Source organism: Lytechinus pictus, chromosome 11 (assembly GCF_037042905.1).
Source record: "Lytechinus pictus isolate F3 Inbred chromosome 11, Lp3.0, whole genome shotgun sequence".
Lineage (NCBI taxonomy): Eukaryota > Metazoa > Echinodermata > Echinoidea > Temnopleuroida > Toxopneustidae > Lytechinus > Lytechinus pictus.
Window position 1 is genome coordinate 27,120,836 of NC_087255.1, and position 69,333 is coordinate 27,190,168.

General features: G+C 37.1%; 2 protein-coding genes and 1 long non-coding RNA gene across 3 annotated transcripts; 2 read left to right on the forward strand and 1 right to left on the reverse strand.

The window, feature by feature from the left end:
- Positions 1-21,248: 21,248 nt before the first annotated feature.
- On the reverse strand, positions 21,249-21,824 carry LOC129272056 (uncharacterized). Its single transcript, XM_054909295.2, has one exon. The coding sequence runs from the start codon at positions 21,822-21,824 to the stop codon at positions 21,249-21,251; it is 576 nt and encodes a 191-aa protein (XP_054765270.2).
- Positions 21,825-23,200: 1,376 nt separating this feature from the next.
- Positions 23,201-40,362, forward strand: LOC129283510 (angiopoietin-1 receptor-like). The gene is made up of 9 exons (XM_064106656.1): positions 23,201-23,504; positions 26,862-27,113; positions 28,061-28,192; positions 28,656-28,811; positions 36,143-36,280; positions 36,972-37,010; positions 37,622-38,047; positions 38,590-38,904; positions 40,064-40,362. The coding sequence occupies exons 1-9, from the start codon at positions 23,210-23,212 to the stop codon at positions 40,165-40,167; spliced, it is 1,857 nt and encodes a 618-aa protein (XP_063962726.1). The 5' UTR covers positions 23,201-23,209; the 3' UTR covers positions 40,168-40,362.
- Positions 40,363-53,297: 12,935 nt separating this feature from the next.
- On the forward strand, positions 53,298-55,140 carry LOC129272059 (uncharacterized). Its single transcript, XR_010295126.1, has 3 exons — positions 53,298-53,511; positions 53,926-54,225; positions 54,654-55,140. It is a non-coding gene; the product is annotated as an uncharacterized LOC129272059 (long non-coding RNA).
- Positions 55,141-69,333: the final 14,193 nt, after the last annotated feature.

The window sequence follows — 69,333 nt, forward strand, 5'->3', positions numbered from 1 at the left end:
TGGAAAATTATAAATGGGGCACTAAACAAACAAATCTACTGCTGTTCAGTGATAAATCATGTGTTGATGGAACTATAATTATGGTTGAAGATACTCAAACCATGCAAACTATACTAGCTGATGAATTTAATACGTATTTCTCTCAAATTAGCCCAAAGTTAGCTAGAAATATTATGCCCGTAGTAAATTCGTTTTTAAGGACTTTTTAGAAAAACAAATTGCGCCATTATATGATGTGTTATAGCGCCACCTTGTGACGCTAGCTAGTTCGTTACCAAATATTATTCCTTGCCCCTTTTCGGCGCCGTGTTGTAAAGACAATGTTTCCTCAATAAATATAAATGGTAGGCCCAAATGTAATTATTGTGATCGTTGTGTCTTTCTTACTGTCGCTGATAGTTCAATTTTTATTTTACTCCAGTTCATAATTAAGAATTATTTGAAATTGTATCTAATTTGAAGGCTGAAAAGACTATTGTTATGTTATACCGAGGTTTTTTTTACCTGACTGCTAAGAAAGCATGAATGCCTGTGAGCAAGCAACCAGGGGACCAACGGCTTAAGGTCCTCTCCGAGGGACCTGGTAATGAGGATAAATGCCTTACCAAAGGGCACTAGCGCACCACTTGGGAATCGAACCCGGGTCACCGGAATCCGAATCCCCCGCTTGAGGGCATTACAAAATTGTGAAAACATTACACATTCTATTGCTGATCCTCTGCTTCATATTATATTTAATTTATCATTGCAGCTTGACCCAAAGAAGATGAAAATAGTTAAAGTTATGCACATTTTCAAAAAGGGAGACCAATTAATTACTAGAAATTACAACCCAATATCTATGTTAACTTCGTTCTCAAAAAATCTTGAAAGGATAATTTATAAAAGGACAGTTGTTTCCTTAAGAAATATAATATTTCATGGATAATCAATTCGGTTTAAGAAAAAAATATAATACAACTCATGCTATATTGACATTGATAAATAAAATACTTCTTGTAACTATTCTGATCATACTGTAGGGTTGTTCCTCAACTTCTCGAACGCGTACGTGGCAAATTATACGGTATCAGACAGCTTTTAATGATGGTTTAGGAGTTATTTTACTGATGGAATTCAGTTTGTTACCGTAAATGAATCAGAATCTCCAGCAAGGCCAGTTGCCTGTGGAATTATACAATGTATGTATTCTTAGCCCTCTGCTATTTGTATATACTTTATGTAAATGATATGAAAAATTCATCTCATGTTCTCTCATTTATTCTCTTTGATGATGATTCCAATATTTTCTCCACACATCATGATCCACATTCACTTGTGAGCACTATGAATGCAGAATTTATAAAAGTAACAAACTGGATTGAAGCCAACAAACTGCCATTGAATCTGCAAAAAAACTACATGCTTTTAGTCATTCATTGAAACATCTGCCGCATCAATACTGAAATTAAAAAAAGTGCTAACAACAAATTTTTTTGGTCTTACTATCGACAACAAGCTTATAAATTCTCATAATTATTATCAACAATATTTGCAAAGATAGTGAGAAATATTGGAGTCATCCACAAGCTCAAAACTATCTTCCAGCACCGTGAGGCACTATCCATGTTGTATTGTGCAATAATTCCATCATATGTTCATTATGGGATTCTGGCATGCAGGGGCGGAAATCTCTCCCAAAAGGTAGGGGGGACACAGGGGCGGATCCAGCCTTCGCCAATAGGGGGGGGGGGGTCAGAAATTTGTTTCATCCATATTTTCCCCGATCGGCAGCTCGAAGATGATTTGTTTTTGTTTCTTTGAAGGTGTAGTCCTCATTAGTCACTTCTTAGCTTTACTCTGATAAATTCATATATAATATCATAATCCTTATTTATATGATGCGAGCGCGAAGCGCGAGCTAATTTTTTGGAAATTTTATGTATTTTTTCCTAAAATTTGAACATTCTGGGCAATGTTTGTTATCCTGGAAAAAAAAAATGTGTATGCAACTTAATAATTACTACGAACGCAAAGCGCGAGCAGGAATGAACTGACGGAAAAGATACCTGTTAAAGACTGCGTGCAATTAGCATTTAACAATTAAATAATGCGAGCGCGAAGCGCGAGCTGATTTTTTTTTGACATTTTCACCTAAAGAATGGAAATTTTAAGCACTTTTTTTAACTCAAGCAGAATAGGTGTATAAGTAGACAATTCGCGCGAGCGGAAAATTCGAGATTTAGTCCTATAATATTTACTGAACGAGATACTCTAGTCATGTTTTGTAAATCATGAAAAGGATGAGTATTAATTATGCGAGCGCAAAGCGCGAGCAGAAAATTTTATATACGTTTTAAACTGGTACCTGTTGAAAAGGTACCTGTTAAGGACTGCTTGCACTTAGCCATGAAGGCGTTACATATTTCAACAATCAAAAAATGCGAGCGCGAAGCGCGAGCTGAAAATTTTTGAAAATTTCTTAAAAAAGAATGGAAAATTTTAATCAATTTTTGTAATCGTGAACAGGATATCTATATAATTTAACAATTGATTCGAGCGCGAAGCGCGAGCAGAAAAAAAATCGAGATTTAGACTAAAAATGGGCCATTCTGTTCATGTTTTGTAAACAGCCATAGGCTGATTGAGAGCTTTTTACCGTGTTTAAATAAAATAAATCAATCAAAATCAATTTTTTGTAAATCATGAAAAGGATGAGTAATAGAGGGTCTTCCTACATTAATAATGCGAGCAGAAAGCGCGAGCAGAAAAATTTTGATATTGTGATCTGAAACTGGATAAGGATTTAAATAGAGAACAAATTGAGTATTTGAATAAACCTGCGCGCGCGTGTTTCAGAACCTAGAATCTAGGCATTCTAAATACATCTTTAATCATGAAAATCATGAAACTTTCATATTCCGATCTGAAAAAAGAGTCAATTACAGCTTTATATTTCAAGTACTTTGTAGAAAAAGTGTAAGGTGGATATGGATCGCACTTAAAAAAAAGGATCGCACTTAAAAAAAAGAACTAAAATTTTCATTATTATTACTTTGAGTTTTGACATAGGACCGGGACATCCTTACGACATGACATGAAAATGATGACTATCTTCCTATTCCTCTTGCTAAGCGCGAGACGAAACAAAAGGGACAATTTAAATATGAAATTAATATCATATTTATTGATGCCTAATGAGGGCGCGAAATCTGATGATATTATGGCATAAAAACTGGACATTTCACTTTTGTAATTATGAATAGGATGCATCAGTTAATATATTTTCAACCATTCATGCGAGCGCAAATCGCGAGCTAAATTTTTTGATAAACTGTCCTGAAAAGGGGATTTTAAGTAGTTTGTTGTATAATCAATATTGAAACATACATAACTCGCCAATCAAAATGCCAGCATGCAGCGCTAGCTGTTACGTTTTGACAATCAGACCTGAAAAGGGATATTTTGAAAACTTTATGGAATACACGAAAATAATAGGTACCTGATAAATAAAAATTTGCGAGCGCGCAGCGCAAGCAGCAAATGTTGATAAAATTATTCAGACCATAAAACTGACATTTTTACAGAGCACTTTTAAAAATAAATTTGTAAATCACACAAAATAATGGAAGTTCGATTTCCGAGGTGAAATATGTTTTGTATATTGACTTCCAAACTTGATATTTGAGCTCCATATTGAACAAGATATGTAAATCACCTAACATGCAATGCGTGCGCGAAGCGCGAGCAAAAATTTTATATAGTGGCACGAAAGATTCTTTTTATTTTCCAAGTCTTCCCCTCATCTTATGTTATGCACTCGTCCTTCTCTTCTTTTTTTAATTGGACTGGATCCGACTATGCATGGGGACAAGGGGCGGGAAAACTTGACAAGCAAAAAAAAGGTTATCATCCCAAAAGTACGGTCATCTCGTCCTAACTCGTCCAAAAATACATGTTTTATTTTGATTTAGAATGATGTATTTTTTACCATCATGAAAGACAAAAAATAGTAGGGGACATTTGATATTGTGTCCCCCCTACTATTTTTAGTAGGGGGGACACGTCCCCCCTGGGATTTCCGCCCATGCTGGCATGGGGGAGTATATACCTCTCAAACGAGACTCAACAAAGTCTTTCTATTTCAGATAAAAGTACTGTGAATAGTATGCAACTTGTAAAAAAAAATTAGGTTATTACAGTAATTGGCTACAAAACCCCCAAACCCTGTCACACTAACCTACGTGAAGATGGAAGTATGGCGGGGCGCTTCAAGGTATGTTCAATGTTCATGCCTTTATAGAGCTAACACGGATGAATTTTTTCGTCAAAAACGTATTCTTAAATTCAGTGACCTGTGCCGCTTACAACTATTACAATTCAGCTAGATAGATATACCTAATGTCCTACAAAACAAATTTATTGAAATAATACTTTGCATTCATGTAATACTCGAGTATCATTTACCTAAAAGCAGAACAGTATTTTCTAGCAAAATTGATAGAATTTTGCTCAGTTTATATCATATTACCCTTATATAAAATTTCGATAGGGGTCTACACTGTTAAAAAAACCTGATTTTACAGAAAAAAAGAAGATTTGCAGAAAGCAATGACAGAATCATTCTGTAAATTCAGAAAACAGGAATTTTCTGCAATTTAACAGAACAGGTCTGTTTGAAAAGGGGAAAAGTGTGTTTTATTTAAAGAAATTTGTAAGGTTCCAAACACCAATTTCCTGTATTTTTTTACATATACTGTAAGATTACGCAATCTGGTAAGATTAAAGGTGCTCTCGAGACTCTGCTACAGGAATTTCTTTTATTTTAAGGATAATTTTTCTTACAGTGTACATCGGATTTTCAGTAGGCTCCTTCACTTTTTTTTCATTATATTCGGTACGTCTCAAAATTGCATATACTATGCAGTTGATGTATTTTTTCAATGTTTTAATATGAAACGTATTTTGATGGTAGTGGAATATGTATATTCGATTCGGTATCATATTTATATATTAAAAACACACAACATAACTTTGAAATCTGTTACAAACTTTTCCCTCCACTTCTTTTATCAAATCCACAAAGTTCGAGCCTTTATGATTATAACCCAGACCTAAAGTTTTACTTGACAATTATTTTGACTCCTAGATTCACCAGCACTTGATTTACATGCATGTAATTCCCATGGACCTATGTCCATGGTACAGCTGACAGCTGTTGATCTCCGCCACCTATCGGAGGAAGAAGAAGAAGAAAAAGAGGAAGAAGAAGAAGAAGGAGGAAGAGGACGACGAGGAGGAGGAGGAGACGAATCAACATAAAGCATACGATTTCACTAAAATCCGGTGTAGGCCTAATGTAAAAATAGTTGTGGCACCAGTGCTGATGAATTTAAGCTGTAACAAATAACACCATTATGCTAATAAACCTGATAAAAGACTATCTCCATCCTCCCAAATTATTTTTGACCTTGAAAATGTGACCTGGAAGAGTTCGTGCAAGACGATCTGACATACTTGATTTCCATTAGGTCCAACTTCCATGAACTAGACTCATAATTTGAAACACTCTAAAAACACTGAGTAAGATTTTACCCAATATTGCGAAGAAAGGGAACATGCATCATGTTTGCTGGGTTTTTTTTTTTTACCCCATATTGCATGTCCCATTTTACCTAATATTGGGTAAACCTTTAGGTAATCCTAAATGCATGTTTTAAGGGTAAATTTCAACGCAACCTCGCGCAAAATTTATACAAACTATTTGGCATCTTTTTACCCAACATCCATGTTCCCATTTTACCCAATATTGCGAAGAAAGGGAACATGCATCATGTTTGCTGGGTGTTTTTTTTTTACCCCATATTGCATGACATGTTCCCATTTTACCTAATATTGGGTAAACCTTTAGGTAATCCTAAATGCATGTTTTAAGGGTAAATTTCAACGCAACCTCGCGCAAAATTTACAGACTACTTGGCATCTTTTTACCCAACATCCATGTTCCCATTTTACCTAATATTGGGTAAACCTTTTTTAGACATGTTAGAGAAACATTATGATGACATCTCTTAACCTATAGGTTACGATTTGGATGTTGATTCTCCCAACCATGGTCTTGTGACCTTAATCTCAGGCAGGTATGTTAAGTGATACTTATTACTCTTATGTCCAAGTGTCATTAAATAGGTCCATGATTTATAGATGACATTTTAAATACTTAACCTTGATTAAGATTTTAATGGTGACGTCACCGTTGCCCTTCGCCGTCGTCGGAAAAGCGGCGCCTCTGCTATGACTGCGAGTCGAAAACGAAGTAAAAGTAAACGGAAAATGATGACATAAATTGTTATATCATTATCTGAATCTTCTGACAAAACCTATCACAAAATTAGATTGTATAAAAAGGTCAAAGATTTTTTTAGCTCTCTTAGAATGTTGTCCCATTGATACACCATTTCTGCCCCTCAAAATATTTGACTTACGCCATTGAATGTTGACATTACAAAATTGGGATCAATACCGTTAATAAGACACAAGAACAGTAATATTTCCCGTATCATTACGAATTCATCCATTTCATATGACACTTAAAATTATTAGCAAAACAATGTACTAAGCCTTTTAAATGTGAATGAACTTTTGTTTACATTCTTTTATTCTGTATATAATCTTTGAATATATTTTTAATAACTGTTCAAAATCATTCCATTCAGCAGTATCCTCCATTTCATTTGGCTTAATGTGCTATTTTCCACCGTTTGGGAAATTTACATTTTTGTCTGTGATGGCATATAATTCGTTAATTTTTCTTAAGACACCCTTATTCCTAATAATTATGGTGACAATCTTCCATTCTTATCTCACCAAATTAGTTTTCATTAAGTACATTTCATCTCCATTTTTCGCTTTGGTTAATTAGAAACAAGTTTTTTAAAAACACAATTCACTATCGTTCGGTCGCATATCAATTTGCATAATTAGCCCAACTTGAATTCATTAGTTTATGTCACAGTTAAAATCGTTAAAACAGCCATCGAAAAAATAATCGTGATTTTGGCCTTTACTGTCACCACCAACAAGTTTCGGAGCTAAAGAAATCTTGCAAATTTCGACAAAACTTCCTGCATGGTTAATCATTGTCATCGGAGGGCATTACATTTTCTCAGGGCCCTGGAAACGATATATACTGAGGATGCTGGGGGTGACACGCGCGTAAAACATTCCCCATAGACTTGTGTGTTAAAATGGCACTTTTGAAAAATTCATAAAAATTAAATGTGGAAGAGCCGTGGTGTAGTGGTTCTGACTCTCGCCTTGTAAACAGAGGGTCGTGTGTTCGAATCCCACCGCGGTCTAGCGTCCTTTGGCAAGGCGTTAATCCACACTTTGTCACTCTCGACCCAGGTGCTAAATGGGTACCCGGTAGGATGCGAAAGATATTGTATGTTTGAATTTGCCAGCGCCATAATGAGGCTGCGATGAATGCAAGGAATGCTCCCCAGGGAGTGGAAATTGTGCACTTTTCGTGCGGGATTGAAATGAATCCAATGACCGGGGTAATAATATGCTGTAACGCGCTTTGGGCCATTCTGGGAAAAGCGCTTTATAAAAATTGGCTATTATTAATTAGAGGGTCGAATGTTTACTACCTTTGGATAGGATATATATCTGACATTCCATATCTGACCAGAGAAGGGTATCGTAGCCAGCTCATTTTAAAAATAAATCGCCATTTATGAAGATAACTATGATGGGATCAAATTCATCAACTGAAACAGTAAAATAGCCCCAATTCTTCCGCCAGTCAAAAAATAGTTCAAAATCATTGATATATCTTCCCAATTTGGGCAAAAGAAGTTCAGTAGTTACCATTTCTAGAATCAGTGTTAGATTTTGAATCATATTCATACACTTTTGTCAATCAGCAATATCAAATTGAAAAAATTCGAATGGGTTGGGTCGAACGAATATCTTTAGCCCTCCTGATGTAATTAGGCTCATGGCACCTATATTATATGGCCTATGAATTTTATTCTTTTAAATAGCTACTTTGCTATTTTTTATATCTTTACACTCACACTAGCACAAAGAAATGCATTGGAAATGCCTATTTTCTATGCAATGACCCATTTTAATATGTTACTCATACATGTTATATTCACTATATGGATGTATACATATCCTACCTGCATATAGCCCAACAGTGAATGCAATGACAATATAGGCCCCTATTCTCCTTGTAATATAAAGGTGTGTGTAAATTTTGTGTAGATATCAGGATACCAGAACGGCCCCAAACATAATTACCAGATATACATGAGATTGAATGAGGAAACAATAAAAAATGAGTTGGGTTGGGTCGAACGAATATCTTTATAGCCCTCCTGATGTAATTAGGCTCATGGCACCTGGGTGATTTGTTTAGGTGCTTGTCGTCAGAAAAAAAAAAGGAATATAGATCGGCTGTCAATTATGACCAGCTGAATTTTGAATTTGTTTTAAATCTCAAAAAAATTAAATTAAAATATTTTAGATTTATATTAAAATCAACAAGTTTTAAATCCATATCTAATATATGGCTGGTCATTATTCACAGCTGATCTGGATTTATTTCAAATCCTTGGAATTTAGAGTGAAGCGTGTCAACCTAATATCCTGGGATGCTACCTATGGTAAATAACATATCTTGGACTCCGTAACACAAAGGTTTGCGATGAATTGCAATATGAAAGAACCGCACTGATTGGTTCCTGGTCAGTATTTTAAACAAAATGCGCGTGTAACATTGATATCAAATGGTCAGTTCATTTAGCGATTGATCGCTAATCTTTGTGTTACGGAGCCCAGGACCCCTAAACAATCTTGGGGTTCCCAGGGCCTTGCATTTTTTATGTTCTTGAAAGCGTTCTGCGTCGCAGTGCGAAAATGCCTGATAATAATGACCAGCCGAATATTAGATTAAGATTCAAACCATTAGGATTTAAAAATAATGCTAAAAGATTTGAATTCAAATCATTTGAGATTTAAAAGTTAATCTTAAAGATTAAAAATAAATCAAAAAATTGGCTGGTCACCATTCACAGCCGATCTAGATTTATTTCAAATCCGTGGAATTTAGAGTGAAAGAGTCATCACAAATGCGGCAAATTTGAAGTCTCCATAATTATATGAAAAGTGATTACAGTTTTTTACAACTTTTGAAAATGCATTACTTTTTTAAAGGTTAGTCCGATATTGTTCAAACTTTCATCTAACTACTTGTTCAAATTTTCCTTTCCTCTAAAAACAACTTTCCATTTGGGCAGGATTTCCCTTTTCAGCTAAGAGTTTGTCTACTAAAGGCATGCCAGGCTAAAGCCGGTGCCGGTGCAATAATTCATTGGAAGTGCATTGAGACGTTATATCATATTGTGATACGTGCATTAAGAACCTTTTGTTATTATGTTTTTATTATTAATACCAGAACTATGTGTATATAACCGTAGATAACCAGAGGAAAAAAGATCTAGGAAAGTGATACAAATAAGGAGGCCTCTTCATATCTTTTCATTCTATTTCCCTTCCCCCCCTTTACGTTTGACCACCCCTCCTTTCTCCATTTCTTCTTCTTCTCTCTCTTTGACTGACGACATTTGTGATTTCGCCGACCATAAATTTGAGTGAGTTGTCCCCTATACCCTCCCCGTTAGCGACACCAATGCAAAAATCATGATGATTTCCTGAGCAAAACCAAAGAAGGAAGCAGTACTTTCATAATAACAAAATTAACCAAACAACATCTGAACAAATAACTTCCAAAGTCAAAAGACAAAAAGTGAGGATATTGGCCTGTATCATAATGCGTAACACAAAGGTAAGGGTGTAAGCGCTAATATTCAAACGGTATTATTTAATATTGTAATTTATATGTTTACCAAGTGTGAAAAACACACAACTCCTCATTTTTAAAGAAGAAAAAGAAGGAGGGGAAGAATAAAACAGGGTAGGCTTGTAGCAACTTCAGCTATAAGTTGTTCTATAACGTGTTATTATTATTACCCTTCTTCATTCTCATATACGTCGAGCGCCTGGCAATCATGGGTATAAGAAGGCAAAGGAACCCATTTTTTAATAATGTGGTGTTCAGGTAATTTTTTTTTCATTTCCATCATGCACATCACAAACAAATACAATTCAAATACATGTGATTCGACAGGGTACCCACGACCTCCCGTGCATGAGGCGGGCGCTCTACCAATAATCCACCTCGGTCGGTTCATTGACAGTTATTTGAATTCGCGGTGAACCGAGGGTGGGTACATGCCCCCTCCCACAGGTGAAATTTTTCGAATTTTGTACAAAAACGTACGTTTTTTGGTCAAAAATATCAGTCAAATAATGTTCGAGTGTGATCATAAGCCAAATTTACAAAGGGTCTGGTAATCTGGACACGTCCTTTCAGGTATTAAAGGTGTGTGGGGGGGGGGGGGGGCTTTCTCGAATAGTCGTGTTACGCGATTGCCCGACCAGACGCGATAGCCCGATTTTACGGTATCAGCCGCTTAAACAAGGGTTGTTATTGACAACCTGGGGAGCGTTTCATGAGAGTGTTTTGTCCGACAAGTCCTGTTTATCCGACAGTTACCCTAGCAACAGTGCTTCTCAGCCAATCAAAATCAAGGAAAGTTGTCAGATCTGACAACTTGTCTGGACAAAATTGGTGATGAATCGCTCCCCTGTTCGCCAAATGCTTGTCAGACCGTACGTATCAACAAGTGATGCGAGCAAACTGTATTTCAAGGAGGCCTATTTTACTTCATAAAAGGTTTCCTGGAAATAAAAATGTTCAAATTGGTTTATTTTAAACGCGAGACCGGTTGGTACTTCAATGAAACAGAACCGTGTTTTCTTCACACGTGGCGTATCCCCCCCAAAAAAAAATTGAAGGGAAATAATTATATGGCATATCGCGTAAAATTTGTGATAAAAAAAATTGCGAGCGTGCGAAGCGAGTAAGCGAAAATGTCGACATTTTTTATTGCAAATATTAAATTTTGTCATAGATTTTGAACTCATATTCAGAAAACAACATACTCTCCCTTCTGTCTTTCTTTTTCTTTTCTTTTCTCTTTTTTCTTTCTTGTCCGTGGTTTTTTTTGTGGGGGGGGGGGGCAAGCCCGCCCCCCCCCCCCCCATCTGTACGCCACTGCGCTTCACGAATGGAATTCTAGCAATAATCTGTCGCTAAAATTAATTGCGAGAGCGGAAATCAACAAGAGACTGTTTCTATCTAATTTTGCCTTTAAAAATACATTACGTCTGCCTCGAGTTTGCAGAAAAAACCTAATTATTATTTTGAGCAATGGTGACGTCAGATTCCGTGTCAGAGTACGAGTGTCAATGAAAAGCCGTGTTGCCTTTTCATATTCTGGAAGATATAAATTACAATATTCAACCAATCCTCTAAAAACTTGGTTAACTATTTTCAACGCAATGTATTGATCGAAGAAATATATATAGGTGCGAGTGCAAGGGTTGGCAGGAAGATCCACCATAAAAATCATTTAACTCATAATACCCGACAAGGAAGTTTATGAATTATAGTTTCGGGATTGAGCTTATTCTCTACAGAGAATTTCCGAGGATGTTTGATGAACTAAGAGACACCGACGGAATCTTTCACTGACAAGCTTTCATGCCTGCTTCACGACTAGGTTTGTTTTAGGAAATGGCATTTTTACTTTATTGGAGAAAGTCCCTTTCTGGGCTCATAATGCTAATCTGCATGGCTACTACAAGTATTGGTAAGCAAATTGTTACACAGTTATCAACACTAAATTTGTTCGTACATTTCTCTTTGTACGTACAAAGGTAGTGTTACAAAGGTGATTTCACATTCTGACAATGCAAATCAGTATAATTACAAAGCATCCTGACAGTAAAAAAAAAGAAACACAGCAAATAATGAGAGTAGTGAAAGAAAGACATTGAGAACCCCTGAAAAGCAGGACTTTCCTTTGTGTTAAGTAAATGACTGATAACATGTAATATCTTAATACTAAAATCACAATATTATTAGATACTAGATCTAAAACAAATAAGAACTAAAACTAAACAACAACTGCAGCAAAATACAATCAATTGATCAGGTGGCCTTCAATCTAACTCCACATAATGATAGAATACGAAGCTGTTCAGCGGAAATGTTTAAACAAAATTGTGCAGTATATTATGTGCATATTTCTACAATTTCTACAATAAACCTTAATCAAAGTAAATGATATGGCAAGGAGTCTTTGTAGGGAGTGCAGTTCGATTAAAAAAAAAGGTATATTGTTACCTTTTCCCGTCTTTAGTATACAATTCTGAAATAAAGTGAACAGTGAACAAATTAGTAATAAAATCGTATATATATATATATATATATATATATATATATATATATATACTAATTTGTTCACTGTTCACTTTATTACTATACTACATGAAGCTCCTATATGTACATGTAGTTGAGCACTTTTCAGTAACTGTAGTTTCGTATAGTCATTATATATATATGTATATATATACTAATATATATATATATATATATATATATATATCCTCTTTTCAAATTGTTTTACTCACTCATGCTTGAATGAGAAATATGCTATGTTATACCATCTGAAAAAGAGGAATTAAAGCTTTACAATTATAGGTCATTTTGTTTATTGTATTTGTGATTATTGGATTGCTCCGGGCTCAAAATAATTACATTTAAATAAATAGAGTATTTCACAGAGCAAAATGCTGAAATTTTTTATCAAAATTGGATAACAAATAACGAAGTCATTGAATTCTAAAATTTAGCAATATATTGTGAAAACAGTTATGTGCACGTCATCATGAATATTCATTAGATGGACTGATGATGTCACATCCCCACTTTCCCTTTTCTTGTGTTATTACATGAAATCACAATTGTTTAATTTTTTCATACATTATTATGTGAATGATATGTCTCTTTTGTAATCAAATAAGTTTCAGCAATGAATATCTAATGTATTTAATCAGTTGTTATTCCAATATTTTGGATTTTGAAGGAAAAAATTGAATAAACCTAATTTCATATAATAAAACCTAAAAGAAAAAGTGGGGATATGACATCATCGGTTTTCTTATTGAATATTCATGAAGAAATGCCTAGAACTGTTTCACCGGAATAATGCAAATCTTTAAAATGCCATAACTTTATTATTCCTTGTCCAATTTTGATCAAATTTTCAGTGTTTTGTTAATCTGATTTTTCTTTATCTTTTTGACCCTGCTATTGACCATTGACCAGTCTTTAAAAACTATCCCCTTTTTTGATAATCGGTGTTCTTGAAACCCTTAACGAGTGCACGCCCTGGCCCTGCTTCCCCTGTTGAAAAATTCCTAGCTGAACCATCGCTTTGGGGACAAGTTTGATCTATTAAATGCAAACACAAAAGGATAACCTTTAACATCCAGGCGGAACATCTTTAGCCATTATCAGCATAATAATAGATGGTGAAATAGAGGGAAATTTCACTTTTTTGTTTTTCTTGGCAAAAATTGAATCGAAAGCTTATCGAAGGATGTGAAAAGGAGAAAGTGGAGGGGGTCTATTGTCAATTTTCTGGCATGGTATTGATACATAGGAAATAATGTTTAAGTGATAATGTAATTTCATTTTTCTCATAAAAATTATGCCAAGTCAACTTCAAAAGCAACTGAATTTTAGTAAATCAAATAGGCATACGGAGAAAATCTCATTGAAATCGGATATAAGATAGGTAAAAAAATTGTGGAATTTAAAGTTTGTTTATTTTAGCAAAACACATATCCGCAACCTCAGAACTGCAGGTGGAAACTAGATATCCAAAAATGGATTTCAAAAAAGGGGTTAAAACAAAATCAATTAGAAAGAAAAAGGGTAAGAATTTAGTACCCTCATGGATTAAATCGATTTCTGCATTTCATTGATATCAATTGTACATATTTGTAAACATATCAGTATTCATATTCCACAAATCATTAAAGTACATTCCATAATAAATAATTTCAGTTGACCACAAAATACATCAACTACACAAAATATGTAGATGTTTATGGTACAAGAAAAATTAAAAGGTGGAGGCGTCTATATATTTTGGCATTCATTATTTTCCCCGTCACCCACAATTAAAAATCAAATAAATTTATATTATAAAACTTAATCATATAAAAACATCTTTTTATCGTGTGAGTTAAGGAAGACCCCCCTTATTGCTAGTTGTCTTGTGAATAATTTACTAATAGGAAAGTATCGCATTTCATATAAAAGCGTACTTTATCCTGTTATGTCATGTATTCATTATGTATGTTATGCGCAGTATTTTTTCTAGCTTGAATTAACGAACAAGAGAAATATTCAAATACAGTGTAAAAAGCACCACGTGCAACAGAAGAGCCTTTCAAATTGAAAACTGCAATTCTATGAAACTTAAAATGATAATTTTCACTTCCTGCTTTATGAAAACGGTATATGACAATACAATTTATTTTGAAGAATTGATGTGAAATTAAAATTAAAATATTGCGTTTTTAAGAAAATTACGATTTTATCACTTAATTCTAAAAATGGAATAGCAATCAAAGACACAGCCCTATATCATTTTTATGTAAGGATTCGATCAGTTTAAACCCAGATACTAATATTAGTATATCAGCATTGGAAATTGATTTTGAAGAAATGTTCCTTTTTTTATATTTACATTTACATTATTAATGAAAATGGGTCTTCACATACACCACCTTAACAAACAATAGAGAGGGAATGACCGACTTCTTTAAGGCCTACATCAGAACAGATGAATAAGCTCCCACATCAAAGATCGTGATATTCTTGATATGGAAGCGTCGTGGTGTAGTGGTTCTCACTCTCGACTCCTCATCAAAGGGTCGTGTGTTCGAATCCACACTTTGCAACTGTCCACCCAGGTGTTAAATGGGTCCCCGTATGATGCCGAGCAATTGAATCTCGGAACTCTTGTTGGAATGCTCCGCAGGGAGTGGAGAAAGTGCATACGTTGTTTGCGGGCATGCCATAATCCGATGACCGGGGTAATAATTTATTTGTTAAGCGCTTAGAAACGTCGTCGTTCCGATGTATTAAGCGCTATACATAAAAGCGGATTATTATTATTCCATGTTAACTTTTCTTCAATGATGGGAAACGTGCGAGGATGAGGGTGTGGGGGGTGTGAGATGCACGCGCACCCGTGTGTGTGAGTGTTGGGGGGGGGGGGGGGGGTGAGTGCTATGTGAGGGATCTTCATGAATATGCATGATTGGGTGTAGTAAAAGGAGTACAGGGGTAACGTGTAATGCGTGTGTGTGTGTGGGGGGGGGGGGGGTTAAAAGCGCACGCGCGTGCGGGTGTGGGGGATGTTTCTGTGTGTGATAAACAGACCAATGTGATCCTTCTCTTCCATCTCTTAGCTGTTTCCATTATGACTTATATAGAAAAATAGGGACCTCAATACCTCTCAAAATTTGTAAATTGAGTTGATATAAAATCAAAACAAACTAATATGAATAATTCTCTCTTATTTTTTATGATCTCTGAATACTGTTTCGTTCCAGTTGACAGAAGTACGCAAGTTTCATATTCTTTTCAAAAATAATTTCATAACATTAAGAGAACAATTTATTCAGATAAAATATACATATACACTCACATATTGGATAATCATACACGCACACCCCAAACGGAAAAGAACAAGACGTATTCCTGATTTACATAGTGATCATGATTTCCTCAAACACACTTCATAATACAGTACAGTCATATCGGTCATTATTTAAATTGGAAGTTCATCCTAAAGAAAAGTTTATTGAAAAAATAGCAGAAAAATGATTAGAATATTGGTTAAGGTTTGAGGAAAATCTATCAAAGATTAAGAAACTTAATAGAATTCCTTTTTTTTTTATTTGTGGCGTCATGTTCAAGCATCTGCCCCATTTGTTATGTAATATAAAATGCATAAATTTCATTTTTTAAATGGGTCGTGATGAATTTTTTAATATTTTCTTTTTAGGAACGTGTGTGAAATGATTTGTCTATTGATATACTGAAGATACAGTAAAAATCATTTTCGATTTTCTGAGAAATCAAAAGTTTATTGATTTTTTCCATATGATATGTAGGAAAGCTGCTCGCATATGACTTAATTAATCACATAATTGAAATTCTAATAACCTTATTACTCTTTCATGGATTTTCTTGAAACCTTCGCCAATTTTTTTGTATTATTTTCTGCTATCTTCAAAAAATACATTTTGTCAGAGTGAACTTCCCCTTTAAAACACAAACCGGATAGGAGGAAGCCCCAGCACAGGGAACCAATAACTAAGACAATATAAAACAATAAACAACTGCATGTTGTAAAGAGCATCATACGTCAATACACCCCGACAAAAAGTACATCTGTATAAGAAGAGAAAAATCAAACAAGCATGCGAATTTAATTAAAATCGTTAGAATCTTAATAGTTAACTCAAAACAGTTATCTGCCCAAAATTGTGGTATGCGAATGAGATTTAATTTTGGGACAAACTTGGCATACATGATTCAATGACTTTTGAATGCCAAGCTAGGCCCGTATTCCTTGAAGGCCTGCTATTCAAATTCAAAACTGTTGCAATATACTTTTAAAAAGCCCAAGAATTATGAAAATGAAAATGAAACCTATAATGAATGATGTTTTGCTGTCAGATATTGATTAGTTAGTGTATGGCAAACCTATTATTTTTGGCCGTGATGAAAATACCAATCTTACGAGGAGAAAGAGAGTACACATCCCCCAAACTTTGTGCAATTTCTTGGTCGACATTGGTCCACCAGCCGATCTTAGTGAAATTAAAGCAGGAAATATTGGGCGCAAACGAATACATGAATACCAGGCAAACAAACTTGAATTTTACTTCAAGTACTTTGAAACAATCACGCACATATTTATTTTTATTTATTTATTGATATATTCATATTCCACAATCATCAAAGTACATTTATAATAAATCATTTTAACACTGAAAAAAATGCATAACACATGCAGGATTGAAACGTAGCAATGAAATGAAAAAAGTGGAGGGGCCTACTAAAAAGCAAAGCTTGTAAAATGTAGACCCCCTATCAACATTTTATACAAGGGTAATATGATATAAGTAGAGTAAAATAATCAGCAAAATTCTATAAAATTATATATAAACACTGTAACACAAATGTATTTACACTATATACAAAATTAAATATTGACTTTAAAATAATCAATACTACCGTGGGTAAGTATGAGGTTCACAAAATATTTGATTGAATCAATAAGAATTCAGAATAAATTTTTTGATGAGTAATTTAAATCGGTTTAGATTAGCTGCCTCTTTTATTACTCTGTCCAGAGAATTCCAGAGTTTTGGTCCTGTGAAAAATACAGTTTTGCTAGAAAATACTGTTCTACTTTTGGGTAAGTGATAGTCATTTGAATGTCTCGTATTATATGAATGTAAAGTATTGTTTCTCATAAATTTCTTTTGTAGGACATTAGGTACACTATTTCTATCTAGCTGATACATGAATTGGAATAGTTGCAAGCGGTACAGGTCATTGACTTTAAGGATACGTTTATGACGAAACGATTCATCTGTATGAGCTCTAAAGGACATATTGCATATTATTCTCAGTACTTTTTTCTGAAGTAGCAAGACTTTATTGAGTCTCGTTTGAGAGGCATTACCCCATGCCAGAATTCCATAATTAAGATATGGTAGAATTAATGCACAATACAACATGGATAGCGCCTGTGCTGGAAGAGCGTTTTTAAGCTTATTGATGACTCCAATATTTCTTGCCACAGTTTTGCAAATATTGTTGATATGAGCATTCCACGTAAGCTTGTGATCAATAGTAAGACCTAAGAAAATTTGTTGTTTGCACTTCTTTGATTTCAGTATTAAACTAAAAAGTATTTGATGCGGTAGATGTTTCAATGAATGACTAAAAAGCATATAATTAGTTTTTTGCAGATTCAATGACAGTTTGTTGGCTTTAATCCAGTTTGTTACTTTTTTAAATTCTGCATTCATAGTGCTCACAAGTACATGTGGATCATGATGTGTAAAGAAAATATTGGAATCATCAGCAAAGAGAATTAAATGAGAGAACATGAGATGAATTTTTCATATCATTAACATAAAGTACAAATAGCAAAGGGCCAAGAATACTACCTTGTGGAATTCCACAGGAAACTGGCCTTGTTGGAGATTCTGATTCATTTACTGTAACAAATTGAATTCTATCAGTAAGATAACTCCTAAACCATTGTAAAGCTGTCCCTCTGATACCGTAATTTGATAGCTTACATAATAGTATTTCATGATCTATTGTATCAAACGCTTTTGAGAAGTCGAGGAATAACCCTACGGTGTGATCAGAATCGTCAAAAGAAGTAGATATTTTATTTATTAATGTCAATATAGCATGAGTTGTGTTATGTTTTTCTCTAAAACCGAATTGATTATCACATATAATACTATATTTCTTAAGGAAAGCAACTGTCCTTTTATAAATTATCCTTTCAAGAATTTTTGAGAACGAAGTTAACAAAGATATTGGGCGGTAATTACTAGTAATTAATTGGTCTCCCTTCTTGAAAATGGGTATAACTTTAGCTATTTTCATCTTCTTTGGGACCTGGCCAAGCTGCAACGATAAATTAAATATATGAAGCAGAGGATCAGCAAGAGAATGTATAATGTTTTTCACAACTCTATTTGTAATGCCATCATAACCGGGAGTCTTTTCTGCTTTCAAATTAAATACAATCTCAAGTAATTCTTCTCTATGAACTGGAGTAAGAAATATTGAACTTTCATTTTGTTTATCCAAAAAGTCCTTAAACGAATTTTCTACAGGCATAATATTTCCAGCTAACTTTGGTCCAATTTGAGAGAAATATGTATTAAATTCATTTGCTATAGAATGAGTATCTTCAACCATATTTCCATCTACACATAATTTATGAACAGCACTAGATTTGTTAATTTTGTTTAGGGCACCATTTATTGTTTTCCATGTATTTTTAAGGTCGTTTTTATATGATTTTAATTTTTATGAATAAAACCTCTTTTTTGCTATTCGGAGAGTAGTTGTTAAGGTATTTTTATAAGACGTGTATCTATTCCTTGAAATATCATTTGGATTTGATATATAAGAAACATACAGATTATTTTTCCGATTTATAGACCTTAATATCAATTTTGAAACCCATGGGAGCTTTTGAACACGTTTATAATCGTAATTTCGATATTTCTTTAAAGGAACACAAGAATCTAAGCAGTCATTGAAAGATTTCAAAAATATGTCAAATGAGTCATCGACATTCACATTCGAGTTATAAACGTCAGACCAATCAACAGAGCGTAAATCTTCTTGAAGGCGTTCAATATTTTTATCACTAAAGTTGCGACAGATCCTATATTTCTTTTCCATTTTTGCGAGTGATTGCATTGTTTGGATATGGGTAAAAATAAGAAAATGATCGGATATGTCTGTCGTTACAATGCCAGCTTTCGGAAGAGGATGAGAGTTACAGAATATATTATCTATAAGCGTAGCAGAATCATTTGGCGGGCCGTATCTGGGTTTTAAAAAAGAAAACCACATGACTAAAAAGTTCAATATCTGCTCTTTAATTTGATACCTCAATTACAGAAAATGGTCAAGAAATAACAAAGTTCTGGTTATTTGAAATAAGGCTTGAATTTCAATAATTTCATAAAATGAAGAGGTTTTACAGGCTAGCGTTCAAACTCTCTCGACATTCCGTTTTGTTGACGATCAGCCATGCATTAAGTCTTTTGTTACCGTGCGATAGCTTCTGTGGGAAGCCAGTGAAAACACGTTTATTTAATGAAATTATGGAAATACAAGCATTGTTTCGAGGGATCATAACTTTTTTACTTCTTGACCATTTTCTGTGATTAAGGTATCAAATAAAAGAGCAGATATTGAACTTTTCAGTCATGTGATTTTCTCTTTGAAATTCAGATACCCCCGCCAAATGAGTTTTTGGTATCCTTTCTTCAAATTGTTTTTGCTCACTCATGCGTGAATGAGGAATTATCTAAGTAATATCAGATGAAAGAGGAGATTCTAAGCTTTACATTGGTAGGTCATTTGTCTATTTTATTTATGATTAAGTTATGATAAATCATCGCTAAATCTCGGTTTCGTTTTTTCTGGGACGCACTGTACAAGAAGTTTGAGGAGGTCTGTAGATGACACCTATTAGAGTTTTCTTATCTTTTTGAATTTTTACTTCTACAAATAAGGATTCGATGACTTCATTCATATATTCAAATTCATGTCTAATTGCATAATCAAATGAAGACGGAATATATAATGCTAGTCCACCTCCAATTTTATTTTTCCTATTGTTTATAACAATATCATAATTCGGGAGGGCGCATAAGGAATTCGGGGTTTCCGTGAACCAAGTTTCAGTAAAAGCAATAATTGGGGGATTGGCAAACTGTGTATTTTCTAATAATAATCGTAATTTCTCGAAGTTTTGGTTAGCACTTCTTATATTCAAATGCAAAATAAAAACATCATCTTCTCCAATCAATTTAGCATAGTCTTTGAATGAATTTTCTGTATAATATGGAGAAGAGGAAAGATTGTATGCTTTATCATGAATATCGAATTCAACTTGAAGTTCATCAAAATTATTTGTAAGAATATCAGTAGAAAATCTATCAAATGGAGTATGATGATTTGAGATAATATTGCTTTTATCTTGATGATTTAGTAATAAGAAATCATCATTATTCAGATGATAAAAGGGGAAATCACGCATATTATCCACCATTATGAAATATAATATATTGCCATTTTAAAACAAAATCTTTGTAAGCTAAGCATATAAAGCATTTTTTAGATTTGATACCATCATGACCCAAAATTCGAGTTCGGAAAATACTACAGTTGTAATAGTTAACAAAATAAAGATTATCTAATACAATTATTAACGGGCGATGAAGAATATTTGCACACAAAAATAAGTAAAATGACCTCCATAAAATGTCTGGTATTGAAACATTATTGAAAGGGCAGTGAAGGAATGCAAAATATACCACGGAAAATAACACAGATATTGAACAATGCGAACAATTTTGGGACGAGAATTTCATAATAAATGAAAATACTGGAAAATCGAATAACATGGAATGGATGAAGGATAGTCCTACTACAGTTTGGAAAAGTCCTCTCTGGAATGAATGATGATGGGTTGACACTTCTCATCCTTCCTTACATAGATTCGGCCATTCTGGGTCCACAAGAACTTGTATCCGGCATCTCGGCGGGCCTTGTTGAGATCTTTCATTAGCTCCTTAGTGGAAGCGATCAAGTTTTCATTGAGGTAGATCTTGCCATCGCTGTTGTATCCAAGATCCTTTGTGTTGAGGGTCTTCAGCTTTCTTCTTCCATCATACATGATGTTCCGAGCACGTCTTGTGGTGAATCGCACGATGATTGGACGGGCTCTGTTATCAGCTTGGCGCTTGGAACCCAGCCGATGAACCACATCGAAGTCGGATGCTGCAAGCTCTGGGCTGATGTGTTTTGCAATATTGAGTATGATCCTTTCAGGAACCTCTCCCGGTCCTTCTGGTACACCTGCCACCTCCAAGTTGACTCTCCTGTGGTACTGGTCAAGATCGTTAAGCTGGAAGGTCAACTCACTGAACCTCTTCTGAAGACAGATGTTCTGCTCCCTCAGTTCTCTGTTCTCCTTTTCAATCTTCTCGGCCTTCAACTTCATTTCCTCAAATTATGACATTTAAGAGAATGACACTTGTACAAGCTTGATTTATATCCGACATTACAGGTTAAAGATGGGCACGCATAGTTACATGTAATGGCATGGCAACCGGACAAGTTGCTAAGGTGGCAGGAAACCGACTTTAATAAAGGAAGGAAACTGGCCGGGTTAAGAAGTGTTTGATCGACTTTTCAATAATCTTCTTTAGACAAACAATCACCATTTATGGCATCATTTGTCATGTTTATAGCTGATAGGAATGGGACGAAAGATAGATATGAAAATATATTTTTCCGATAGTACTGATCCATTGTCTATTATAACTTGGTTTCAGGTTAATATGTTGTTACTAGTAAGGCCTGTATAAGGTAAATAAATTGTAAGCCCTAATATGAAAGCAATATGGTTATTTCTAAATAAATGTTTGGCAAAAAAAAACCTCTAATTGAAATAATGAAGATGATGATCCACAGCATTTATATTGCGCCAATATTACTGTTCAAAAGCATTCATAGGCGCAGGTTCATCCAATAAGTTTATTACTACACATTTGCTGAAATAAGTGGGGTTTGAGGCACAATTGAATAGTTCTACGCTGTCAATTTCACGAAGCGAAAAAAGGGAGGTTTCAAAGGCATGAAGCAATAGATGAAAAGGCACGGTCTCCATACCCCTTTAATTGCGTGATGGGTACATGAAGAGCGACACCAGTAACAGGGGAGCGCATGTCAGGACGCAGACGGCGTTGTTCTATATAATATTTAATATTAGGGATGATAGGGATGGGAGTTAAAGTTTTCCTTTTCAGTTTTAAATTTGTGACGTCATATTCCAGCATTGTGTCCCCTGTGATAAAAAAAGTATGTAAATTGTTATTTTCAAATAGTTTTTTTTTTCGCTTCGTAAAAAAGGTGAACAAATCTTGTGTCTAAACTATATTGAATGCAGGGAAATATCCCTGGTTTATTTTGCGAGGATTTTTACATTATACGTGTGTGACATCACATAAATGTAATAATTATGAAACTCGCATATATGTTCCGTGAAGTTCACCAACCATAATTCTTTGCTTTTACTATAATTACGTAAAATCTCTCTGACGCCTCTGTGAGTATACATGATAAGTTTATGCAAATTTAAATGCGATACCTCAAGGCATTCAAATCAGTTTTAAATATCTAAGTTCCCCTGGTATATATGCATATCTTGCAAAAAGTATGAAGTAGACTCAACCTACGATATTGCGTTAAATGATCAAGGGCAGTTACAAAGGCGATATCTCCCTCATCACTTTTAAGATGGTGTTTTGATATTGGACAAATTATTTACTAGATTTTGTTTAATTCCTGTATTGTTTCTTTTGTGTTTTAGCTGTCAACATAGACATGACTTTAGTAACCAACCACCCTCTTTTGGACCCCTTTAACACTGATGATCAGTACATCAGCATCTACCTTGGACAAGAACATGCTACTCTAAGAGACTCTATTGCATTTGACCGTATCATCAAGACCGCAGAGTCCACAGGTCGCCCGAGTTACGACATGTCAACTAAAACTCATGGTATAAGGTTTCATTTCCGACAATCACAGGGTATCACTGCATTGGGTGCATTTCGTATAGGCGTCGAATATGAAGGAGAATCGCATTATACTTCAACTATTGTCCTCATGCATAATGGTAAGAATAATTCTATTTCCCCGTAATTTTTGTTAGAATGATGCCTCAAACTGTCACTAATAAGGTACTTTGTTATATCGAGAATATACATGTATATGTGACGTTATATTCAATCTTAGTGTGCTTTTTTCGTTTTAAATAAAAAAAAATCACTTGATTAGAAATGCATGATGGGGAGCATTCATTGTCAAATTGTGGCCATATCCATGGCAACTGACATATTGCTTATTTGGTACTTTTACGTCAGGCGCGTATTCATGAATTTGTACTCCGGGGGCTCGATCTAATTTTTGCGCCCCTGTGAACTTTTCGGATAATGGCGGTCCCCCGCCAGGCAACTATAGGGGCCTTAAATGCATGTTGAATTATCTTATTTCATAATTACGTGAAAAAGGTCATCGAAGATCATTATTTTGAAATCGGTTCATGAAAAAAAAATATCCATGAATATGTTGTAATACCACTTATTGAAAATAATAAATGCGACCAGAAAGCATAGAATTTTAAACACTTTGGGTTTCAATTTAGTTTAAATTCTCGTCAAAGTAGGCCTTACTAAAATTATGTGAGCGGGAGCTTTAATTTCTTTACCAGGGACGGATGTAGCTTTCGGCAATGTGGGGGGGGGGGGGGGGGGTCGGAAAAATATTTCAATCTATATGTTTCCCGATCGGACATTCTAAGCACTATTTGTAACCGTGAAGTTGATGGACAATACGTACATCGAAACAATTGATTCAAGCGCGAAGCGAGAGCTGAAAGTTTTTTATATTCTGACCTAAAAATCGGAAAGTCTAAAAGCACTTTTAGTATTCAAGAACAGGATGGGTATCTATCTCAATATTTTATGGGAGCGCGAAGCGCGAGCTGAAATTTCTGATATTTTGTCCAAATTTGGACATTCTAAGCACTTTTCCAACCATGACCAGGATCTAACTGTCAATTGATTCGAGCGCGAAGGGCGAGATGAAATTTTTTGATATTCTTCCCTAAATTTTTTGTCTTTCTAAGCACTATTGATAATCATGAACAGGTGGTTATCTAACAAATCATTATATGCGAGTGCGAAGCGCGAGCTAAAAAAACACGATATTCTGATCTTAAATATGGAAAGTCTGTAAGCACTTTTGGTAATCAAGAACAGGATGGGCATCTAACTATGCAATTGATGCAAGCGCGAGCTCCAAACTCATGTGAAACATGAATTTGGCGCCCCCGGTCAAACATCAAATTGGCTCCCCAAAGGTCGAATATGAATTTGGCGCCCCCTCCCTATAGGTTAAAAATGAATTTGGCGCCTCAGGACAAACATCAAATTGGTGCTCCCTATGTCGAACATCAATTCGGCGGCCCCCTATGTCGATCATCAATTCGGCCCCCCTAGACAGAACATCCGATTCGGCGCTCCATCGTCGAACTTTAATTCGGCGCCCCTTCGCTAGCACGAACATCAATTCGGCGCCCCTTTAGGTCGATCATAAATTCGGCGCCCCTATATCAAACTCCAATTCGGAGCCCCTAGGTAGAACATCAATTCGATCCCCTCGGTTGAAGATCAATTCGGCGACCTCATGTCGAACTTCAATTCGGCGCCCCCTCGGTCGAACATAAATTTGGCGCCCCTATATCCACTTCGGCGTCCCTAGCTAGAACATCAATTCGTCCCCCTAGGTTGAAGATCAATTCGGCGCCCTTGTGTCGAACTTCAATTCGGCGCCCCCTCTATCCAATTCGGGGCCCCTAACTAGCCCCCATGTCGATCATCAATTCGGCGCCCCTAAGTAAAACAATTCGGCGCCCCTATGTCGAACATCAATTCGGCGCCCCCTATGTCTAACATCGATTCGGCGCCCCTTTAGGTCGAACATAAATTCGGCGCCCCTATATCAAACTCCAATTCGGAGCCCCTAGGTAGAACATCAATTCGATCCCCTCGGTTGAAGATCAATTCGGCGCCCTCATGTCGAACTTCAATTCGGCGCCCCTATGTCGAACATCAATTCGGCGCCCCTATGTCGAACATCAATTCGGCGCCCATAGGTCGAACATCAATTCGGCGCCCCCTATGTCTAACATCAATTCGGCGCCCCTATGTCGAACATCAATTCGGCGCCCTTTCCCCAGTTGAACATTAATTCAGCGCCCTCCCTGCAGTTGAACGTTAATTCGGCGCCCCTTCCCTCTTCCCCTTTTTTTCTTCTCTCTGTCTTTCCCCCTTTTCTCTTTCTCTTCTTCTTTCCCTCCTTTTTCTCCCCTTTTCTTTTCCTCTCTTTTCTTCTTCTTTTTGGCGCCCCCTTTTCGCCTACTGGGTAGATCTACTGCACCTTATTACTATAGCAGGATTATTATTCCGTTTGGGCCTGAAATTCACCAAAACGGGGGAGAAAAAAACCCAGTGACTTATATCTACTTCGACTTTCGCGCAACTCCCACTTGGCCATTGAGTCCCTGTACAGATCAAGTTAGAACTTCGGTCTCTGTAATTGGTGAGTGGAGCCAACGGAGTTCAGCGGAACAACCAATATAACAGAGACCGAAGCTTTTGGCCCCCCCCCCAGAATACGCGTATTATTGTCGTTATATCAATAAAATCCGGTGGCTTGTAATTCATATTTTCTGGAGATAAAGAAGGCTAAGAAATCGTGGAAGATTTACAATTAAATTTGCACTGCTAACAGAACAGCGAACAAAAGATATATTGGTAATTGACGTTAAGACATAATAGAACATGATGCAGAATCAACGTTTGCTATCTCAGGTCCCTGACGTAATAGATTCGTATGTTTGGTATGGCAGCATAATAATAATAATAATAATAATACCAACATGCCTCACTGCCAAATGCATCCCTATGCGCTTCATTGGATATTATTACCCTGGCTTTAGCCCCGCAGCCTTTTACAGCATATCTAGTAGGTCCTAATTATAAGCCCCTATACTACATTTATACGTGAATGATCATTATCTCCAACCACGGATTGTCAAGATTGCATTTTTACTTAAGCCTTAAGGTAGGCCAATGTTGAAGGTTCGAGATGCATGAGATTTGTTTTCTTTCATTTTGTTGATAAAGTTTTGTATTGCCTTTTAATATAATCTCTCGTTTTAAAATATTTAGACCCTGATAGAATCGATTGGTAATCAGTTCAATGTTTGACTCTCTCAATTAATAGGATATACTAAAACTTTTTGTTTGATTTTGTTTACGGTAAATTTAGTTGCTACGATTATCTGTCAAAATATTGATAATTTATTTCCTAAGTAAGAGCTCACCTTTAAAGCATTCAATCATATTAAACTGAATGTCATGTTATGTGATTTCCAATGTTTTAGAAAAAAATACGTTTCTTTATACAGCAACAATAACTCCCGAACAAACAACCTTGACTGCCCATCTCGGAGAAACTGTTACAATCCTTTTCAACACAGATATGATGACTGACACACTCAAGTGGCGGTTTAATGGGGATTTAATATATGGCTCTAAAGGAAAGCAGAGTCTCACTTTGGAAAATATACAGATGGATAAGGCTGGATTATATAAATGTTTTATACAGTCACACAGATGGGATGCAGACCAGCAAGCAATACAGCTACTTCATATCATCAGTAAGTTGACACTTTATATTCATGCTGCATCTTCACCATGAAGAGCCTTTCTTTTCCCGAAGCACCTTTAGCCCCCCTACATTATAAACCTAAAACAAATTAGAATATGGCAATTTATCTTTTGTTACATTGAAGAAAAAAAATGTTTAAAAACAGGTAAATAACTTGTTAATATCAGGCCTGGTATGCTTTGTTGTTATTACCGTAAGGAACGACAAGAAAAAAAAGCGAAGTCATGCAACAAAGTGCGTCAGCTTAGTTTTCCCTTTTCTAAAAGCAATTTCCTTCAGTAGGCCTATTCTAAATTCCTGTGTCTTTTCACATTCATATGTAACAAGGATATAACAAATCAAGTTTGGATCAGTTGATTTTTTTCTGAACTAAAAGTTCAACACACTTGAAACACGCCTAAGAGGATTTTGTGCCAATTAAACACCGCTTTTCATATACCGGTAGACGGAGCGGGGGTTTGTTTTATTGAAACTCCCTTACCCCAGAGCAAAACTCTAAAACTCTTTTTTTTTTGGCGGCGGGGGAGGGGGGGGGGGGTTGGAATTCCGCATTATTCTTGTTTCATTTTGTTCTGGAATGCTTTTTGTTGCAATCAACTGACATTTTCCAATAAAACCCATCAAGATTTCAAAAATAAAATTCCTAACTTTAGTTTTGTTCAGGAGGTGTTTAGATCTATATCGCGAAAGACTCAGAACTTCCCACTAGAACCCATTCTTTAGTCTAGTTTAGAATTGAAAAAAGGATAAATTTTTATCTCTTAAACATTTTTTAATGAATAATAGTGATAAGCATGGGATATACTGTAAAAAATGAAGTGCTAATTTAGCACTTACAGTGCTTGTATAGGGACTGCACTACCAGTGCTGATTTTCTCGTTCAAATTGTACATGTTCCCTTGCATTGTAAATAATAATAGGGGTTACTTTACACAGAATGTCCAGCATACCGTTGGGGAGCTGACTGTGAACAAGATTGTCCTGAGTGTCTTAACGGAGGCAGGTGTGATGCAGACTCGGGGGAGTGTGTATGTCCTCCTGGTTTTAGCGGGACAACATGCGATCAAGGTAAGCTTTCCTAAATTGAACCAAGAAATAAGTATGTCCACATTCTCAGGACCATATACACGAAAACCCTCCCCCAACTTCCCATCATATCCATATAGGGGCCTTAGCATCTACACTATACCTCGGGGTTAACCGTATTCAATTGCACATGCAGATGCAAGGGGCCATAGGGGCTGCATGCCCCCTCCCCCTATTGGGCGGCGCAAAAAAAATAAGGAAAAAGGGGGAAGGAAGAAAAAAAAAAAAGAAGAGAAAGGAGGGGAGAAGAGAAAGTGGAAAAAATTAGGAAAACGAGTAGTTCAAGCTTATTCATGGATTCCTCATTACGAGTGGAGAAAATATATTTGCTTAATATTTGCTTTGCTTCACCTATATTAAACGTGAGAAAAGTTGATTTTACACTCCATATGGCATAACATATTTATGACATTTTGTCTATTTATCATCGCCATTTTCACTGCAGTCCTGGGGAGCAACCGGTTTGGACAAAATGGCAGTTTTTCCTGTGATACCTCAGGAGATGACCACAGTCTAGCGTGTCGGGGAAAACTCTTCTGCCTACCAGACCCCTTTGGATGCACCTGTGCTGCGGGATTCATGGGGATCGATTGCACAAGAGGTACACTCTGAGATCATCCTATGTGATGCAGTCACAACAACGAAACCAACTCCAAAACGACCGATGTATGTTACTGGAAATATCGTAATAGCGTTGGTCGGTACGGAATCGGTTTTGTCAGTGTGACTGGCATTGTTTTGTGTGATCTCCCTCTGCAAACCAAATTAAATAGATAATATAAAGTGAAAAGAAAAGGAAAGCAAAGAAATGCACTTAGCTGGAGGCACATGCCACGTGTTCAAAAACCTAGATCAATGTGGCACCAATGTCTTTTTCATCATTTATAGGGAACAGAGGCTGGCTAAACGATCTTAAATGGATGGTCCAGGCTGAAAATATTTATATCTAGCTAACTAGAAACAAATTCACAGAGCAAAATGCTGAAAACTTCATCAAAATTGGATAACAAATAACAAGTTATTGAATTCTAAAGTTTATCAATATTTTGTGAAATCAGTTATGTGCACATCGTCATGAATATTCATTAGGTGGGCTGATGATGTCACATCCCCACTTTCCTTTTCTTATGTTATTAAATGAAATCATACATCTTTCATTTTTTCATACATGTATAAATGATGTGTCTCCATTATGATGAAATAAGTTGCGGCAATAAATAACTAATGCACTTAATCAGTTGTCAATCCAATTGTTTTTTTGGTCTTGGTAGAAATTTTTTGAGTAAACCTTGTTTCGTATAATAAAATACAAAAGAGCTGAATAATGCAAATCTTTAAAATTAAATAACTTTGTTATTTGTTATCCGATTTTGATCAAGTTTTCAGCACTTTGCTCTGTGAATTTTACTCTATTTATTGAGATATAAATATTTTCAGCCTGGACCATCCCTTCAAGTGGATGTCATTCCCGGATGTCATTACTATGTAACGACATGGGGACAAGACCCAGACTTACTTTCTTTCTTTCTTTCTTTCTTTCTTTTTCTGTGAATGAAAATCACTACTTGAAAAAAAATTACCCCCTGCATATGCTAATGCTAAGAGCAATAAAGAAAAACCTAACCTTTGTAGGATCAGTACAGATGGTAACCAAAGACATGTTTGACGTACAAGAATATGATATAATGCCCTTATCCTTTTGATTGGTGCCTTTTACTCAGCGCAAGAAGTGTTAAGGTCAAGTATTTTCTCATCAAAGAATCATGTATTTCTAGTGTATACCTGCTTTAGTGCCAATGTTTAAGTGTTGACATTGGAACACATTGTCACATTGTTTAATTTGTGTTGAGTTTCATTTAAAGTATTTTGTTGAAGAGTAAGGGGAGGATCGGGGAAGTCATGATAAGCATCATCTAGAATCTACAATGTCATTAAAATGAGATCTTTGGATTAGGTTATAATGCTTCATGAAATAACCACATTGTTTTCTTTTAACAAGTGGTGCTTGGTTAATATAGTTGGTTTGTAATAGGAGGATGCATTTGTTTTCATCATTCTGCCATCGCCTGAGCTTTAATTGCCAAGTAATTTTGATCTACTATCAGGTTTTCAAAATTTACACCTGAAAATTAATTGTTAGGAGATAATATGTTTGGTTAGGTCTTTTCTGCAGGGTGAGGACTAGTTGAAAATGTCATCCTTATCTCATATATGTACATTGAGTGAAAATAAACAAACACAAATCCAAAGAGGACATTGCTTATATTGATTAATGAAATTAACATAATCTTTTACAAAGAAAACTGTATACATAATTGATAATATGGGTATGTTAAAAGGCTCAAACTACTAGGTAATCAAATTGTTTAACCGGCCGTTGTCTCTACGACATAGACTCTCTCGTGTTCCAAGCAAAAAAAGCATAATTATGACAATTTTATTGAAATTCGAAGTAAAAACAGGAAAGTTGTGACATTTTCAATATACCCATGCTCATATACCATGTATATAAGTGATAATCTGCAATAGCTGTATACAAATATAGTGTCACACACTTAATATTTTGATATTCTTTCTAACTAAATTTATATAACTGAGAATCTGAGATAATACATTTGATATGAGAGCTATGCAATGAGGATTGTAAAACAAACAAACAAGCCTAGTATTTCGTTGATGATTTGACCCAGCATTCTTGTTTAGCATGGAGTCTATGAACTTAATTAGCAGAATACCAATTATCAAGGCTAAAAATTGTTTTGTCATATCAAAATTAATATACATATATAAATAATGATCAAATTCAATGTATTTGCAAAATTATGCCATGCAAGAGTCCAGTACAGTGGCGTACCGTGGGTCACGGCATTGGGGGGGGGGGGGGGGGCACCATCAAAAATTTTGAGTCACCTAGTGAGCGCGCTCAGTTGCCAGGTATACTGACCTAAAGGAGACATTTTAAGGACAGTGCCATTAAACGGATATGTATCTCACTGACCATGCGAGCGCGAAGCGCGAGCTGAAAAATTTTGACATTCAGACCTAGAAAGGGACATTATAAGCAACAAACGAACAAAGCCCCAGGTAGCGATGGCCTGAGTGCAGAGTTTTACAGGTGCTTTTGGAATGATTTAAAAGATATGTTAATTAGTAGTTTAAATACTGGTTATGAGGAGAAAAAAATGTCATCCTCCCAAAGTCAAGCTGTTCTCACATTGTTATATAAAAAGGGTAATAAAGCTTTATTAGAAAATTGGAGACCAATATCACTCCTTAACATTGATTATAAAATAGCTGCAGGTGCATTGGCAAACAGAATGAAACAAATTATTCCGCATGTTATTTCGGATGATCAATCGGGATTTAGGAAACATAGGTCGGCATTAGAGAATGTGCGACTTGTACAAGACGTTATTGACTATTGTAAAATGAATAATCAATCAGGTGTTATCATGTACATAGATTTTCAAAAAGCGTTTCATAACGTTAGACACGATTTTCTGTTCACTACTTTACGTAAGATGCAATTTAAAGAGTCATTTATTCATTGGATACAAACGTTTTACACAAATGCAAATGGTAATGTCTTGAACAATGGTTGGTTGTCACAAAATTTTATTTTAATCGAGGTGTAAGGCAGGGATGCCCGTTGTCGGCTCTATTGTTCTTGGTAATTTCTGAAATATTAGCTCAAAAAATTAAACAAAATCCATTGATTACAGGTATAGCTGTACCAACTAAAGAAATATCTCTAGCCCAGTACGCCGATGATACTATAGTATTCGCCTATGGAACAAATTCTGTACAAAATATAATGACTGAGATTAATAGATTTGGAAATATAGCAGGGCCGAAAGTCAATTGGTCTAAATCTAAAATAATGAAGTTAGATGAAAATATAGAGTTAAATGACCTAGAATGCACGGTCGATCCAGTAAAATGTCTTGGAATATATGTTGGTAAAAACCATGTTGATGTAGAAAAAAGAAATTGGGAAGGGAGACTTGGAAAAGTCGAAAATATACTTAATTTATGGAAACTGAGAAATCTGACTTACTTTGGAAAAATATCTGTCATTAAGATTTTAATAGCATCACAATTTGTTTATGTTGCTTCGGCAGTTCCTGTGCCCGATTATATTTCAAAGGCATTGAATAAAAAATTATATACATTTTTATGGAATTCCAAAAAAAATAAAGTTAAGAGAAATGTATGTTTAAACAAAGAAATTGATGGTGGGTTAAACATGGTTGATATGAAAGCCAAATTTTCATCACTTCGATTAGCATGGATTTATAAATATATGGATGAAATAAAGGGAGCATGGAAAACTCTTTTTACCTATTGGACAAATAAGATTGGTGGTTTTCCATTATGTTTACATTATAATTGTAATAGTGTAGACATTGTTAATTTAGGGAAAAGGTATAATCTACCCTCCTTTTATATCGATTTTCTATATGTTTGGGCAAATTTGAGATACCAGAATTTTTTAAAAATTACTGATATTCCAAAACAAGTTTTATGGAATAACAGTAATATAAAAATACAAAATGAAACACTAAATTTTAATAAATGGAGGAAATCTGGTGTATTGATGGTAAATCATGTTATAAAAGAAGGTAAATGGAAAAACCTCAATACGGTATTTGATGATTTTGAAAACAGAAAATTATTATACAATTTTGAACTACAAAAGTTGAAGAAAGCATTTCCCAACACCTGGCTGGAAAATAGATCAAATGCACAACAAAAGGAAATAACGATTATACCTAATCTTATTGAAATATCAAATGGTGATTTAATTGATGTAAATATCTTGAAAGCTAGGCATTATTATCATTATTATTTAGAACATACCAAAACAGAAGCATCTTTCTTTATGTTTTGGCAAAATTATTTGGGACTTCAGATAGAAATTAATTGGGACAAAGTCCTGTATTTTAAACTTAGACAAATAAAAGATAAAAAGGTTAGATAATTTAATTTTAAGCTCCTGCATAAAATACTTCCGTCCCAATCAAATTTATTTAAATGGAGTTTAAAAAATGATGATAAATGTAATCTTTGTTTACTTAAGGGAACAATTATGCATATGTTGATAAAATGTGAGAATATAAAACCTCTATGGAAAATGGTAGAAGACACAATTGTTTTTGTTTCTAAAGTACAGGTCTGTGTTAATAAAAATATAGTAATTTTAGGTTGGAATATACAAGAACCGAAATACTGGTTAATTAATATCATTTTGAATTTTACTCAATACACCATTTACAGAAATTATATTGAAACGAGTATGAAAAAAGGTTATTACTTTGTTAATGTAAATAGATTATGGATGAATTTGAAAATGAAACTGAGATGGTATTTAAGTTCAAAATATGTTACCAAAAATAAGAATACAAAAGAAATTGACAAATTGCTGGAACTCATTTATTGATTGATTAATTTGATTACTGTATATACTTTGTGATTTGTAAACTGTATTATAGAGATGTAAATAAAGTCCCTCGAAAGAGGTTTAAAGAGAAAAAAAAATACACAATTGATAATATGGGTATGTTAAAAGGCTCAAACTACTAGGTAATCAAATTGTCTAACCGGCCGTTGTCTCTACGACATAGACTCTCTCGTGTTCCAAGCAAAAAAAGCATAATTATGACAATTTTATTGAAATTCGAAGTAAAAACAGGAAAGTTGTGACATTTTCAATATACCCATGCTCATATACCATGTATATAAGTGATAATCTGCAATAGCTGTATACAAATATAGTGTCACACACTTAATATTTTGATATTCTTTCTAACTAAATGTATATAACTGAGAATCTGAGATAAAACATTTGATATGAGAGCTATGCAATGAGGATTGTAAAACAAACAAACAAGCCTAGTATTTCGTTGATGATTTGACCCAGCATTCTTGTATAGCATGGAGTCTATGAACTTAATTAGCAGAATACCAATTATCAAGGCTAAAAATTGTTTTGTCATATCAAAATTAATATACATATATAAATAATGATCAAATTCAATGTATTTGCAAAATTATGCCATGCAAGAGTCCAGTACAGTGGCGTACCGTGGGTCACGGCATTGGGGGGGGGGGGGGGGGCATCATCAAAAATTTTGAGTCACCTAGTGAGCGCGCTCAGTTGCCAGGTATACTGACCTAAAGGAGACATTTTAAGGACAGTGCCATTAAACGGATATGTATCTCACTGATCATGCGAGCGCGAAGCGCGAGCTGAAAAATTTTGACATTCAGACCTAGAAAGGGACATTATAAGCAAATTTGTGTTATCATGTTACATACCTGTCTTGCTAAACAGACAATACGAGCGCGATCGAGCACAAGCTGAAATTTTTGTATATATTGACCCCAAACGGACATTTTAAGGACTTTATTTTAGGAATCAATTAAGAGTATACATATCTCACCATATTCATCTAGTGCGAGTGCCAAGTGCTTTCTGATTTTGTTAGAATTATATCTAAACACAGGAAGCACTTGTAGTCATTGTAATCATGGTTAACATACGCATCTCACTAATCAAATATTGCGAGCGCGAAGCGCGAGCTGAAATTTAGGAAATTCGGACCTGAAGAGGGGCATTCTAAGGCTTGTTTGTAGGAATTCACTAAGACCATACGTATTTCACTAACCAAATGATGCGAGCGCGAAGCGCGAGCTGCAAATTTTTGATATTCAGATCAGAAAAAGGGATATTTTGAGGACTATTTTTAAAGGAATCCATTAAGAGTATACATTTCTCACCATATTCATCTAATGCGAGTGCCAATCGCTTGCTGACTTGGTTAGAATTACATCTAAACACATGAAGAACTTTTTGTAGTCATTGTAATCATGATTATCATACGCATCTCACTATATTGCGAGCGCGAAGCGCGAGCTGAAAATATAGGAAATTCAGACCCGAAGAGGGGCATTCTCAATTAAATTCAATTTATTTCAATTCAATTTATTGTTAACCATCAAATACAAAAACAATACAAACAATTTAACAACAATGAAGGGAAATTACAATGATGGTAAGGTGACCCCGGAGAAGCAAGGCTTATAAAAGGGGCCTGTTTGTAGGAATTCACTAAGACCATACGTATTTCACTAACTAAATGATGCGAGCGCGAAGCGCGAGCTGAAAATTTTTGATATTCAGATCAGAAAAAGGGACATTTAAGGACTGATTTTAGGAATTCATGAAGAGCAGACATATCTCACCAATCCTTTAATGCGAACGTAAGCACGGACAGGAAATGTTTCATATTAATACCTTAAAATGGGGCGATCACTTAAGTAGTCATGAAAAGAAGCATATGTCACTACATAAAACAATAATAGCTTGAAGTGCGAGGAAACATATTTGGTGTATATTGACTTGATTTGACAACGTCACGTTTCTCAAATATACTTGAAAACTATAGTATTCCGAAAAAAATATTTGATCTATTATATCTAGTTAAACAGACTATGCGAGCACCAAGAACAATGAAGACATAGGCCCTGAGCAAATTATGTTTCATAAAGTTATGACAAAAAAGTTTATGTATGTAATATACAGTAATATAACATAGGGCCTAATTATAATATAATATAAAATTAATAATTTCTTCTTTCCCACTACGTTTCTCTTCCTTTCTCCCTCTTTTTCTCCCTTTCCCCGTTTTTTTTTTTGTTTTTTTTGTTTTGGGAGGGGGGGGGGGGCAGCCGATGGGGGGGGGGGGGCACGTGCCCCCCATGCCCCCCCCCCGTAGTTACGCCACTGCAAGAGTCAGTAAAAAGTACAACTGTGTCGATGTTTACTTCTATAAGTGCTTGTTGTCAATGATCTATTTATATGCTGTTGAATGCTATCCATACTATTAATACACATGTGTATAATATTCCACTTCATTTACTTTCTACAAGAATGTGCACGAGGGAGATATGGGGCCAACTGCTTGCAAGAATGCCACTGTGGCCCAACGAACATCTGTAAGAAGGATACAGGGGAGTGTATGGATGGGACTACATGTGCAGATGACTGGACAGGTGTCAATTGCCAAGGTTATTAAGTTCTTTTCTAACATTATTTTCCATTAAAAATTCTGAAGAATATGAGAAAAAGCGCGTGCACACAAAAACCCCCTCTCACACCATGCACACGTGTACCCTCACACTCATACCGATTAGATAGGCTGATAATATACTTAGTATGAAATAATTTGAACGTCCGTAATATTGCAAGCATATGATTTTTTTCTCCCAAAAGTTTTTATTAATTTGACCAAAATATATGCAAGTTCTTACATACTTTTAATGCGAGGTATATTTGTTAAATATTGTTTTTAAAATGAAAATTGAAATTAATCATTACAAAGAGTACTTTAAGTCTTTACACATGCGGATATTTACATTCAATTCGTTAAATACCTCTCATTCTTTTTTTTAAGCCTTTTGAATCATTCCGGCTTTAATTGATTAATTTAAAAGGTGTGAGTGGTTAACAGGCCTATAGTTGGATGAGAAAAGTTACTCTGTCATCGATGAACATTTTGGTTCTTTACATGACGGTCATGCATCATGCCTCACCTTAAAATCAGCTTTACTTTCCTAGCTGCTCTATTGAGAAGCTAAGAAGCTATATGTGTTAAATCCTCGGTTGAGGAAAGCTACTGCGTTATTGATGAACATGGGATTTTAAGTCTCAAATGCAGTAAATAATCACTCTTCTTTTATTATTCATGTCTTTTTACAGTTAGAGGTTCACCCTCTCTTGACACTGGTGATGATGAAGGTAAAACCATAATGAACTCAGCATGATCGACATGACGTAGTTTAGATTAACCTTAAATCAAGGTTATTTATTTTAAAGTGCGAATGGGAATGACTTGGCAACATGTGGTTTTTATCTCCCTTTGTATGTATCCAATTTAAAATGGATTTTACTTAACGAAAGAATTCTTCTAGAGTTGAACAACTTCTTTTGCGACTCCCAACAGCCAAATTCGAAAGTGTTTCCACCACTGTTGATCAACAGTTAAGAATAAGTAGTCGGATAATTTATTCCTGATAAGCTGCCATGAATTTAAAATAATTAAGTTAGTAACTATGATGAAGATATACATATATATTTTTCAATTAGATACAATGATTAAACTAGGTTTCGAAAAAATTAAAGATATTACATGTAGCCATCAATTTATATGGTTAAAATGTTCGAAAATATGAAAAAATATAGTGGTGTTGATGTAGAGAATTTATGAATTTCTTCATGTTTTTTTTTTAAGTCTGGGAAGGAAAAAGAAGAAAAAGGAATTATTATTGTTAGCTGATGATTGTATTCATATGTCATGGATTTTATATGTAAGCCCATATTCCTTTTTGTCTTCTGATCTACTATAATAGTGATTACGGATATTGCAACCACTTCTCTCTACGCTCCCATTGCTGACACCACTTTAGCTCCAATTCCAGTTACCACGATAGATACCATCCCCGCTAGCACAACCGAGACTACACAACCAGTTCCATCTTTTGAAATATCAAGCTTCCAGTACTCCCGGGTTAACCACGGGAATCCTACAACATTTATTTGTGTTGTGAAGGCATCTCCGAGTCCTCCTGCATTAGAAAGCATCAGCGTCACCTACACAGTGAACGGACAACTAACGATCATTCCACGACTCAATTCCACCGCTAATGAGACAACCAGAACATCCTGGTACCAGGCTACAGTGAGACTTGATGAGATGCCCAAGAACTTTACGTGTCTTTTCCGTGGACCGGACGAGATGATATTAGCCTCACAAGATCTTGCTGTCTATGTCTTTGGTGAGTATGATACCATGCCTACTTCATTTTACAAGATAGTTTACTGCAGCGTTTAAACTTTCAACACAACATGTGGACCGTTAATATGAGATGATAATATTTCGGACTTAAGTAGACTCTAACATTTGTCTAGTTTTCTGTCACAAAAATGCCTCTGTCACCAATGTTTGTAGAATTTTAATCTCACGGTGGTAATTACAGTATGTTATGTTTCTAAACGAGTAATGATATTGTTGATATTGTGATCAGCTACTGAGCCTTGTTACCGTGGTGCTTCCCATAGTGGCAAAGTTACAATAGTTGTAGCTTTATGAAACGGGCTTCTTTACCATGAGCAGTATAATTAATTTATGTTTATATTGAACGTAAGTCTGTAGCAAAAACATGTAAAATTCGAGCATGAGAATGATGAGATCTTTGTAGTGTCGAAAATAACTTTAAAATTTCAACAGTAGTGTAATACTGAGGCTTAATACTTCTAAAATGAATCATTGAAAGTAAATATTTTTCATGCCGATTTTCTTTTCAATCTTACCTGTCAGAGCCCCCAAACTTTAATGAAGCAAACATTCTCGTTCGGGAATCAACATCTCAATCGATCACCATACGCTGGTCAGCTTGGAATGGGAATTATGATTACGGCGATGGGCCAGTGATTGGATATCATGTCTACTACAACACCAATGGTCAAAGTGATCTAGTTAGAGCATCACAAAATATCATCAGCAATACAACCTACCACATCACTGGATTGGTACACGATAGACAGTATGATATCAGAGTGACTGCTTTAAGAGAAGGTGAAGGGGGAGAGGGGAGTTACAGCTCACCAATAACAAAAAGGACCAGCTGTATTGGTAAGATCGTATATGCATTAACAATACGGACAGGCGATCCTTTATTTTTTATGTTTAGCAAACAAAGATATTGGAAAATGCAAATATAAAAAAAAAATCCCCATCAGTAAAATTTCCGGTTCCAAGTAAGCAACCAGCAGCAGTATCACCGAGACAAGTCTCAGAGCAAATGCATCGTCTTTTAGCACGTTTAAAAAACAAGTAATTATTGTAAGTGCCATGATATTTTGTGAGGGTACAAGACGACCTAATGATTTACTAATTGAATCTCAAGGGTATAGAGTTAAATGACCAATACTTTTATCTTCATGCTGTTCTTCTATCCTCCCTTTATTTTTATCCACCCGTCCTGCGGGACGTATTATGGTATCACGCCCGGTGTCCGTCTTTCTGTCCATCCGTCCGTCCGTCTGTCTGTCTGTCCATTAACTTTTCTTTGTAAACGCGATAACTTCAGTTTAACTTAACCTAGGCTCATATAATTTGGTTTGTATGATACTAGCATGAATCCCAGGAATCCTTTTGAATTTTAGGTCAAAAGGTCAAAGATCAAGTCGACGCCTTCCACTTTTCTTGCTTGACCAAGAACTCCATTTTCCGCGTTACAGGCGGGCGTATAATGTGCTCGCCCTAGCGACACTCTTGTTCTTATTTCCTCCCATTTGTGACTATTTGAAAATTCTTGGAGGCAGTGGCCTGCATTTGTTTAAAGTTATTTTGATACATACTTCGAGCTTTGCCTGTTGCTTTAACAATAATGAACACTTTAAATCTATAAGAATATGCAAAGTGTAATGTTCAAGAGTGAATAAATTGAAGAATATCATGGTATACTTTTCTCTCCATCTTGAATTTAATAGACTACACGAAGGCTAGTTTATTCTGGTTGCCAGGGAACTGAAGAATGCCACGTACACCATTCTTCTAAGATGAAACCGCTGCTTTTGATTTCCTTTTGCTCCGTGACCATTGCTGTTGAAACCAAATGCATGCTCAAAGCAGCAAATGGAATTAGTAAAGGCAAATGCTTATCCATGCAGAAAGGAACATGCCTGGGGTGTTGCGGTTGTTTTCATCTCAACAACTATCAGTCTTTGGTTGATTTTGCAATGATTTATATAATAACACACATCCTTTCGTTTTCTTTTCTCTTTTGCAGCACCTTCTACCGCACCCGTCTTATCCCTGAGAGGTCAAACTCAATCATCAATCTCTCTGAGTTGGGAGGTGATCTATGACTATTTCATATATTCTTATAATTAATCGCAATTTAGGCTAAAATATGTTAAGAAAAATAGCTGGCTGTGTATTATCATAAATAAGGCATCTCTGAATAAGAAAAAAAAAACTAGCATTTAGTATGCTCTCCATAGTTAACTATATCACAGCGTTTACAAACGATTTTAAAACAAGTACATGATAATTACAATACAAATACACGCAAAAGAAATTAATCGGAAAAGAGGTATGTTTTTAGATGTTTCTTAAATTGACCTGAAGAGTTTGATGATTTAATGAAAGTGGGGATGTTGTTCCATTCTTTAGAAGCAGTAACACTAAATGTGCGATCACCTGTTTTTGTACGAGTTTTGGGTATGGCAGGCAAATATGGGTCTTTAGATGAACGGAGATTAGGGCGAGTTGGTCCATGGGAATCAATGTTATCTTTGATATATTTTGGCATCTGGTTATTAAAGGCTTTGAAGACAAAAAGAAGTAATTTAAAGACAATTCTCTTCTTTACAGGGAGCCAATGAAGAGATTTAAGTAAAAGGCCAGGATCATGACGTCGGTCCATCTTAAATATAATACGGGCTGCCCAGTTTTGTAAACTTTGTAGGTGCTTCAAATACACTTGTGGGAACAGATGTTGATAGGCTGTTACAGTAATCTAATCTGGACAAAATATGACAACGAACAGCACTGTGGCAGTTTTCTTCAGTTATGTACTTTTCTTATCTGCGATATGTTTCTTAGATGGAATCTGACAGATTTACATAATTGATTAACTTGTTCTAACATATTCATATTACAATCAAAGTAAGCACCAAGGTTTCTAACAGATTTGGATGATACAATAGTAGTAGAACCAATACCAAGGCTAATATCACTAAGGGAACGAAGGTTATGACTTGAATATATGACAAGAAATTCAGTCTTTCCTTCATTGAGTTTAAGTCTGTTATGAGTCATCCAACTACAGATGTCTGTGACACAAGCACAAAGAGTCTTCTTCGCTTCATCTACACTGCAAACCTTAGGATCAAATGTTACGTAAAGCTGTATGTCATCAGCATAAGTATGGTAGAAGACATTATGATGACGAGCGATGTTTCCTACAGGTAAGGTGTAGATACAGTAGCCGATCGGCCCAAATACAGACCCCTGCGGCAAGCCTATAGAACTCGCACTACACTGAGATGACTTCCCACCTATTTCTACTTTGGTAGTCCAGTCTGCAAGGTAGGATTTGAACCACTTGAGTGCAATACCGTTGACTCCTAACCTGTTTGACATACGAGATATCAAAATTTGCCTGTCGATGGTATCGAATGCTGCTGATAGATCAAGTGACAACAAAAGTGCCACATGACCTTTATCTAAGGCAAACATTATATCATTTTTCACCTTCACTAGAGATGTTTCCGTACTGTGGTGTGGTCTACATGCCGATTGGTGTTGCTCAAACAGGTCATTATCAGCCATGTGATCCATAAGTCTTCGACATATAACTTTTTCAATGATCTTTCCAACAAGACTCAAATTGGACACAGGTCTATAATTGGAAAGACAGTTCCTGTCGAGTGATGGCTTTTTAAGAATTGGTCGTATAACTGCAGTTCTCGCTGCCGCTGGAAAGTTTCCTGATGAGAGCGAGGAGTTGACTATCTTGGTTATGATGGGAAGATCTTGGATGTTTTCCTTCAAGAAACATGTAGGAATGGGATCCAGGCTGCATGACTTACTTGCAGAACCTTGATGATTTTCAATATCTCATCTTCAGTTGTCAGATCAAAACAGATCATAGGAGATGATGAAAACGGTCTAGATTCAATCGAGGTCCCGGAACATGAAGTGATATCCCCAAGACTTTCACTTTCATGAATCTTTTCAATCTTGTTGGTAAAGAATGTAGAAAACTGGTTACACAAGGTCTCCGCACAGTCATGGAAGGGAAGACACATATTATTTCTGTTCAGTAAATAGTCCAATGTCCTGTAAACTTCCTTGGTATCAGAAGAAGAAAGTGCATGTTGAAAGTAGGACATCTTTTTCCTGCAAATCAGATTTGATGTTTCACGCTATTGCTGACTTGCTTTTCTGCCACTTTCTTTCAGCTCTGCGCCTTTTCCGTCGAGTAAGATGGATCTCCTCGGTGTACCAAGGCATTCTTCTACGTACCGCACAGGTCCTTTCTGTCGATGGAGCCAAGGAATCGATAAGACCACGCAGCGTATCATTGTACCAATCAAAACTATGATCAGTATCCTCATGTGGTGAAAACTTCTGAGTCATCGTTTGAAGGGAATCTCTGAATCTGTCCCTATCAATTGCTTTATAATTACCAGAGGTTAGTGTGATCATCTCTTGCTGACTGACAGGGATTGTCAGCTCCAACCTCACTACAGAACGGTCAGACATCAGCATATCTTGCACGCTGCATCTCTTGATTATTGACTCAGATTCTCTGGTGAAAACAAGATCCAGTGTGTGTCCCCGCGAATGGGTTGGACCAGTAACATGCTGATGTAAGCCGGCCGCTGATATAGCCTGGAGAAAACCATTCACATCTGTCTTAGTAGGATTGTCTATGTGGAAGTTGAAATCTCCAAGCAAAATTAGTTTGCCAGGGATTACATACATATCAGTCAAAAAGGTATCAAATTCACTCATGAAATCCACCAAGGACAGTCCATTTGTGGGTGATGGTGGCGGTCGATAAACAGCAACCAGATTCAATAGTGAAGAAGATGACGATAACTTGTTCACAACATGGACACACTCAAATGTCCTAAACTCATTCACTAAAGTGCGGGTTTGTAATTTGAGCTCAGATTTGAAGATAACTGTTATGCCTCCCCACTTCCAATTTTACGTGGAGTGTTGATGAGCGTATATCCAGGTGGGGTACACTCACCCTTGATAACTTGATCGTCATCTTTCAGCCATGATTCTGTGATGACAAATATATCTAAATCATGTTCAAGAATGTAGTCATACGTGATTAAAGCCTTTTTTCTCAGAGAACGTGCATTCCATAAATGTACTTTTGTACCAGACTGAATGTTAGGATCGTGTCTGGGTATCCTCCTCAGATTGTTGTAATTGATGCCACACCTGGAGGTATTGTTGACAGGCAAACGAGGAGTTGTCAATACTGGGATATGCCTCTGCTTCCTTCTCCCTGCTCTCTTACCTCTGTGAATCCTTTGCTTTTTAGCAATCCCGAGAGATTATGAAAATACTTACCATGATTTTTTTATTTACGAGATAACTGGATATACTCATTTGATTTGCTAGTTCATTACGATTAATTGCACGCCGAATAAAAGTACAACATTTTTCCTGCGCGCGCGCAGCATCTCCCTACGCACGCACTATCCCAAGATAATCACGCAAATAGGCGTCCATTTCCTCTTACAGTCAGGACCATATTCGATATACCACTAACGAGAATGTTAATGCGAAAACGTTAGTTTCGAGGTTCAACCTGTTATGCAACATTGCGCAATACTTTGGCCGCTGTGCTATAGCTATGGGAAACCGACCTCCGGTTTTGACATTCGATGAAACAAAAAATTATTTCGCGCTATGTACAAGTTGGTTTATTTTCTTGTTCCCTATGTTGGAAGATGAATAAATGAACTAGCGGTTCAGAATTTTTCAGAATAAACCAACTTGTACATTGGGCGAAATTCTCGTCGAAACAACAAGTTTGTTTTTTGGCTAAGAAATCCTCATCGGTTGTTCGTACACTAGTCTCGGAAGGACAGTCGTAAGTTCGGATTGTCAACCTTAGCCCCATTAGCACATACAGCTAGCACACGATCGACGTATGCGTAGTAATATGCATTGACTGTGAGCACGCGCTATTCACGTACATGCAAGCTACATGTGTACATGCGTATTATGTAGTGAGAAAACTAGATTCGACGATCTCTGCCTCGACATCACATGCTCAGAGAGGCGAGATAAAGTCCTCTCCCTGGCATGCTGGCATTGCATAACACCATGAACATGATGAACACTGCTGCTTTGTCTTTTCGGAATAGTCTTTCATTCGAATTATTTAGTAATACCTTGCACTGTGCCTTACTATCTTCCCGACCCCTTTCCCGTTCTTTAAATAGATATCATTAAGGCATTCGTAATGAAAATGATACAAAAGACAAATGCTGTATCATTGGAGTGTGAGAGGAGAATTGGTGAAAAATATTTATTTTGTGACGACTCAAATAATTGGCAAAAATACGATAAGATGTTTCAGTGGTAAGACTACCATTCTACGGATAAGAGAAGAGTCTGTTACATAAACTGAAATTTATTTTTTTTTTTTCGGGTCGAATCAGCTGTTTTGTTTGGCAGTGCTCTGAGAGCAACTGGTAATACGGAGGCTGGGCCCCAATCAGAATTTGGGGATTCCAACCTGAAAAATCGGTTGGCAGGTTGGAGTTTTATGCAACAAACCCCAGATATGCCTGAGTATAAAACTCCCGCCAAGACTTCCATCTGCTTCTCTTCGGTTGATGAACCTGTGCCATATTTGCTGTGTGTGCTTTCACGAACAGGGGCTATATGGAGAGATCAACTTTTATTAACCATACATGTATTATTTGTTTGGTTTATCACCAATGACTGTGGAAGCCATTGGTCCCAAACTGGGACGATCGAAGATAAATGTGCCATTTGTTATTTGATGGAACAACTTAATGAAATGCATTTCTCAGTGATTGACTCATGATGGACGAGCGTGGAATACTCTAATTGGAATAAAATCATTTTCTGTGAAGTATCGCTGTTCTAATGGCAGGTTAGCAATGGATGTAATTTTAAGGTAGGATACATGAACTCCTGTGCTTTAATAATCATAGTATAGCGCTTATTTTACAAATGCTTAGCTAAGCTTGGCTACCCATGTGATTTCTCCATGGGCTGGAAGAGAGGATACAGAAGAGAGGGAGAGAGAGAGGGAGAGAGAGCGTGAGAGGGATGGAGATGCGGATAATCTTTTGTGTATACAAGACGGGTACACAATGTACTCTCATACTCATACACACGGGAGTTACGCCGATGCGAGATCGTAGAATGTTTCGCATTTAAGAAAACGGCTGTGAAAATGCTATTTTTTTCAATCACACAGAGCGTATCGATAGAGACGCTGACGCCGATCAAAATCCCCCTATGGGCATAAGTGAGCCATGAACGTTTTCACACTAATTTTTCCTTAGTGGAAAATCGAATATGGTCCTGACTGTCTTATGAGCCTGAACGCAAGACATGTTGCCACGCAAGGCGAGGGGTCGGTGAGAGGGTTCAAATGAGTATATCCAGTTATCTCGTAAATAAGAAAATCATGGTAAGTATTTTCATAATTTACTATAAATAACTGGGATATACTCATTTGATTTGCTAGACCAACACGGATTCAACGTGAAGGGAGGCATGTCTAGATTAAGAAAGTGCGTACAAAATAGGGAGATGAAGACACGAAGGTCGCTGCCTTAAGGACAGAGGAGGCAAATAAGGCTTCATGCGAAGTAAAGTCCTTAAGAACAAGGAAGTGTAGGAATTAGAAGAGCGCCAAAAAGGCGGTCCTGAAGATGTCGTCTACGACGATTCCATGAAAAGAGCCCAAGAAGAAACGATACTATAGTATCATGGGCCCTCGGCCTAGTTTCAGAAGGAGAACATCATCACAAACTGACTTGATCGTTTCAACAATCCAGCGTGAAATGATGTCTCGAGAAGCTGCCGCAAACGGCTTGCGCGACAATACATCCAACTGAACAGAGTTGGGAATTGTCTGAAGAATGGCAAACAAAGACAAGGGTTAGAAGTCACGCCTAATCTACGCCAATCCCGGCAAATGTCCGGGAGCGATGCATAAGTATGCAAAGCTACGTACTGTAAATGGTTACAGATAAACAGATACAGGAGGGATCTCGACTGATAGACAGACGAAAGATACCCTGAATACCGACCCAAGAGGGAGTTAGTCAAGCCTCAAGAACGACCGACAGGCGCCATGACGGACTAAACCATACAAGCTCAACGTTTGAAAAGAAACTCAAGAGTTTGTAAGATTCGGATTGAAGGTATTAATCATCCGTAACCGGAGGGATGATAATCGCTGATGATCAATAAACGATCCGACTTTGTTGAAAAATTCGACAAGAATCGTGATCGGAAGACTGAAACTTGTACGGTTCAGTAAGTGATCAATCAATCAATCAATCAATCCGAAAAGGCAACAGCGGGGCTAATAAAAGCCACGGTCGGGTCACCGGCTTAATAAATTAAGCCAAGCCGCAACAATGCAAACGTAAGGAATGCGAGATATCTCAGAAGCCCCCGCGTGGGGGAAAGCGCCCAGAAATCGATCTCTGTCTCAAATGCGTGAGGGCAGAACATCTGCAGAATTCTGACAGAGAGCTGTGGCAGGACGTTTCCAGCGGTCCGATAAGGACATGGAACGGCGGAGAGTAAGGTTGAAGTAAACCACTCGTAAGGCAGTCAATGTGTCGAGAAAAACGACTGAGTGCCATCCTGTTAATAAAGAAACTGCCACGGACCTGCTGTCTATGTGGAATAGAACAGTCTGGTCAAACAGCTCAACTGGGCGTGTCGGAGAAAAAACGCGGCTCGTATCACGACATAAAAAGTGTGATAGACCGAGCGGTCGAGAGAGGACCCCGGATCCCATCCCTCCCGTACTAAATAAAGCACCCGCCCGATGGTGCAGCGCCCGCGGCAGGAGAGGTGGGAGGTGGCTCGACTGAAGCCACCATCGGCGTGAGGGCCCGTAAGGCTAGGCTGCGATGGATGTCCGCTGAGCGGAGCAATCCCTAGCCGCAGCAAGCGTACGCCAGAGGTGAGCTGGCGAAAAAATGCCTTTGTCATGATCTCACGTGTAAACGACAATCAAGAGATGTCGGTCAAGAAGATGCTCTGAACCAACAGACATCGCCAGACATGATACCTCAACAGTTACGTTCCCGACGAAATCGAGTGAGGTAACAACGGCCCTGTCCTATCAAGGTTAGGGACGGAAAATGGCTAAGAGTGTCTAAGTCCTCGCTTGAAGAAACAAGCGGAGGAGTTAGGCGACTTGAGGAAAATAATCACCAATATTTCCCTCAGTCTGCGATGAGAACCAGTTGTTTACGAAAACAGCCACAAGGCCTGGTTTCTCTGTTGATCGCAAGGGCAAGTACCGCTGGCGCCGGTTGTGTAAGCATGGAACAGTCCGATAACTGTAAGACAAGGAATTCCGAAAGCTGCGGGGGGCGGCGGCAAAACTGACGCCCTAATAAAGCAGCGGGGGATGAGAATCTAAGCTTCTGAAAAGAAGAGCTCCAGTGAGGTAAATCACTTTCATGGAGGGACTTATCCACAGTTGGCCCGAGAGATAGCGGGTCGCGGTGATCGTGGTTAGACAGACATAAGCATACATACACACACGCACACATATACACATATATATCCAAATATATATATATATATATATACATATGCATGCACATAAACATCTATCCACGATCACATCATCCTCGGTCGCGCAGTGACCATGGCCACATACAAAGCATGGAAGGAAGATGAAAGCAGCCTGCGAGGCGACTCAAGCGTGCCAAGCGTAACCCACTCCACACAAGGAGGAAGCGGCGGAGACGCCCGCAAGCTTGACCCACATAGAGGGCAGTCTATCAGATAGACTGTTTGTGCTCGACCGATGGCCTGGCGGCGGACAGTTTGGTGTGAACTCGCCGACCCGGCACGGTGGGTGCGCCTAGGAAGTAGGCATAGCAATGCCGACAGAAAAAGCCTGGGGCTTGAAACAAGCCTGAACGCACGTACACAGCCGACAATCTAATGAGATAACGGCTGTTTCTTTCCTCCGAGATGATGCTTACCCGACCGGGAAAGACTCGGGGAACAAGCTGTGAATGTCAACAGGAGGGGTATATCTAGCATATAAATAGCCGATTCCCTCCGGGTGTTCAGTGCGGGTGCTGCCGGCGGGGTCCGGGGGGGGGGGGGGGCGACCGATGATGGCAGCTCGGGCAGGGCTCGCACGAGCCGCCCGAATACGAGACAAACAGGTTAAAAATAACCATAATGCACCGGGTGGTGAAGGCATAGCGATTACTAAGTATAGGAGAACTATTAATCGCCGTGACATTCAGATCCGATATTCATGCTCATAAGCTCGGCAGAGCTACGAGATAGTGAGACATACCGCTGAGCGATAATGGTGCTAATATCGGAGTCGCCCTCTCTACAGCGGCGATCGCTGGAGAACGGGTGTCTGTATACTAGCCCTGACTCTAACCTTACACGGAAGAGTAGGAGTTAAAAGTAAAGACAGGGCACCCTTACTTTCGTATAGAAAGTGAGGTTCAGGCCAAAAGCTGTCGGTCCCGTCGCCTGGGCGGACGGTCCGTGGGCGTGATAGGTTGCCCTCTCAAAAAACGCCAAACATTCTCACGAGAGAAGGAAGGCATGCGGTATGTAAGAAATTCTTACCTCTAATCTACAGCCCCGCCTAGGGGGTAGAATGGAGAGAGTACCGCTGCATATTAATAGGGGATACCCATGCAGGTGAACTCGCCGACGGCTCCCCGGAGTGCGGGCTGGCGGGAGAAATCTCAATCCGGTCAATGCCCAACACCGGCAAAAAGACCGACAGAAAGCAGCAAAGCGGCTGCAGCGTCCAACCAGCGACATACGGGGGCTTGCCGACTTGCTGGGTGAGACCCATACGTCGGCAGCACCTGTGCGGGTGAAAGGGCCGCCAATTTCAATGAAAAGGGCCGGCGGCTGGTGCGAGGCTGCTGATAAGCCCGGCCGTCGCGTAGCGGCGGTCTATAATGACGGAGAACACGAGGGTAAGAACCCGTAATGCTCGGGGACGTATTGATGCAACCTGTAAGGATGCAACGTCCAGCCGTCGGTCACCGAGAGCTTGCCGACATGTTGGGGCTTGAAAGCCGTATGTCGGAAGCACCTGCATAGAAACGGGGTCACCGTGCAGGTGAGCAGCGTTTCAATAAAAGCCCGGCGTGAGAGGGCAGGTGATTGCTTGAACCGCACGGTGCTTAGCACGACGGCTGAAGCCTACATGAAGCGTGGGGGGAATTACCCGCACTGCTCGTGGGCGTGTGAAGCAACATGAGAGTTGCGACGCCTGACCCACAATTATCGGGAGTCTGGTGACATAATGGGGGCGACGCCCGTATGTCGATAACACCTGTGTATTAGCTGACGGAGAGCATGAGGATAAAAATCCGTGATGCTCGAGTGCGTTCAGTTGTGACATGAAGTTACGACGCCTGGTCATCGGCATAAGAATTAGAAAGAAAGGTCTGCCCGCGAAGCGGGGTTAGCGACCTAGAATTTCTTCTTCTTCCTCTTCTATGCGGCCCCGCCGGGGGGGGGGGGGGCAGAAGAGGGCACAAGAGACAGGGGGTCGTGATATATTGCATGAGAAAAGTCACCCAAATCTGATCAAGCCGTTTAGGCACATGAACGCTAATTCCACCTTTAAGGGCACGTGGACGCGATTCCACGGTTCCACCCTGATCAGATAAAGATTGACAGGGTCGAGCTCACGTGTCTCTAGCGACTAGGGCTGGTAGCCCTTCGCTAATGCTCCTTGACGGAGACTGACAAAGCATCGAGCCTAGTCTGTGCCTGGAAAAGAGTCCCACGCTCTTAACCCGGACCTGTTGGACCCGATAGCCGGTGGGTCAAGCAGCCCTGGAGGAGTGAGGTTTTCTATAGTCCCCAAAATAGGTTCAGGTCCCGTCAACGGTCCACGGTTCCACCCTCTTGGGCACGTGGACGCAACTCCACGGTTCCACCCTCCTTTTTCCAGGGCACGTGGACGCAAACCACGGTTCCACCCTTTATAGAGCCCTTCGCAAAGGGTCTCACTTGCCCTCATACCCACCGCCGCTGGTCACGGGAACAAAATACCATGTCTGGTTCTCTCCAAGCGGCAGGTTTGGAGTCATCAAGAGATGAGTCGAAAGAGCTCATCTACCTGGTAAGTTCTTAGCCTGAAAGAACAAAAGGAGGGTCGAAAACAGAGAGGGGCGGAGGGGTGGGTGGGCAAGAAAGGTGAAAAAACAAGATCCCTTTCATAAATTATTAATATTAATAATAAAATTAATAACTCCGGTAAATAACAAACAGGACCGACTTCTTAAACATGAGTTCTGAAACAAAGTTAAGAAGCTCAAGTGAGATTGATTATTAATTACACGAGACATTACGTTAATTAATTAAAAACAGAAAACGTTTAAGTCCAAGACGAAGAGCAGGATCAGCTAAGAAAAAAAAAAGGTTTTTTGTTTACAAAGGTCAAAAGAAACGAGTAAAGGAGCTGATCTGAAAGGAAGAAGTAAAAGCTTACTTCCCTTAAACTGGAAAGCCGAAAACTCATCAGCGAAAACAAAGGACGCTAATAAAGAACAGGGGGGCTTCCAAAAAAAAATTAAGAGAATTTTTTTAAAGATAATAAGTCAAAAAAAAAAAATTTAATACAAAATAATTATTAAAATTAATTAATAATTAAACAATTAACCAATTAGTTAATTAATCAATTAATTAATTAATCAATCAATCAATCAATCAATCAAGAACAATAGATTGATTGAGACACAAAGAGAACAATCAACCGACTAAAAACAAGAACAACAACAAGTTGAAAACAAGTTTGAGAACAAACAAGGACGACGCTCCAACCTGTCCAACATAGCCTAAGCTGTGGAGAGGAAATGAAATCAATTCAATTCAAGACGAGGCAAAGGAGCAAGTCAAGAATTATAAAGAATTATAAAGGATTATAAAGAAAAAGGGAGCGTCGCATCAGTGCCTGCGGCACGCAGGAGAGCGCGGAGCTATACGGGGAAGGGAAGCGGAGGCAACCCGTCTGTGAGAAAACGAAACTGACGGTTCGGAACTCACAAGTTTATTTGAAGAAAACGTGAATAAATAACACGAAGGCTCCGCGCAGAGAGATATACAATAATGAAATCAATCTAAAGCCGAAAGGCAAAGAATTGAAATAGGCAGTAAATATATAGATAAATATGTCAACAACGGACACTTTAAAAAATCAAAGTGGGAGTGTACTTAGCTAAAGTCTGATCACGGCGGCAGGCGAAAGTAAAAGAGGAAATGGACGCCTATTTGCGTGATGATCTTGGGTGCGTGCGTAGGGAGATGGCATCTCCCTACGCACGCACTACATATCGAAAAATTGCATACAGTGTACCGGACATGTGACGTTTGCAGACCTCGCGATCATCGTATGACTAGTGGTGCAGAATGTTCCATTGCGGCTGTATGGGGAGATAGCATTACAGAGGGATAAAATGTATACACAAATAATGTTTCAGCGTTGATTCGCAATATTTTGTGTCAATTTCATAAACGAGATGCTGCGCGCGCGCAGGAAAAATTGTGTACTTTTATTCGGCGTGCAAGTTAATCGTAATGAACTAGCAAATCAAATGAGTATATCCCAGTTATTGATAGTAAATCATATATGTTCATATATTTTTCCAAACGCCATCCTGAAGTCTGCACCTTGTTAGAAACTGTCTATTCTGATTGATCTCCAGTAACTTATTTCTATCATATACATGTCGATTTACCTTACATTCTGTTCTCGCTGTATCACCAGGATTGTAACACTCATTGTTGGTCGTGGTGGTATCAAAGTTCAAGCTAATATCTCCTGATAACAAGAGTTGAAGGTGGAAGGTTGACGTGGCATTAGAATAATATGCTACCCGCGTTCCAAGGAACTTACTGGGTTTCAGCTGTGTATGTGAATTACATTCTTTAAAACAGCACTTGAATACATGGTGGCCAATACATACAGGGCTCCACTTCATTCCTTCCCATTGTAGACACAATGAGGACAATTGCTATCAAGTTGACCAACTCCATTGTTGTGTCCAGAAACTATTGATGAAGACAATGGACGGTATGGATGAGTGAACTTGAAAGCCAAAATCAAGATACATGGAGAACATGCATGTAATGGTGGTTCAGCAATGAAGACAAACTGCAAAAACTAGATCCGTACAGATTTTCCAAAGTAGGCCATCAAACAGATCCAAACTGGTCTAGGGTGATCGATCCTGACGATATATATTACAAACTGATATAGTAAAAATAGCATTCAAATAATAATAATGTGACAAAATCTGCAGATTCTGGAGCTCAAAAAGGTACTGCCTGTAAGGCGCCTCAATACTAAAAATATATATTACTTATAACAAGACTACATGCATGTAAATGAAGTATACGTACAATATTCCAATGGTTCATTACTGAGAAGGTCTTACATGCCAAAACATGCCAATGGAATATGACAAGGTACACGTTTGTCCGAAAATTGAAAAAGTTTTGTTATCCGAACACTGTGGCATTGTGGAGGTTTGCTAATCTCCCCAAAAGAGATGACTACTTGATATTCTGAAGGATTTTTAATCCGATAATTCGATAGTCCTATATGAAATAATGATCGTTGGTATACTCGTCAAATATCCAGACCCTATTTCATTTTCGGATTATTGATCACCTTCAGAAGAACGAACCTTATTTCGGATTAACAAAGCTTCCAGATTTCAAACCTTCTTAGGATTCGGAAATTCGAAATAATAAACCTTCAGAGTAACGAGCAGAAACAGAAAATAGATTACAAGAACCTGAGAAGAATTCAACTCTATCCTTGATCTCTCAATGTTTTTTTAAAACTTATTAGATAGTGTATCATGTAATATTAATTGTAGCCTGGTTATTGATATACCATGATATTGTCTGAAAGAAATACATTCCTATTATCATCAGTACTTTTTTATGCTAAAGACTTTGGGCGAGCTTAGACTGAGAAAGAAACGGCGCGAAAATTCTTGAAGTAGCAGCAAACATAGGCTTATGATAGTCGTTTATATGGCAAAATATCTAAAATGATACCACTGTGCACAGACCCTTAGCACAGAAAAGTTAATTTTAGAGTGGTATATTATGTAGCTATGTATCATGTGGCTTCAAGCTCTTATCTTTATTAAACGTGACACATATGTTTTGTGGTAAATTTTCATATCTACATTTTATTTTCATACCCTTATAAATCAAAGATGATACATGAGGAATCGTGGGGGTGCAGTTCTCTTTCGGGAATCCTCATTAGTGTTCGCGACAATGGACAGAATGGCCGTCCCCAAACCTTTACATTTAATCCTGAGGACGGCACAGCTACCATCAACGACCTTCAGGACTGTACTACGTATCGCATTAAAGCGGCTTTTCAGAACAAGGATGAGTTGGGGATCTATTCAGATGTGTTGTCTGTGAGCACATCTAAGATACGTAAGAATTTAGTTTTGCATTTGCTGTACAGATAGGTCTATGCAGATTGACTCATGCTATTTTGATCCATTTGGCTGCGTTGCACATGTTGCAAGACAGTTAATGGCTCATTGAATGGTTCTTTTATTATATAAAAATTATACATTATATATTTATTAAAATCGTGATTGGTATGACTACGATTCCAAAGTTAGTATGTTTTCACCATTCTATACAATACAATAAGACAATGAATAGAACTTCAGCTTAATGTTTAATCTAATAATATATATATTTGTAGTTTCCTCTGTTTAAAAGTGGACATATTCCCGAAACTTACATTGCGCGTCAACAATGACTGTAATAGGCGTGGTCTGCTCCAACCCCAGTCGGTTTCTTCAAACATGAATTCATTTTTTTAAACAATATTTTCAGGACCTGCAAGTGTAGAGACCTTACAGACGTCGCCAGCAACCACCCACATTGATGTCAGCTGGGTAGTATCTTCAAGTATATGTGATCCTGACTACTTTATCTTACGATACAGTCTCTACAGAAAACTTGCATGCCCATCACCAGAAACCACCCTTGTACAAATTGAAGTCAACACTACATCTACACTATTTAGGCTAGATGGGTTAGAGCCTTATTCGCGGTACAAAATTTCTGTTATCGCAGTAAATATTATTGGGGAGAGTGAACCGACGACTCGCAGTGTTGACACAGTGGCGGGACGTAAGTAAGATTTCAGTTTGTATTTAAAAACTGACAGAATTTTCCAACAGGAATTGCATGCTGGATTATTTTTTTCTAAAAGCTGAAAAACTAAGAATAAAAGTGCCTATGAATAATTTCTACTATATAATATGGAGATCGATGCGGTTTACGAAATTATAACCTCTAAAAAAAAGCATGTATAGCGACTGCACTTCGGAGTGTTGATTTGTCTAGTTAAAATTTGAAAGAGAGAAAAATCAGCACTCCGACGTGCAGTCACTATACAAGCTCCTTATAGCTAAATTAGCACTTTTTAACAGTTTTTTTTTGCGTAGCAGCACCAAGTTCCTAAATAGTTGTTTTATATGAACTGTTTTCATCTTTATGGTAATTAAAAAAAAGTAAAGTGAGTTGACTTACTTTGATAATTATGTTTCACTCTCTAGCACCGGCTGTCATCAGGAACGTTACGGTTAATCCAGAAAGAACGTCTTCAACACGACTAGTGTTCACCTGGGAACCTCTCAATTGTAAAAATGTGAATGGGGATTTTTGGTACTACTATCCAAGGATCTTCAAGTTCGGAAATAAAAAAATAATTAATTATTACTACTTTGATAATGACATAACAGTATCATCAGTAAAGTTTGAAAATCTTGAGTCATGTACGACGTATCAACTGATTATCTACGCTAGAAACAGAGGTGTAAGCGATGAAGGAGACTTTTCTGTCACAACCGGCTTGACAGGAGTTACTTGTAAGTACCAAACAGGGGCGACCCTGGAATATTTTGAATGATGAGGCGTGAGATCAAGGAATACATACTCCTAGGTAGAGATAATCTCTTAACCCTACTGAACTAGGCTATTTTGCTACATGAAAGTACCCCCCCCTCCGTTCCTCAGATCTCGGGTCAAAAGGGACCAAATGCCGCGAAAGTTTGGACACACCTCAGAAATCTTTCAAAGACGTAAACAGTGGTAAACATTTTACAAAAATGTATATTTTTAATTAGTTATGAAAACGTACACTAATGATATAGATAAATCATGTTTTTCTTTATTAACTTCATAAACAAAGCTTCTTTTATTATACTTTGTATCCTATTGTTTAAACAGTGTATGTATGATCTGAACATGTTATCCTGTATAAAGATGTTTTAATGAATAAATAAAAAAAAGTAAATAAATAATTCTTTTTCTAAACGTATCATAGAAGCGTTGTGAACATTGATGCATAGAATATTTGAAATCTGAAATTTCTTTTTATGTACAATTGTTCATGAATTCTTATGTATCCTATTTTATTTATTTATTTGTCGTTTTATTTTAACAGGGTAGCCCTTTCAGTTACAAGAACAGCTCGACCAAGGGGCCCTGTATCAACAGAAATTAAAAACATAACAAAACAATATCACATAACAATCGTCAACAAATGAACATAATAATCAATGAGAAAGAAAAATGTAATACATAAAAGTAAAAGAAAAATCAAAATCACGAATAAACTTATAATAACAGAAAGTAACAGAAATTATTCATGGAAATCTTAAAAACATATTTGTGTGAGGGATATCGATTTGCATTGTTTTGTAAAAGAATTAAGTGAATTTGCCAAACGGAGAGAAGGGGATAACGTATTCCATATTTTAGAGCCATGATAACATTTCCTTGTTTTTTGCAGGGCACTGGGAACGATTTTTTTCAGTGGGGGTGCTGAAATCTCTCCTCATAGGTGGGGGTGGGGACGCAATTGATTTTTCCATTGTTCTTTTATACACTCACACACACCCGCACCCGCGCATACACACACACACACATATATATATAAATATATATATTTACATATGTGTGTGTGTGTATGCGTGTGGGTGCGTGCGTGTGCGTGTGGGTGTATATATATATATATATATATATACACATATAACGATATTACGTTCCGCGTGTTGGACATAGAATATATTAATGAGGCAAAGTGGTAATGCATTGTACTTTGTTCCAACAGTTTATTTTGAATTCCAAATTTTCGACGTTAAACATACGTCTTCCTCAGGGATATCCCTTAGGAAGACGTATGTTTAACGTCGAAAATTTGGAATTCAAAATAAACTGTTGGAACAAAGTACAATGCATTACCACTTTGCCTCATTAATATATACACATATATATATATATAAACATATGTCAGTCACTTCTTCGCTTTTTTTCTTAGAAAAGAGCATAGATACATACTTAGATCATTCGACCGCGAAGCGCGAGCTATTTTGGGGGGAAATTTCATGTATTTTGTCCTGAAAATTGAACATTTTGAGCAATGTTTGTGGTCCTGAACAAGATGCGTATATAAAAAATGATAACTGCGACGCTCTAGCCTGATCGAAAGGGATCTGTCATAAGGACTCTTTGCAGTTACCCATGAAGACGATACATATATCAACAATCAAATAATGCGAGCTCGAAGCGCGAGCTGAAAAAAATGACATTCCGACCTAAATATTTTCAATTCGTATTTATTTATGAAGATGATACATATATCAACAATCAAATAATGTGAGCGCAAAGCGCGAGCTGAAAAAAATGACATTATAAGCACTTTTTGTAATCATGAACAGGATAGGTATATAACTATATAATTCATGCAAGCGCGAAGCGCGAGCGGAAACAAATTTGAGATTTCAGACCCAAACACGAGACATTCTAAGCACTTTTCTAATCATGAACAGGATAAGTATATAACTATACAATTGATGCGAAGCGTGAGCGGAAATAAAAATGAGATTTCAGACCTTAAAACGGGACATCTAAAGCACTTTTCTAATCACGAACAGGATAGGTATATATTCTATACAATAATTGCGAGCGCAAAGCGCGAGCGGAAACAAAATTGAGATTTCAGACCTAGAAACGGGATATTCTATTCATGTTTGTAAAACAAGAAAATTATGGGTAATTGGATATCTTCCTACATTATAAATGTGAGCGCGAAGCGCGAGCAGAAATTTTGATAATCTGATCTGAAACTTTATCACTTTAGCACGTTTAAAGAGGTACTCCAGACTGAATGTATATGGTTTGAACAAATAAAGAAAAATCAGACGAACAAAAGAATGAAGCTTTGATCAAAATCAGATAAGGAATATCAAAGTTATTGCATTTTAAAGATTAGCATTATTCCGGTTAAACAGTTATAGGCATGTCTTCATTAATATTCAATGAGCAAACTGATTATGTCATATCCCCACTTGTTCTTTTGTATTTTATAATATAAAATATTCAATATTTTCCCTTAAGGAACAAAAGAATTGAATTGACAACTAATTTAGTCCATTGGATATTCTTTGCTGCAACTTATTTCACTATAAGGGCGACATATCATTCACTCTGGTATTAAAAAAATGAAACAATTTTGATTCCATGTAATAACATGAGACAAAGGATAGTAGGAATGTGACATTATCAACCCATCTATTATTAAATATTCATGACGACATGTATATCACTGTTTTCACAAAATATTGCTAAATTTTAAAAACTAAATAACCTAACTATTTGTTATCAGATTTTGATAAAATGTATTTGATATATATATATTTTCAGTACCCCCCCCCCCAAAAAAAGCTGCGTATCGGAATAAACATGGATGCGTGTGTTTAAACTTAGATCTAGTATTTTGCCATTCTAAATACATTGTTTTTATTATAAAAATTTAATAATGCGACCGCGAAGCGCGAGCAGAAAATATTTGATATTCCAATCTGACAAAGGGTGAATTTAAACACTATTTCAAGTACTGTTTCGAAAAATTCTGAAGGGGGGTGGAGGTTTCTACAAAACGTCGTTCATTTTTATTACATTTATCTCATTTATCATACCTACCAGATTTCTAAGAGGTGCTGCCTGTGGAAAATAACACACACAGCACCCCAAGGAAAATTTTGGGGTGCTTCAGCACCCAGCATCCCCGCTTCCCAGGGCCATTGGGCAGGGCGAAAAAGTCTGTGAAGTTTGATTTCTATTGTCGGACTTGTAATTGTTAATACAAAACACAAATGGCGGTCGGGCGATCGGGCGCACACTTGATTCACAGAAAACCTGGAAGTTTCAAGTCCAACCACACCCATGTCCCTCCCTGCTATCGAGTAGTGTGTATGGTTTATCACGTATCGCGCGCGAACACGTTAGTCTAGGTGATTGGTGAAAAAAATGTTCAGAAAATGGTACAAGCATGAAAATCGGCACAAAGGTAGAGTAAGTTATTCTAAACATTTTTAGCAGGGGGTGCCAACGTGAGTTCACCAAACAAAGCAACGGTTGTTAGGTAACATATTTACCTTAGTAACTAAGCTTAATTGGGCTTGGTTAACATTTTCACAAGCGATATGTCATACAAATTTTAATCTAAAACATGTTCCTTTGTATCACAACAGTTTTATCCATTTATTCATAGCAACGGTTGCTAAGTGACCCTCTTCCGTAGCAACAAATTCTTTATCTTACTTCAGATCATTATAATTTACTCAGAATAGCCCAGAAATTAAATCTGGCCCATAGATTCCTCATGTAGGTGATGAATTTTTCCATAGGTAGACCCAATGAGCACCATAGCAACCGATGCTTAGTGACATTTTACACGGTAACCAATTATTATAGGGTATGTTTTTTATGATTATGTTTTTTATGAGTCGCATCTTTTCTATTAAAGCATTAATACATTAATTACAACAACCCAAGAACAGTTATACCATGTATACAAGCCCATGGGAAGTACCAGTTGCTAAGTAATATGTTTTCTGTAGCAACCAATGGTTAAAGGTCGTGTGGTAGATTATTGATGTGTGTAAATCATAGAGGTACTAATAGACGCTTAAAAAGTAAAACCTTGCACAAATTAAACTGCCTCATGATACGGTTCATATTTCCAAAGACGATGTATATGGCTTCCATATTATTGGTATAATAATACTTATTGCATGTTAAAAGAACCTCACCTTAACACCAATCTTTATCCATTTGGAAACCATATTATGGATTAACCTAAAAACATGTAAAAGATCGACCCTTGGAAAGAATTCAACATTAGGTGGTTTCAGACCGCCTCGAAGTTCGCCAGTTCCAGGTATTCTCTGATCGGGAAATTTACCCCGATCAGAAAATACCAGGTATTTTGGCGGTCTGAAAGCAAACTACGCGTAATATCCCCGAAAGAAAATACCCGATAAATAGTAGGTACTTGGCGAAATTACGAGAACTTTCGCGGGGATTTTTCCAAGGTCGTGGGTATTTTGGCGGTCTGAAAGCAAATTACGGGAACTTTTAGCCCAGCGTGTCGTTGGGTGCGGCGCCGTGCATGGGTTGCTGCTGGGCTAGTGATTTTGAATTTCGCGCCTTGCTGCTTATCAGACCATACTGCGCATGCTCGTAACTTCAGGAACTTATCCCGAAGGGTATGTTTCAGGGCGGTGTGAATGCAGGAATAATTAATGGGTATTTTTCAGCCTAAAAAAGTTCTCGTAATTTAACGGGGATTCTTGTGATCGAGGCGGTTTGAAACCACCTAATATCAACATTTAGCAAGACGTCACTCTTGCTTGTAGAAAAACGGTTACAAGAGCTCCCCAGGAGGTCATTGGTACTTACAACCTAAATATCTCTGATCTTGGAGAGATAACAACCAAGAGATGACCACCAAGAATTCATTGAGTCGACTAAGTTTAGAATTATTTCAAACACCAAAATCTCGCCAGAAGGTAATTTTCACATGAGTGCTCGTTCGCTTGAAAGCCAACACTCTTTGCCTTGGTTTACCCACTCCCTGCCGTAGCCTGCAATGAAGATCATATTAGTTCTCCATGCCGCGTCCCCAAACCGATACCACAGGCAGGAGTTGATTTTGACCAGGCTTTTTGACTTAGATCAATCCTGCGCAGCTGCGGGATCTATCATGACGTAAAAGATCTGTTAGAATTGATTGGGACCATTCACTTCCTTTTCTGGCCTGTTGGCCTGGATCCCGCAGCTACATGATCTATCAGGACTTCTGCAGAAGTTGATTTGGACCTGTTAGTTCCGATTCCAGGTGTTTTGACCTGGAACAATCCTGCAGCTCCACGATCTATCATGGCGTGACGGATCTTGCTAGAGTTGATTTGGACCCGTCAGTTCCGTTTCTATATAGGCATGCTGGCCTGGATCCTGGAGCTAAATGACTTGATCCTGCTGAAGTTGATTTGGACCTGCTCGTTCTTTTCCAGGTGTTTTGACCTGGAGCAATCCTGCAGCTCCAGGAATTGTCATCGTGTGAAAGATTTCGCAACAGTTGATTTGGACCAGCCAGTTCTGTTTTCAGAAGTGCTGGCCTACTCAGGGATCTATCATGACTTAAAAGCTTGTGCAGAAGTTGATTTGGACCTGTCCGTTATTTTTCTATGTGTTTTGACCTGTATCAATCCTGCAGCTCCCGGACTTAGCATCACTTGAAAGATCGGTTGGATCCTGCAGCTACATGATTCTTTGTGACTTCTGCAGAGGTTGATTTGGACCTGTCAGTTCCTATTCCAAGTGTTTTGACCTGGATTAATAATGTAGATCTGGGATCTATCATGACGTGAAAGATCTTGCTAGAGTTGATTTTGACCTGCCAGTTCCGTATCTAGGCATGTTGGCCTTGATCCTGCAGCTATATGATTGATCTATCATGACTTGATCCTGCAGAAGTTGATATCCTACAGCTCCAGGATCCATGACTTGAAACTCGTGCCGAGGTTGATTTGACGTGTTAGTTCCAATTGCAGGTATTTTGGCCGGGATCCTGCCGCATCTTCAAGATTGATCATGACTTGATAGATCTTGCAGGACTTTGCGCATCTGACTTTGTCACCTTCGTATTTGAAGCACTTGTGATATCAGGTTGGCTCGACGCGATCCATACTCAGCCACAGTACAGTAGCACGAAGTTCTGATATGCTTCTTCGTTCCATATACCTCCAATTCTTCTTGGTATGTCCAACTCAGATTGAAATGATTCTGCTGATGGCACTACCACCTTGTCTCGCAATATAATTTCCTTATGGAGAGAAATGTTTCTTTCACTTTGATTGATGAACAATTAATTGTCCCACCGAAGAGGATGATAACTGTAACTTTCTTGATATATTCCTCTGTTGCATCTGATATTCTTTGTCGAGCATACTGCATGTTTCACACTCACAGTGGTCTTGCTTTCCCGTACTTATGATTAAGCCAGAAATGTCAGCTTCCCTTTGCCCTAAAAGTTCAGTGTCTTTCCCAGTGCTCCATTTACATCCACTACAAAACCCTGTCTCATTTTCATAATAGGCGAAATCCTATATAATCATCAAATAGTAAGCACATTCAATGACCCAGTGATGATTTTTACGTCGGTGTGTTAGCTGTGTCATGTATGAATTTTCAAATTGAAAATAAAGTTTGATAAATTCAAAACATATTTTCTTGACATTTCATACTAAATGTTACATACATCCAATTGACTGCACTCTGACCAATTGTCAGTGATTAAATATTTGACATAATATTTAACAGTTTGCATCAATCACAATGACGACGATGATGCTGATGAAGATGATATCATGGGCGGAAATCCCAGGGGGGACAGGGGGGACGTGTCCCCCCTGCTCAAAATAGTAGGGGGGACACAATATCAAATGTCCCCCTACTATTTTCTGTCTTTTATGGCGGAGCAAAAAAAGAAGAAAGGGAAAGAAAGAAGGAAGGAAAATGAAAAAAGGAGGGAAAAGAGAGGAGAAAAAGAAGAGAAGGACGACGAGTGCATAAAATAAGATGAGGGGAAGACTTGGAAAATAAAAAGAATCTTTCGTGCCACTATATAAAATTTTCGCTCGTGCTTCGCGCTCGCATTGCATGTTAGGTGATTTACATATCTTGTTCAATATGGAGCTCAAATATCAAGTTTGGAAGTCAATATACAAAACATATTTCACCTCGGAAATGGAACTTACATTATTTTGTGTGATTTACAAATCGGTTTTTAAAAAGTGCTCTGTAAAAATGTCAGTTTTATGGTCTGAATAATTTTATCAACATTTGCTGCTAGCGCTGCGCGCTCGCAAATTTTGATTTATCAGGTACCTATTATTTTCGTGTATTCCATAAAGTTGTCAAAATATCCCTTTTCAGGTCTGATTGTCAAGATTGGCGATAAATAAACTGTGCTAAATCTTTTGACCTTGCCGCTCATTGACTTATTTGCGAAGCCTGGTTAACAAAACATTGCATACCGGACGGAAAATTGTTTTAAAACGTGATTTCATGTACAATGTGTTTTCAGCTAATATTCTGATTTTATTTACAATGGTCATTTGAATAATGATAATAATAATAATAAACATAGCTTTGTACGGTGCCGTTTTTGTATGAATATATTTAACTGCGCTAGTTCAGGACTCTTTTTACTTAATTCTATGTGTACACTGAAATTTCTTAATTAGAGAGATATGTTTTCAATTTCGATTTGAAGAAAGTAAATAATGGATGTGATTTAATGCTGTTTATGACCAAAATAATGTCATTGAAAAACCTTGAAAGGTAAAACACAAAGAAAATGCATAAGAAAAAAAAAATACATAAATCGATTTTGGGACAAGGATATCTTTCAAGTGCAATGTTCAAATAATATTTACACCAAAAATGGCATTCTAGACGCTTTATCTAGTGAATCAGAGTAAAAAAAATAGGCATGTTGGCCTTGATCCTGCAGCTATATGATTGATCTATCATGACTTGATCCTGCAGAAGTTGATATCCTACAGCTCCAGGATCCATGACTTGAAACTCGTGCCGAGGTTGATTTGACGTGTTAGTTCCAATTGCAGGTATTTTGGCCGGGATCCTGCCGCATCTTCAAGATTGATCATGACTTGATAGATCTTGCAGGACTTTGCGCATCTGACTTTGTCACCTTCGTATTTGAAGCACTTGTGATATCAGGTTGGCTCGACGCGATCCATACTCAGCCACAGTACAGTAGCACGAAGTTCTGATATGCTTCTTCGTTCCATATACCTCCAATTCTTCTTGGCATGTCCAACTCAGATTGAAATGATTCTGCTGATGGCACTACCACCTTGTCTCGCAATATAATTTCCTTATGGAGAGAAATGTTTCTTTCACTTTGATTGATGAACAATTAATTGTCCCACCGAAGAGGATGATAACTGTAACTTTCTTGATATATTCCTCTGTTGCATCTGATATTCTTTGTCGAGCATACTGCATGTTTCACACTCACAGTGGTCTTGCTTTCCCGTACTTATGATTAAGCCAGAAATGTCAGCTTCCCTTTGCCCTAAAAGTTCAGTGTCTTTCCCAGTGCTCCATTTACATCCACTACAAAACCCTGTCTCATTTTCATAATAGGCGAAATCCTATATAATCATCAAATAGTAAGCACATTCAATGACCCAGTGATGATTTTTACGTCGGTGTGTTAGCTGTGTCATGTATGAATTTTCAAATTGAAAATAAAGTTTGATAAATTCAAAACATATTTTCTTGACATTTCATACTAAATGTTACATACATCCAATTGACTGCACTCTGACCAATTGTCAGTGATTAAATATTTGACATAATATTTAACAGTTTGCATCAATCACAATGACGACGATGATGCTGATGAAGATGATATCATGGGCGGAAATCCCAGGGGGGACAGGGGGGACGTGTCCCCTCTACTCAAAATAGTAGGGGGGACACAATATCAAATGTCCCCCTACTATTTTCTGTCTTTTATGGCGGAGCAAAAAAAGAAGAAAGGGAAAGAAAGAAGGAAGGAAAATGAAAAAAGGAGGGAAAAGAGAGGAGAAAAAGAAGAGAAGGACGACGAGTGCATAAAATAAGATGAGGGGAAGACTTGGAAAATAAAAAGAATCTTTCGTGCCACTATATAAAATTTTCGCTCGTGCTTCGCGCTCGCATTGCATGTTAGGTGATTTACATATCTTGTTCAATATGGAGCTCAAATATCAAGTTTGGAAGTCAATATACAAAACATATTTCACCTCGGAAATGGAACTTACATTATTTTGTGTGATTTACAAATCGGTTTTTAAAAAGTGCTCTGTAAAAATGTCAGTTTTATGGTCTGAATAATTTTATCAACATTTGCTGCTAGCGCTGCGCGCTCGCAAATTTTGATTTATCAGGTACCTATTATTTTCGTGTATTCCATAAAGTTGTCAAAATATCCCTTTTCAGGTCTGATTGTCAAGATTGGCGAGTTATGTATGTTTCAATATTGATTATACAACAAACTACTTAAAATCCCCTTTTCATGACAGTTTATCAAAAATTTTAGCTCGCGATTTGCGCTCGCATTAATGGTTAAAAATATATTAACTGATGTATCCTATTCATAATTACAAAAGTGAAATGTCCAGTTTTTATGCCATAATATCATCAGATTTCGCGCCCTCATTAGGCATTAATGAATATGATATTGATTTAATAATTAAATTGTCCCTTTTGTTTCATCTCGCGCTTAGCAAGAGGAATAGGAAGATAGTCATCATTTTCAGGACATGTCGTAAGGATGTCCCGGTCCTATGTCAAAACTCAAAGTAATAATAATGAAAATTTTAGCTCTTTTTTTAAGTGCGATCCATATCCACCTTACAATTTTCCTACAAAGTGCTTGAAATATAAAGCTGTAATTGATTCTTTTTTTCAGATCGGAATATCAAGTTTCATGATTTTCATGATTAAAGATTTATTTAGAATGCCGAGATTCTAGGTCTAAATATGAAACACGCGCGCGCATGTTTATTCAAATACTCAACTTGTTCTCTATTTAAATCATTATCCAGTTTCAGATCACAATATCAAAATTTTTGTGCTCGCATTATTAATGTTGGAAGACCCCCTATTACTCATCCTTTTCATGATTTACAAAACATTGATTTTGATTGATTTATTTTATTTAAACACGGTAAAAAGCCCCCGATCAACCTATGGCTGTTTACAAAACATGAACAGAGTGGCCCATTTTTAGGTCTAAATCTCGATTTTTTTTCTGCTCGCGCTTCGCGCTCGCATCAATTGTTGAATTGTATAGCTATCCTGTTCACGATTACAAAAATTGATTAAAATTTTCCATTCCTTCTTTAGAAATTTTCAAAAATTTTCAGCTCGCGCTTCGCGCTCGTATTTTTTGATTGTTGAAATATGTAACGCCTTCATGGCTAAGTGCAAGCAGTCCTTAACAGGTACCAGTTCAAAACGTATATAAAAATTTTCTGCTCGCATGATTAATACTCATCCTTTTCATGATTTACAAAACATGAATAGAGTGTCATGTTCAGTAAATATTATAAGACTAAATCTCGAAATTTTCCGCTCGCGCTTCGCGTTCGCATCAATTGTCTACTTATATACATATTCTGCTTGAGAGTCAGTTACAAAAAGAGCTTAGAATTTCCATTCTTTAGGTGAAAATGTAAAAAAAAAAAATCAGCTCGCGCTTCGCGCTCGCATTATTTGACTGTTAAATGCTAACTGCATGCAGGTATCTTTTCCATCAGTTCATTTCTGCTCGCGCTTTGTGTTTGTAGTAATTATTAAGTTGCATACACATTTTTTTCAGGATAACAAACATTGCCCAGAATGTTCAAATTTTAGGAAAAAATACATAATATTTCCAAAAAATTAGCTCGCGCTTCGCGCTCGCATCATATAAATAAGGATTATGATATTATATATGAATTTATAAGAATAAAGCTAAGAAGTGACTAATGAGGACTACTCCTTCAAAGAAACAAACACAAATCATCTTCGAGCGGCCGATCGGGGAAAATATGGCTGAAACAAATTTCCGCCCCCCCCCCTATTGGCGAAGGCTGGATCCGCCCATGTGTCCCCCCTACCTTTTGGGAGAGATTTCCGCCCCTGGATGATATTAATAATGATGACAATAATTGGACTTGTTTCGCGTCAATTCCACTCTGTAGAGTGCTCAAGTCGCATTTTGAAATATTTTAAACCTAATATTACCGAGTACCACAATGCCATATTATGCCTCCCTCGATATTTTATCGCGATAAATAAACTGTGCTAAATCTTTTGACCTTGCCGCTCATTGACTTATTTGCGAAGCCTGGTTAACAAAACATTGCATACCGGACGGAAAATTGTTTTAAAACGTGATTTCATGTACAATGTGTTTTCAGCTAATATTCTGATTTTATTTACAATGGTCATTTGAATAATGATAATAATAATAATAAACATAGCTTTGTACGGTGCCGTTTTTGTATGAATATATTTAACTGCGCTAGTTCAGGACTCTTTTTACTTAATTCTATGTGTACACTGAAATTTCTTAATTAGAGAGATATGTTTTCAATTTCGATTTGAAGAAAGTAAATAATGGATGTGATTTAATGCTGTTTATGACCAAAATAATGTCATTGAAAAACCTTGAAAGGTAAAACACAAAGAAAATGCATAAGAAAAAAAAATACATAAATCGATTTTGGGACAAGGATATCTTTCAAGTGCAATGTTCAAATAATATTTACACCAAAAATGGCATTCTAGACGCTTTATCTAGTGAATCAGAGTAAAAATGTTGATTTCGCGGTCGGCGGCCAAGATCTTAAGACAGGAATCAAAATACCCTGGGACTATAAGGATCAGAGACCCAGACTGGAGTTAAAAGTAAAATTGACAAATGGGAAATAGTACAACAATGTAAGTTTTGTGCATATTCACTGCTTGACAAATGACATGAATGAGTGTTTTGAAATCTCAAAATAACAGGTTTTATCGAGCTTCATACCGGCCTAAATTACGTGATGTCTTACTGTGTCAAGAAGTTTTCTTTGTACAAAAGTAAGAAATAACAACGCTTGTAACACAACATAACATCACAGTATTGAGGCCGGTGAAAAGCACAAGAAATTATATTTTCGAAGCCTGATTGGAGCTATTCTTATGCAAAATACTCAGCGTTTAAGCGTTAAAAAAAGGCATAACGCTTGCATTACTGTGTTTGGCAGTTTAAAGCTTTCGATTTGTATATGATTTGTCAGTTTCAGCTATGGGTCTGGTCTGGGTCTAAACAGTAAAATTAAGAAGAAATTGACGAGAATATATATATATTTTTTTCTAGTTTCGGAGTTTAAAGATTTTTAATATCTTCAGAAAGGCTGTTTAATAAGACGAGTGGGCAAGTATTTTCTCCGCCAGGTTTTGGAAACTTTTGGGGTTAGCAATATTACTGCTGGAATTGGAGAAACGAAAGAATCTCGAAGGTGTGTAGCTTTTAAAGAATGAAATGAGGTAGTGGGTTTAAGAAGAACCATGCAAACAGTGAAAGAAAGTTTAAAACAAAATGTTTTACAGGGAGTCAGTGTAGGGATTAAAAAAATAGGAGAAATGTGAGTGCGCCTGATGGATAGAGAAACAATGCAATCGGTAGCATTTTGGAGTTTCTCAAGTTATGATACTGGTACCTGATTCTAAGGAAGTTGAAACATGTTCAACAGAGAATTACCAGAATCGAGACGGGAAGAAAATTAAGAAATTGATCTATAAACATGCAAGTCTAACTATTCAGTATATATTTGTCTTTTCATGTACACAGTAGAAAATGCTTCCATCACATTTGGATATCAAAATATGATAAGAGTCTCTTGGAGCGTTCCATCTGGATGCGAAGTGGATTACTACAGGCTATCATATCAACTCATCTCACGTCGAGCCTGCCCAGATGTTCCTGTTATAGATTATGAAGTCAATAAACTCAACGTTACGTCACCCCTTACATCGGTTTTCAAAAACATTTCAAACCTGGAGAATTATGCTACTTATAACATATCAATCATAGCTGTGATGGACGGAATAGAGAGCCTACCTAGAAGTGTTCAAGGAAACACCGATGACGGAAGTATGTATAAAAAGATCTCAAAGAAAAATAACCTAAGGTGTCCTATGACTGCGTGCCTGAAATGGCTTTGATATTGTATAGTTTACTTGATATTGTCATATTCATTCACCCATTCTCTGAAATCTAATATTTTTCCACTTTACTGACTTGAAAATAAAATGAATAAAGCCCTAGTCATTTTTTAGCTGAAGATTAATTCATAGCTCGTGACCTTTGGACGGGCATTTACAATCAATGCCAGGTCACACAGAGAGGACTTTAAAGAGAAATGCTTAACTTGCAGGTCAGGTTTTTAAGAGTCTCTCCTCACTTTTAAACTGAAAAAATTTAGAAAATTCGCAGATAATTTGTTTGTCCATACCCTGTTGTGCCACCTTGACAAGCTGATCGAGTCGTTGCAAATTACTTTATACCTTTATGATTTGTGTTTATGAATATTCATGATATAAGGTTACTGTAAGTACCCTTTGTGCACTTATAGTGCCCAGTTGGTCAGATTTTTTTTGCAGTAAATTATCAATTTTTTTTTGCCAGCTTCTTTCGTTAATTAGGGGTAACATAATACTCGGACCGCAATAGTTTTGAATGGCTACAGGTGCACTGAGAAATCAGCGTCATACAGCCCTTATTCAGGCCTGCATGATAAGCATTCACCTTACGATGGAATATCAAAATTGCATTTCTCACAGTGGATGTTTTATTCCCTACATTAATGTTCAGTAGCAATTAACAACCAAGGACCTTTTATGCACCATACACCTTCTTATGCTTACTCAAGATCATCCTTTGATTTTGGTCAAGCAGAGAATGTTTGCATATTGATAGATAATGTCACCACGATCAAAATGAGGTAAAATTATTGAGTTATGTATTAACTTTAATTCTGACAATCTTACAAAATAGTCCGGTAGAAATTTTTCATACCTGGAAAAGTTGTTAAGTACAAGGTTTTTGTGTTGATTTGTGTTCTAGATGGGTATTGAAGTAAATTCAGCTTGGGTGCCACCTTGGCAACCTTGAGCAATTTTTTACATTTCACTGTGCCATAAATGTGTGTGTAATATTCAAATTTCAAATGTATATTTATGACACTTATAATTTGAAACTCCAAATGAAAAGGATCGCATATCAAAGATAATCAAACAATATAACATTATGGCACAGTGAAATATAAAACCGCGATT

What these genes read in the sequence shown, in the direction of transcription:
- LOC129272056 (XM_054909295.2), bottom strand. Translation starts at nt 21,824, where the DNA reads ATGAAGTTGAAGGCCGAGAAGATTGAAAAGGAGAACAGAGAACTGAGG.
- LOC129283510 (XM_064106656.1), top strand. Translation starts at nt 23,210, where the DNA reads ATGACTTTAGTAACCAACCACCCTCTTTTGGACCCCTTTAACACTGAT. An exon ending in GACAGGTGTCAATTGCCAAG is followed by an intron (nt 36,281 to 36,971) that starts GTTATTAAGTTC and finishes GTCTTTTTACAG; the next exon opens with TTAGAGGTTCACCCTCTCTT. An exon ending in AAAAAGGACCAGCTGTATTG is followed by an intron (nt 38,905 to 40,063) that starts GTAAGATCGTAT and finishes TCTCTTTTGCAG; the next exon opens with CACCTTCTACCGCACCCGTC.